This window comes from Eumetopias jubatus, unplaced genomic scaffold, assembly GCF_037043125.1.
Source record: "Eumetopias jubatus isolate StellerSeaLion01/CBP00866 unplaced genomic scaffold, mEumJub1_p1.0 scaffold_15, whole genome shotgun sequence".
In the NCBI taxonomy this organism is placed as follows: domain Eukaryota; kingdom Metazoa; phylum Chordata; class Mammalia; order Carnivora; family Otariidae; genus Eumetopias; species Eumetopias jubatus.
This window is the reverse complement of record NW_028274821.1, coordinates 39,364,448-39,436,536: the sequence shown is the minus strand read 5'-3', so window position 1 is coordinate 39,436,536 and position 72,089 is coordinate 39,364,448. Positions and strand designations below refer to the sequence as shown.

Here is a 72,089-nt window from a genome sequence, read left to right as displayed (position 1 = left end):
TGAATCTATAATCAAGATATCAACAAAGAATCTAAAAGACTTCACACTTAAAATAGCCTTTTAAAATAGAGATTTCAAGTTATTTTTACCATTAATATAGAAAATCATCTACTTAGCTATAAAAAAAAGTCAATAAAAATGAACAAAAAATAAACAGTCTAGTCAGAGAAGAAAAATGAATGGCCAGTTAGGATGAACAGTTGCCCAACCACATTAAATAGTAAAGAAACAGAATAAAAAATAATTGAAAATAATTTTTAAATTAAACCAGTAAAGTTTAAAAAGTAATGTAACATCTAAAGATGGTGAAAGTGCTGAAAAATGGGCTCTTAAATGAATACTAATTAATTGGTACACCTTAGTTTAATGTTGTCTTTAATTAAAAAAAAAGTAAGTGCATAGTACAAATGGAAAAAAAATACCACCATAATGAATATAAATTTCACAAATGCACATATTTTAGAAAGTTGCAGTCATTTTTCATGAAAAGTTTGATTATTTGTTACTTTATATTTCATAAAAATTTTTATTTTACTGTGTAAATGTCATAATTATCATTATAAATACTTGTATTAATGATTGTACCTATGTCAGCTCCAGTGAAGGTAATATTAACATTTTCTCTATTGCTAGATATTTAGGTTATTTCTACCTCACTAGTTTAGCTAATGTAATGATAAATATTTTTGTATATATGGCTTTTTCCTCCTTTGGGATTACTTCTTGTACTTTTTGTTGTCAAAACTTTCAAATTTACATACTTTCAAATTGTAAAGAATAATACAGCCTTACTTGTGTATCAGGAGTTTATGGGTACCAATACATTTTTGAAGATTTTTGGAATTTAATAAGCAAAATAAAACCTTATTTTGGGTCATTAATTAATTACTACTAAGATTACTTTCCTATTTTATTTTATTTTATTTTATTTTATTTTATTTTATTTTATTTTATTACTTTTAAAGATTTATTTATTTCTGTGACAGAGAGACACAGCCAGAGAGGGAACACAAGCAGGGGGAGGGAGAAGCAAGCTTCCCGTGGAGAAGGGAGCCTGATGCGGGTCTTGATCCCAGGACCCTGGGATCATGACCTGAGCCGAAGGCAGACGCTTAACGACTGAGCCACCCAGGAACCCCACTTTCCTATTTTATTAACTGAACTCTTTTTTGAAATTTTTATGTCATTTATTTATTGGAATGTTGATTTTCTTTCTAATTATATTCTTTTTATCATTCCATTCACTGCAATTATTTTTTTCAATCTATTTTTTTTCTGAATTTCAGAGTTTTAACTTTAACATAAAAAAATTTTCATTGTTTCAATATCTGATTTTCATCCCAATATGTTTAATATTTAAAACGTTTTCTTCTCTAGCTCTCAGGGTTATTTCAAAAACCAACACTCTAATACACATGGGATTTATTTTGGTTTATAGTGTGAGTTGTAGGTCTAAAACAGATTTTTGTCTTCAGATTCCTAACATGTTACCTCAGTGTCATTGATTAAATAAATTATTTCCCTATTGTTTTCAGATGCTCCTTTTATAAATATTACATCTTTATGTATAATTTTATCTATTCTATTCCAGGAGTTCTTTTATGTATCAGCAACACATTGTTTTAATTATTATAGCTCTAAAAAGGTTATTATGCGGTACAGATTTTTTTTCCATTTATTCTTCCTTACTGAATATATTCTTCCATATTTGTCCTCAGTCTTTCCCTTAGATGAAGTTTAGATCTAATTCTTTTCTTTTTTTCTATAGTAATCTATATCACCTTCTTATTTAGTTCAATAAACTAAATTAATTGGAAAAATTTACACATTTATAATATCTATTTTCCTAAGTTTTATATCAGATCTTTCCAAAAGGTTCATAGTTTATTTTTTTTTCCACATAGGTCAAATCATTTCTCATTAAGATTATTCTTAAATATTTTATATATTTTTTCTTATTGTGAATGGTATCTCCTGGCACATCTTTCAAATAATTTTGGCATATAACAAAACAATATTATTTGAAAACAATGATCTATTCATTTTACTAACTCTTATTAATTTAAAAAATTTAATTTGACAGTTTTGGTTTTTCTTTTCTTTAAATTTTTAAGGATTTTATTTATTTATTTGAGAGAGCAGGAGAAAGTGAGAGTGAGAGAGAGAACACGAGCGGGGTGAGGGGTGGAGGGAGAAGAGGACTCCCTGTTGAGCAGGGACCCCGATGTGGGGCTCAATCCCAGGACCCTGAGATCATGACCTGAGCTGAAGGCAGACGATTAACTGACTGAGCCACCCAGGTGCCCCAGTTTTGGCTTTTCTAACCTCAATATAACTACTGTAATATGTTGGTGGTATGAATAGTAATGATGATGGTATGTTGACAGTATGAATACTTTTTTTCTATTGATTTTAATGGCTGTGAAATTACTTTTATTTATTTGGCAGGGCTTAAAATGAAATTCAACTAGTTTGCTTCTAGAACTATCTGTTGAAGACTTACTGAGAAAGAATATTATGAAATATATAACATTATAAGCAATGAGGAGCTGAACATTTGTGTTTCCCCCTTTAAATTGCTTATAGATACATATATTCGCATCATATTACAAGAAATTCTTAAGTACCAGAACATGAGGTATGGTCAATGAATGCTACAGGTTTGCAGAAAAGCTGACTACTACCTGGAGAAGATAGATCTTCAAAGATGAACAGATTTGGGGGCACCTTACTGGCTTAGTTGGTAGAGCGTACAACTCTTGATCTTGGGGTTGTGAGTTTGAGCCCCAGGTTGGATGTAGAGATTACCTAAAAAATAAAAATAAATAAACAAATAAGCAAAGATGAATGGATTTGGATGGGTAGAGAACAGAGGGAAAGATATTCTTTTTTAAAAATTTTTTTATTTAAATTCAATTTAGTTAACATATAGTGTATTATTAGTTTTAGGGGTAGAATTTATGATTCATCAGTTGTGTATATCACCCAGTGCTCATTACATCATGTGCCCTCCTTAATGCCTGAAACCCAATTACTCCATCCCCACACGTATCTCCCCTTCAGTAACACTCAGTTTGTTTCTTAAGGTTATGAGTCTCATAATGGTTTGCCTCCCTCTCCGTTTTTATCCTATTTTATTTTTCCTTCCCTTCCCCTATGTTCATCTGTTTCATTTCTTAAATTCCATATATGACCAAAATCATATGGTATTTATCTTTCTCCTACTGACTTATTTCATTTAGCATTATACCCTCTAGTTCCATCCACATCATTGCAAATGGCTAGATTTCATTCTTTTTTGATGGCTGAATAATATTTCACTTCTTCTTTGTCCATTCATCTGTTGATGGACATCTGAGCTCTTTCCATACTTTGGTTACTGTGGAAATTGTTGCTATAAACATTGGGGTGTATGTGCCTCTTTGAATCACTATGTTTCATCTTTTGGATAAATACCTAGTAGTGCAATGCTGAGTCATAGGGTATTCTATTTTTAACTTTTGGAGGAACTTCCATACTTCTTTCAGAGTGACTGCACCAGTTTGCATTCTCACCAACAGTGTAAGAGGGTTCCAATTTCTCTGCATTCTCGCCAACATCTGTTGTTTCCTGAGTTGTTAATATTAGCCATTCTGACTGGTGTGAGGTGGTATCTCATTGCAGTTTTGATGTGGATTTCTTTGATGATGAGTGATGTGGAGCATTTTTTCATGTGTCTGTTAGCCATTTGTATGTCTTCTTTGGAGAAATGTCTGTTCATGTCTTCTGCCCATTTCTTGAACAGATTTTTTGTTTTTTGGGGTGCTGAGTTTGGTAAGTTCTTTATAGATTTTGAATACTAGCCCTTTATCTTGTATGCCATATGCAAATATCTTCTCCCATTCCATAGGTTGCCTTTTAGTTTTGTTGATTGTTTCCTTTGCTGTACAAAAGATTTTATCCTGAAGAAGTCCCAAAAGTTTATTTTTGCTTTTGTTTTCCTTGCCTCCAGAGATGTGTCTAGCAAGAAGTTGCTGTGGCAGAGGTCAAAGAGGTTGCTGCCTGTGTTCTTCCGCAGGATTTTGATAGATTCCTGTCTCACACTTAGGTCTTTCATCCATTCTGATTTTATTTTTGTGTATGATGTAAGAAAGTAGTCCAGTTTAATTCTTCTTCATGTAGCTGTCCAGTTTTCCCAACACCATTTGTTAAAGGGACTGTCTTTTGGGAAAGGCATTCTTGAACATGAAGAAGAAAAAAGAAAGACATGAATATAATATTCTCAAAGCATCTGGAAATAAACGGATTCATGTTCAAGGAGAGAACAGGGGGTTTGTTTGCTTTTCCCTGGCTCATTTATCTAGCTGACTAACCCATGAGCCATACCTTTGCTGGTCTTTAGAACAGCCTAATGTCTTTGATAGTGGATGAGAGTTTACCCATCTGAACCCAAACCTCTCTCACTGATTTCCTTTTGTCAAAAGGTTGCATTGTATCTTGATTAGCTCTCTAGAGCTAATACTGTTAGCTTTGTATCTAGATTAACTCTCTAATGTGTCTCTTTCTATTTATCTCCCTGGCCTCTAGACCTTGCATTGTATCTTGATTAGCTCTCTAGAGCTAATACTGTTAGCTTTGTATCTAGATTAATTCTCTAATATGTCTCTTTCTATTTATCTCCCTGGCCTCTAGACCTTGGCTGTTGAGAATAATTTCTAGCAATTTTTTATCATTGGCTTTATTGTTGAATTTTATTGTTAAGAAGATCTTTAGTGAAGATATTATCATCTTGTTTATCTTTAGATCTTCATGATATTTTTAGTTTTTTTGTTCCTCCCATTGGGAAGAAAGAATGCTCTTATATTGTGAAGCTAATATCAGGCAGATAAAGCTCTAGGTTTGAATGCCAAAATAAGGAAGTAATTCTGCAATAGAAGGCTCTTGAAGGGAGTATATTAGAGTACAGGATTACAGAGTAACAATGATGAAATGAAGTTTTAAATAAAAAATGTTTTATAGTTATTTGTTCAAAATGAAGCTGTGTGAAATATGAAATAGGGTAGACTTTTATAGTTAGGAACACAAGCCTGTGCAAGAATGTGGAAGCATTTGCATCACTAAAAGAAAGAATGGATCACAGTATTTATTTAAAAGTGATTTGTTTAACTTAAAACAAACCCAGTAATTCCCAGTTACCAAATCACAATGACACCAGTAATTAATAATTTGGATTTCACTGTAGCACACTTGAGATATAATCTTGTAGAGAAAAGTACATATTGTTTGTTTTTCATTTCCAAATTCCTGAGCAAAACCTTGAAATTGAATTCTTGAGGCTTTCAAAACCTGTGGAATTCATATATGTTACTCATCAAACGTAGTACCTCAAATAGAAAAAGAAAGACTTTTTTTTTATGGTGATTTTTTCATTTTTCCAAAATAGCATTCAGCAGGCCCAACTTGTCTAACTTTGCAAATTCTTTGAGACTCAGGTTTTATATTTCCTAATTGATCAGCCTTCTTAGAATGCACTACATGAGATTTCAGCCATTTTCATAGACCTGCCAGTTGTTTGGAATTTGCAGGATTTGCATTGTGACTATCATTAACTCAAGAGGAAGCCCTTAGTCATCAATTTGATGAGGTCTTTCACTCTAACTGCTGGCAAATATATTCCTTCAAATAACAATTTGCTCTGCTGGCAAATATTTAAGCCTAGAATCATGCCAGTGAAAATCCACAAGAATTTTAATGTTCCAAAGTTCCATAAGTAGCAAAAATTTGGAAGAAGGTAGAGTCATGATGGATTTTTGATAAATTATTTGGTAAACCTCTGTTGAATTAAAATGATGTCTGTGTTAAATGGTATCTGTCACAATAAATGATATCACCAGCCATCGTTTTGTCACTGATTATGTTCTCACTGATTTCACAAACCCGGTAGGAAAAGTAGGTCAGGTATAGCTACATTTTTAACTCAACTCTTTTTTATATTGGCTTTGTTTTTCAGTCTGTTATAAATCTACCAAAGTAAGTCATTTATCTGGTATTGTATCTGTAAGGGACCTAAAAGAAGAAAGAGCCATATTATATACATATTTTTCCCATTATTTTAAACATAGCTCCAAGTGAAATTTGAGACAGCAAATTAACAATGTTTTAGAAAGTCTTGATGTCTGAAGAATTCTTTATGCACCTACACTGGTTTCCAGACACTAAATTTGAGAAGACAGAATCTGAACTTAGCATCTTCGCATTATTCTAAAGATATGACTATTATTCTAAAGCATGTACTGTAAAGACAAAAACTTGTTTTGCTTTAAAAAAAATCCCCAGATTTATTAGCTATATTATGGTGACCCTGAGGACAGAAGAAAAACAACTGTGTTTAGTTTGTTTAATTCACTTCTGGCAATGTGTCCTAACGGTCCTAAAATGCAAGTTGTACTTTTAATGCCTTTTCTTTCAAGAGTTTTACAACTGCCACAGGAAATAAGGATGTGAGAAGCTCAAAATATTCTGAGTTCAGGAATGGTTTATATAAACAGCTCAGAGTCAGCAAAAGGTTTTCCAGAAACCCTTGTCAGATTTCTACTTACAGTTTATTGGCCCAAATTTTGTTTCCTAACCATGGCTAACTACAAGGGTGGCTGCAAATGTAACTAACTTTTATAGCCTCTTTAGAGGAGATAGACAATAGAGAAGATGGCTAGAAATAACTATTGGATTGGTCATTCAACAGTACATATACCTAAATTATATGCACTATGATGGGCCAGTCTTCATTTCTTCCTTCTTAGATATAAAACAGATTCCCTTACTTAATTATTTATTGTAATGATAGTTACATTATTTATTAAGCATTTCCCCATACTAGGTAGTATTTCAAGCACTTTCCAAATATTCGTTAATTCTTCAACAATTCTACAAGGCAGGTTTCATTACGCTCATTTTACAAATGAGAAAACTAAGACACCAAGAAGTAAAGTTACTGATTTCAAGTTTATGCATCTACTAACAGGCAGAACAGAGACATTCTGAAACAAGTGACATTACACTTTATACACCCCTCAGTTATAGGTTAATGACTGACATTTCACATCTCACTGTCTTTCTTTTTCTTTTTTATATTACATTATTTACATTTTAGATGGAATTCATTATTTTTGTTTGTTTTGCATCAAAAAACGAGCTGTTCACTCAAGATGCAAGTGTGCATCAGATCATTTTCTGAAACATAATTTAGAAAGACAACTTGGCTGCATTGTTTATCATATAGTACAAGTTGCCCAAGAATGTCTCATTTTTCTTATTTGCAGAATGATGGATTATTCTACATGTCCTTTAGCAGATCTTGAAAACCTAATACCATATAATTTCTGAATTTAAGAAATTTCGATCTTTTAGGGTCCAGCACAGCCTATTTTTTATGGTGGACAGAATTTTCTGATTGCTTAAGAGAGTCATTGCTAATGTTTGCAAAGAATCTTCAATAAAAAATGCAAAGACAATGCTTTGAGGGGAAGGCAAAGTGACAAGCTGGAATGCATCAACACTAAAGGAATAAGAGATATTATGACTTTTCACATATATTTCTTTGCATGAAAGGGGAAAAATGCAGAGCTGATAACTAGAACTATATTTGATTTATAGGTGGATTTGGCTGATGTAAAAATGATTGCAGTAAATTATTCTGAGAATAATCTAAAATCATCAAGAATGCAGCATTATCGGTACATGATCCCTCATTAGTAAAGAATGAAATAATGCAGGCTCTGACAATTCTTCCTCCCACATTGGACAAACAGGCCCTGCACATGATGTTAATGTCTTGAAAGAATGCCAACTTTGGGCAATGTTTGGAATTTAACGAGCACTCATAAATACAGGTAGATGTGATCCCAGCACTGGCTTTGGCTTGACTCGACCAGACCTTAGGTTAAGCATGCTATGCAACAATAATCCAGAATGATAGGTGAGAAGATTTGAAAGAGTATTGTTTGTGTTTAAAGGGAATGCTCTCCTAAACATTTACACAATGATAACAGTGATTACATAGAAATAGTGTAAGATTGATGCTCTCGTCAATAACATCCAAATAGAAACTATATCTTGCTGTGCAGGGAGTTCAAACCTTGTGCAAAACCAATTCTGTCTACTTCCTTCTCTCTCCTTCTACCATACCTCTACTGTATCTCCACACTTACCCGGAGAAATCCTTCTTCTGCTTTTCAAAACTGCACTTAGATAGCATGACATTGAACCACTGCAAAAGTATGTTGGTTATAAATATGACTACGTGCTGACAAGTTTTCTCTTGGTTCATCTCAGGCCAAGAAAAGACACTGTGAGTTGAGTATATTTTTGTGTTATAATCTGCATGCTGTGAGAAGTTTTGGAGTCTGCAAAGCTTAAGTTAGAATCTGAAATCTGACCATTACTATTTGAATAAACCTGAGTGATTTACTTTGAAATTTATTAGGATAGAAATAGCACAGATTTGCTACTATCCCTGAGGTCATCAGACTCCTCTAGCAGAATAGTGTTCTCAATTCCATGTAATGCAGTTTTTGGTATTCAGAATCTGATATTAATCAAGGGAATAGCTATTTTTATTCACTTTTGTCCTTATATTGGTTGTAGTCAATAAATGCATCCTTTGGAATAGGTAACAAATAAGTGCTATCTTAGCAAGGAATCTATTAACAAACTCTAAGTCATCAATTTATTAGCATTATCTTAAATAGTTCTCTCAGAAAATTATCCCTGATTAGAACACAAATTAATGATGGTAGGATTTATGCAGAGATAATTTATTAAAGTATATATCTTAATAATTAAATAATTAATAAAATAAACCCCCTTAAGATATGGTTTTAGTATTTCTCAAGGATATAGTTTACTGGTTGTTAGGAGGTGAGTGGGACAATAAAGTATCCCTCAAACTGAGAAGGTAAATTGACACCAGAAAACAAAGCAGAAGACTCCATACAATTTACAGTTTTGTTCAGGATAGCTTGCTGATACCCCTATCAGATGTGGATCAGGTCGAGGATGATCCATGGTCTCTGCATGGTTATTCTCCTCAAAGTCCAGAGTTTAGTCCACAGATTTTATAGAGCAAGGAGACACACAGAAGGGTATTGTAGTGATATCAAAGGGCTTACATGTACCTCAGAGGGTCTGCATGCACCTGACAGCTAACCTTTAATTAGATCTTGTGGCGGGACCACCTCTGGGTCAGGAAAGAGAAAGACTATGTTATCTCTAATAGATCCGTGGGAGGCCAAAACAAGCTTCCCATCATTCTAGCAGGTAGGCATTTCTGAAGTATGAATATTAATCTCCATGCAGCCCAGAAACACGTAACCCTGAGAGAGGTCTTGAAGGAGCACAAACAAGATGGGGGCCCAGAGATGGAGTCAGTATTGTCAGCACTTATGCAGTGATTTTGCCATAATTCAGTAATACCTCTTTCCACATTAGACCATGCTTCTTACTCAGCAACTATCATACTGTATTATAATTATTTTCATTCTTCCTTAGATTATAAGCTCCATATGGACAAGAAATATGTCTCTTTAAAATAAATGACTAAAAGAATTTTAGAAAATTTTTAATATTTTGCCTGTGGTTCAGGTGTTATTAAAACTGAGTCCAAAATCTCATTTAAATCTCACCACCTCCAAGGTCCATCTAAATAATTTAAATCAGGTAAGGGTGAGGCTCTGGGTATAATAAATTCTGAGACACAGTTTCTCTCCATGTTGAAATCTGTGAAATTCAGGAAACAGGTTATCTGCTCCCAAAATACAATGGTGGGACAGGCATAGCAATCAGGACTAGACATCTCAGTTCAAAAAAAGAGAATAGGGAAGGAAAAAGGGTCAGAGTCCCAAGAAATTTCAAAATGCAGTTGAGACACCAACATTAGGTTTCAAGGCCTGGAATAGTCCTCTATAGCTTTCAGCTCTGCCCTCTGGGCTTAGAACTCATTCCTCTGAGGTTGAATCTCCACCTTTGGAGTAATCCTCCCCCCCCCTTCTTTTTTTCTTATCTTGGGTATAACATGTATTTGCAGCTGAATAGTTTTACCAGCCTGTCTTGTCCCTATGGAATTCTGGGGGCCCTACAGCCTTTCTTTCATTTTGACCTCTTTATCCCTTTTAGTCCAAATTGGCAGTGTTTCTGCTGGCATAAAATCACTACAAACTTTATGAGTCTCCTATGTATGTACAAGGATTCACTCCATTAGAAAAGAAGGCTCTTCACAGACCTTTCTTAGATAACCTCATCTCTATTTTTGGCTTCCAATGAAATGGTTGAGGGGTTGCATGAGTCTCAGGCTTAATCTCTTCAAAGAGACCTGTCTTTGTGACTGAATACACTGACCTTTTGTCCCTTCTGAGGCATTAGAAGATGGTTGTCCAGTCACACTCTTGGCTGCCTTTGCAGAACACTCTTGACAGTGAATCCTCTGGTTTTAGAGTCTTCTGCAATCTGGGTAGCTGAGCATTTCCCATTTCATCAAGTCCCAGTTCCGTTTTGATTAAGTTGTTCCCCCTTCTTTATTTCTTTCCCCTTGCATTTTATTTTAAGAAGCAAGAAGAAACCAAGCCACATTTTCCACACTTTGAGAATTTCCTCAGAAAAATCCAAGTTCATCACTTACAAATTCTGTGTTCCATATAACTGTAGGACACAGTTCCACTAAACTTTCTACCACTATATAACAAGAATACACTTTCTTCCAGTTTCCAATAATAGGTTTCTCATTTCCTTTTGAGCCCTTACCAGCAGTGCATTTACTATCCTTTCTACCATTAGTCAGCTTAATGATGATTTAAGTATTCTCTAAAACAATATAGGTTTTCTTTACTGTGTTCCTTCCTTCCGAGTCCTTATGAGCAGAGTCATTAAAATCCATCTTTTTACTCACAGTCTATTCAAAGGAGGCTAGGCTTTTCCTCTTATGCTCCTCAGGATGCTCCAGTATCTACTCTTTATTCAATTCCAAAGCCACCTCCACAGTTTTAGCCATTTGTTATAGAGTCATTCCACTTCCAGGTACCAAGCTTTGTATTAATTTCCTATTGGTACTTTAATAAATGACTGCAAATGTCATGGCTTAAAACACTAATTTATTATCTTACAATTCTGAAGAGCAGACATTCAAAATAAGTCTTACATGGCTACAATGTCAATAGGCCTCTAAGCGATATCTATTCTTTTGCCTTTTTCAGCTTCTAGAAGTGCAAGACTTCTTTTCTAATGGCTCTTCTACTCTCACAGCCAGAATTATGACATACTCATACCTCTCCCTCTGACACTTCTGCCTCACTCTCATAAGGACTCTTATAATGACATTGGGTCCACCCAGATAATCTAGGGTCATCTTTCCATCTCAATATGTTTAACTTAATCACATCTGCAAAGTCCCTTTTACCATGTAAGGCATTCACAGGTTCTAGGGATTAGGACATGGACATCTTTAGGAGGGTGGGGCATTACTTTTCATACCAGAGAAAGATACTATAAAAATGAGTTCCTTGAGATCAGAGTTCATACCCTCCTCCTTTCTGCATCATCAGAACCTAGCACAGTCATTGCCTGGCACCTAGAAAGCACTCAGCAAATGTTTAATAATTGCTTTGATTGGTATGTGCTATGTGACAGACACTCTTCTAGGTGCTGGGAGAAATGGCAGTGAACAAAACACGGTTCTAGTTTTTATAGACCATACATTCTAGTGTGGGGAAGCAGAGAGTAAACACCAAAAACCTGTATTAGGTGATGCTATGAAGAAAAACAAACCAGGATAGAGACAGAATGTGCTAGTTGTGCTATGTAAGAAGTCCTCTTAGACAGGGTGCAATTTGACTAAAGACTAAAAAAAACTGGGGAACCAGGTTTGTGAATATTTGGGATAAGAATATTTTGGAAAGATGAAATGATATGTGCAAAGATTCTGAGTTAGGAACATGCTTGGATTTTGAGATTTTTAAGGAATAGTAAGGATGCAAATGAAGCTTACAATGAAAGAGGGAGAGAATGGTATAAGATGAAGTCAGACAAGTAGACAGATAACAGAATGCATAAGATTTTGTAGTCTGTGGTGAAGATTTGGATTATACTCAGAGAGAGATGGAGGTACATTATGGGTTGGAACAGAAGCTGGCAAATATCTGACTTATATCTTCAAAGACTAGTCTGGCTGCTATGTGGAATACCAGCTGTGGGAAGGCTAATGGAGGAAGCAAGAAAACAAGACAGAGAAGTGATGGTGACCTGGATTAATTTGGTAGCAGTGGTAGGGGTAAGGATTTGTAGCTCATTCTGGACATATTTTTAAGATGGGGTCAAAGATACAGATGTAGTGAAAATAAGGGGCACATGAACCCCAATGTTTATAGCAGCAATGTCTACAACAGCCAAACTATGGAAGGAGCGAAGATGTCCTTCAACAGATGAGTGGATGAAGAAGATATGGTTCATATATACAATGGAATAATACCCACCGTTTGCATTGACGTGGATGGAAATGGAGGGTATTATGCTAACTGAAATAAGTCAAGCAGAGAAAGACAATTATTGTATGGTTTCACTCATATGTAGAACATAAGGAATAGTGTGGAGAACTGAAGGGGAAGGGAGGGAAAACTGAATGGGAAGAAATCAGAGAGGGAGACAAACAATGAGAGCCTCTGGACTCTGGGAAACAAACTGAGGGTTACAGAAGGAATGGAGTGGGGTATGGGGTAACTGGGTGATGAGTATTAAGGAGGGCACGTGTTGTCATGAGCACTGGGTGTTGTAGCCAACTAATGAATTATTGAACACTGCATCAAAAACTAATGAGGTACTATATGTTGGCTAACTGAACATACTTTAAAAAAAAGATGAGGCTTGTATGTATTGCATGATGGATTGGCTGTGGTCTGAGAGAAAGAAAGCAATTATCTTTCTTGGATGAGGCTGAGCATCTGATGAGTGGAGGCACCATTCACTGAACCAGAGAAGATTATAAAACAAGGACAAACTTTCAGTTTTGTCTATGTTTAAATTGATGTGCATCAGACATTAAGTCAAAATGCTGTGGATAGACATGGGGAGACTGGCGTTCAGGAGAGGAATTGGGGCAAAAGGTATGCTTTTGGGAATCAGCATGTGGATGCCATTTAAAGCTGTAGAACTGGATGAAATCCCAGGGGAGACATTTTAGAAAAGAGGTGGCACCAGAATTGAGCAAAGAGGTATTTTTCTGTTTGAAGTTCAGGACTGTGAAGACATATCAGCAACAGAGTGTGCTAACAAGCAGGCAAGTGAAGAATGATAGGATCCAAGACAGAGTGATGTCCTGGAAGCCAAATGAAGACAAATTTTCAAGAAAGGAGTAATCAAATGTGTCAGCTGCTGCTGAGGTGTAAGATGAGGACCTCAAAATAGCCATTTTTAACATGATGGAGGTGATTGTGTTTTGATAGAGTTGGGAATACAAATGCCTGATTGAAGTTATTCATGGAGCTTCAAGTGCCTTTATATTCACGCAACAGAAGAGAATCCTTGTTGTATTTCTAAATGTTGACAAGTACTTAAAACTTAATGTTATGTGATTTGGGGCTGACTGGTAGTACAATTACTGGAGTTTTTTGAAGTTTAATTAAAATTTCTAAGTTGGTCAGGACGCCTGGCTGCCTCAGCCTGTACAGCATGTGACTTTTGATCTTGGGGTCATGAGTTCAAGCCCCATGTTGGGTGTAGAGATAACTTAAAAAAATTTAAAAAAGGTTTCTAAGTTGGTCATCTAGCATATCTTTATTTGCAATACCTTAAAAATGTGTTAGCTTTAAACTTACTAAATTCCTTAACTCCAATTAATCTCCTTTCCATTATAAGACCGATGAGTCCATAAAATGGAGAGATTTATATAACTAGGACAATTTCCATTTTTCTGGGAGAGCAACAACTGAGTGCAGGCAAAATAGTTTGAAAGGCACTTTTGCTTTAACTTTTTACCCCATTTTTTCATGGTGCTGACAGAGATCAAATATCAAATGCTCCAGGTCAGAGATTAGTTATGGGGATTCTTTAGTTGAAAGTGCATTCATTCTTTTGAGACCAATAAATATGTTAGTAATTAGTGTTATTTAACTGCATGTTCCCCTCCTCTTAGTAAAATCAACTATCAAAACATTGTTGGCATATATATGACTCTAATATCTAAATCATAGAGTTTATATTTGGTATATTGTGCAAAAAAAAGAAAATAAATAGGAATAACTGGAAAGCACATAAAATATTGAAACTCATAGAGCCAATAAAATTCTCAAGTATTCTGCCAATGTTCATTAGATTCCTTAAAATACAATGCATAAATGAACACTATTCCACAGGCTTCTCCCATATTATACTCTTTTGCTTTTTTAATTTCCTTTTTACAGGTGGGACAGTTATAGTTGGCAAGCGATTGACAAATAGCAGGGAAGGTTGATTAGGAAAGGGAGAATGTGAAAGAAATTTGCTACATTGAATTTACAGCCTTTAACTGTGATCTGAGGACAGAAATCATCATTCATGTACCTGGCTTGTTCTAGGCAAATGTAGGGTTTTGATGGGATGAGAATCTGCCCTTGATCCCTCTTATACTCTTGCTGTCTGCTGACTTCCCTCTTACTGAGGATGTTCTTTTTGCAGTGCCATTTAAAGCTGCATTAAATTGTAAATTATATGTCTATATACATATAATTTACATATTTCATTATCTTCTGCTTGAAATTCATCCATCTTGGTTCTACAGATGTTTTCTCTTACAGATGTTTTCTCTGCACACTCTTAGATTTTAAGGTGGTAAATGATCTGTGCTAAAAATTGCTTGGCTTAATTCTAGATTAAAACTGACAAAATAGCCAACCAACCAGCCTTTACTAACTTGAAAGTAAAAATAAGCAGAAAGGGAGAAATATATTAATGACAGTTGGCAAGTGGCCAATCCCCCAATTCATCTATAGGCATAAAACTGACTCTGGACATGTGAATTCAGGAAAGGGCTTGGAAAGCTCAATATTGGGAAATGTGGATTCTCACTGATTGGAAGGAAAATATTGGTCACTTTTTCTTTTTTTGGTAATGGGCTTACATTTGCTTTTTTATCTATACTTCATTATTTAATTTCAATATGTGCCAAAGGGGATATTGAGTGTTAATGTTATGGATAAGACAGACCCAAGTTCAAATCCCAGTTTTGACACTTACTGGGAGATTTGATCCAGCTACCTACATTCCATGTGCCTCAGTTTCCTCAAACACAGAAGGGAGACAATCCTCATATCATGAAATTGTTGTGATGAGGATTATAGCAAGCAATTCATGAAAAAAGACTAGTGTAAAATATAGACCCTGTAGATTTTAATTGGAAATTGAATAACATATGTTCTGGAAACAAACAATACATTTGACAAGAGTGTAACAGGTATATATTAACAAAGGAAATATTGGGGAAACCATTTCTTGGGTGTGGAAATTTTTCAGTTATAAATAGGAAGACTTTTTGATTCATATTATAAAGTGTTTAGTGCAGAAACATATATCATTTACAAAGAACAGTTTGAAAGCTCAATAGATTCACTCACTAGGAATCATCAAGGTAAAAGAAATGTGGAGGATTAATAATATCACATCAAAATGAAATGTTTATTTACTATAAGAGTTATATTGTCAGACATCATTTCAAAGAACTAAGAGATTATTTATCTACCCCAGGATGAAAGGATATCATGTTAGACTTCACAAACGAATAGTGATTCTGCTTTCCACTCCATCCATCCATCCATCCATCCAACCATCCAACCATCCATCCACCTGTCCATCTGTATATATGCATTTATGTGTTTATATGTCATATCAGAGTTATAAATATCTACAAATAAATATCAACAAAATCTCAAAATACAATTTAGGAGACCTTAACCTCTAATCACCTATATGTACCTAATCTCAGTTATTCTTTGAAATTTGGGAGAATCATATATATTATCACACAACTAAGCCTATATAATTTGAGTTAGAATCACTAAGGACAAAAGTACAATCTAAAGTATGACCTCAAAGTTGAAGTGAGCAGATTGCATATAGTTGTGGCTTCCAAATAATAGTCATGTAGAAGTGTGTGAATAACAGTATTGTTGACTTCACACCAGGAAGTTTTTGCCTAGAAATAATGCCTAAGTCTGTTGCAACTATTTTGTTCAACCTACTATACAAACCATAATAAACCTCAGTATCTTCTGGAAAGTGAAACTTTGAATCATTTAAGAATACAAACAACAAAATGTACTGTTATCAGACTTTGGTTTATTGTAAAATTTAGCAAAGATTTTTTTTTTTTTTTTTGGTAATCCCTGACCCCTTGCTCTGAAAACAAAAGCAAAAAAGATGATTATTGCTTATTCTTTTTCCCCCTACTTTATTTGTGCCACTGTAAAAGAGGGGAGAAAAATCACGGTAATAAATAAAAATAAAGATGTAAGAGAGACAGATAAATCAGTCCAGATAAGAAAGATTAGGAGCAACAGAATTATCATCAAGCAGTTTCAAAATAAGCTTCTTTTAAAAAGGTTGTCATATAAAAAAAAAATCACACCAAAAATATAGCAGCGGAGAAGGATAAATACAAGTTAATTGCACACCAATCCCATGCAAAAAACTGGGTCATTAGCCAAAGCAGTAGTATTCGGAATCCAGTTTGGGGTGCTTGTGCAGGGCTTGCGAGTCCTCTATTATGGAGCTGTCGCTGAATTGGTCCAAGTCCGATGGGGTCTGATGGCCTGGGACATCATCCGCCAAAGTGTCCAGAAAGCTCCCCACAGAGATGCCATCCAGCCCATCGCTGCCATCATGAAGACTATTGTAGCTGCCACGTAAGGAGGTGCTCTGACTCTCCAATAAACTGCACAGGCTGCCACTGAGACTGCTGCCTCGGCTGGTGATGGTGGCTTTCTCTTCAATCATCCACTTGATGGACTCAATGCTCTCATTGATAACAAGCAATTGGCGCATGAGCCTGACGTCTGTGGCTCGGAGGTTAATCTGTGTGGAGGGCAGAGAGAGCAAAGACATGCTGGTTATTCTACATTTTTGAAAGACTCAAAATTCATTTGGGTTCTGTCTTCTGCAGGCCATAACTTTATGTGCACAGAATAAAATATAAATTCACTTGATCTCATGACCTTTTGAAAACTGCTGGCCAATGGCAAAAGGCAGAGTCAAATAACTCACTTCCTGCCCTCGATGCATCAGGCTCCAAAGGGGACAGTAAAACCGGCACTGCATCCCTGACCCTAACTCAGCTGCCTGGAAATAACATATTGAATGTCAGGTTTTCTGCTAAGAAATACATTCTCTCTCTGGCCAGATTAATAGTTAATCCATGTTGACTTGGGAATATGCATGTAGATGCTATGAGGTGGGGAGAAGAGAAATGTGTGGTAATTAAGCAATTATCAGCATCACCATCATTGTAGCTGCTCCTAGTTTTTGAGTGATGATGTACCAGACATCATTATGCAAATTCCAACCTTCATTATATTGTAGCAACCTTGGACCACAGGTATTACTTTTATCCCCATTATACAGGTGAAGAAACTGAAATCCACAGAAAGGAGTATGGAAGAGGTCTGTACTCTCTATGACTATATGGAAATATACCTAGTTCTAAATAATGCTTTTATTTTTAAGAACCAAATTGATTTAAAATTCCTTGAACCCAAAAGGATGCCATCCATTTTACAAGTTGAAGCATTCAGATGTCTTCTATAGATCTGATTATTTGCCTCAGATAGGTCAGGGGAAGCCTCAATCAAAATTGGTATATAAAACTCTGAGAAAGTTCTAGAACTCCCTCAGATACCTTCTAGGTGTGTAGTCCTTCTGATAGTTCTAAATTACTTCAAAGAAACCTGTCCTCACAGCACAAAGCAGAATTTCTTTGTAGGTCTTATAGTTAAATGGGAACGTTTGCTAACATCAAGAGTGTGGTGTTTCTGTGGAAGGTGGAGAGAGGTAGGCTGCAAGAACTCTCATGACTGCCCATGTTCTTGTTGTAAGTGAAGAGATGTGGCTCCTATAAATTTTAGCTTCTAGCACCTGGACTGGGAGTCAGGGATACATTTGGCCACCAGAGGTCACATTCGTTATGGTTTGAAATAGATTTCCTTTTTTTTTTTTTTTTTCCAGTTGGGGTCTTTAACCCAAGAGGCTGGGCCTTGCTAATTGTTTCTTTAAGATCCAAGGCTAATTCGGATTTGTGGGTTTCTAGAATTATTAAAGGCATTCAGTCATGAATGACTCAAGCCTTTAAGGAGAAAGGAGCTATTGTCTTCAAATGTATGCATTCATATTGTAAAAATATTTCCTGGTTAGGAGTTAATCCATAACCAAAGGTGAACTTTGGGTTGAGTGAATGTGATGAACAAACATTAGGAGAAGATGGAATTTCTACCAATGACTTCAAAGATGTAAGATTACAGGTCATGTATGAATACACATTAAAAAAGCATAAGGTACGATTTTAAAACTCTTAATTTTGCTAGGCTATCACATAAAGTGACATGAGTGACTTCCTTATCTTCTCTGAGGAAAGTACCAAAAACAAACTGTATACAAGGTAACTGTGAAAATCATTTGTCTCTGGGGTGTCCGTGAGCAGAAAAATGTTAACTTATTAAGTTTTGAGATGTTTTTCGGTTACACAGTGTCTCAGTGACATTGTGTATCAGTGACTTTGCAGTGATGTTGCATTGAGAAAAGAGGCTTTCTGGCAGTCTTTATGTTCAAATTCACCCCCACACCCTATGAGCCATCAACATACTGTTCAGGTTACATGTAATACAACAAATATTTATAAATCAACAACTTGTCCTGGTCCACTGAGGAGCCTAGAAAATCAATATGAGCCAAAGTCTTACAAAATTCTTCTGTGAGGCGTCTGTAGCAGATGAGACACGCTGTGCCCATTGTCGGCCTGGTGCCATATAAATGGGACCATTTCCCGTCAGCACCCCAGATGAACCACAGCTGCATTTGTTCACATCCCCTCCCTGTCACATGAAAACATTCTGGTCTGTGCCCAGCTGTGGGTGTGTTCCCTGTTAGTCTCCTCACTTGAAATACTTCCCTCATCCTCTTCAACACTCCCCCCCCCCATTCCTAAAGTCCTCTAAGCACTACTTGCTGATTCCAGCCTCCTCTGCTGGCCCATGTACAAAATGTCTTACAATTTTTCCCTATCTTAAGGCCTGACCTAAGTAAGCATTGATTGATTTTTTTTCTTTAATTGGCATAAATTTAGATCTGTGGACGTTCAGCTCTTAAGGCAGTAATAACGCACATTCCCAACGACTGTGTCACTCTGGGGTTAAAACATACTCAGGACAAATTTTTTCCGGCAATTTTTGTCTGAGTTACACCGTGGCTGCCTCAAACACAAATTGAGCAATGCAAATCAGAGGAATAGACTATGAAGTAACAAAAGCTTCCTTTGACCATGAAATGATTTATTTAGAAAAAATCTTTTTCTTCTGAAGGCAAACATTCACAGGCCATTGAACCACTGCTGGGGGGAAAAATGATGAAAGCGAGTCAGTTAGAACGCGTTGATCTGGCTGCTAATGATGACAGACCTAACTCCTAACTCTGTCCTGCTGAGGAGAGAGTAAACAGCTGCTCTGTGGGAGCGCAGGGCCACCCGTTCTCACGGCAGCCTGTCCAACACCTGGCGCTCCAGGCTGCCCCATACCGCTTGCTCCTGGAACTAAGGTGTGGTTATGCTGTTGCCAATGAACGTTGGAAGTCTGAGCAATCCACCACAGGACAAAATCACAGTGTTGCTTCTGTCTCGGGTTGCGGCCCCGCTTTTCCTCCCTGAGTGGGGCCATCTATTAAGGAGACCGTTGTCTACCCCGTCGGTAGGAAAGTGTCCGGTTCTTCCACCTAAAAGTCTTACAAAGTCTTGTGACTTTAAAGCTATAGAGTTGGGAAACCCTTGTCATGGTCTGACATAGTCTGACATTTAAGTTCCCCTTCTTGGAGAACTCCTTCCTGATCCATCATGGTATCCAGTCTCCATGCCTAGTTGAATACTACATTTCTGGTTTTTTGTTCCCTTCATGGTATTTATGGCTAGTGGAAATCATCCTGCTTATTGTTGGTGTGTGTACTTTTTGTGTTCCTCATAAGCATGTAAGCACCACAGAATGCAGGGGATTTGGTCTATTCTGTTCACCACTCTGTGCCCAAGGCCTGCAAGAGTGCTTGGCACATAGTAGGTGCTCGATTTGTCTTTCTTCAAGGGCTGATTGTTTCAGATTGCACCATCTGTCAAGAACACCTCTCCCTTGGGCTTTGCCGTGGGTCAGCGATATGTGACTTGAGAGAAAGAGAATGGCGGCTCTGGAAAGAGCATTTCAGCGCTAGAGCATTGCCAGCATGCAACCCATTCTGATTCATTCACAGGATTCAAACACGGTATTCCTAGCTTGAATATAGAGATTATCGAGATAGTATCTCTCAAAGGAAATGGACTGCAAGGTGTGAATCATACTCCAAACATTATTCTGTTTGTTCCGAGGTGATAACTGCTTCTGGTCTTAGCACAGGCACAGGGTTCTGTAAACACTTGATGAAATGAGTGAAACAAAGGGAACAAACAAACAGGACATTTACAAAAAAAAAAAAAGAAGAAGAAAAGGAAAAGAAAAAAGAAAGGAAAGGAAAGGAAAGGAAGGAAGGAAGGAAGAAAAAGAAAGAAAAAAAGAAAGAAAGACAAAGAAAGAAAAGTTTTGCACAGATTGATCGAAAGAGACGTGAATGTCCTTCCCTCTTTTCCCCCACCACCCCCTACCTGTCCCACCCCCCACTCTGGTCCTTGCATTTTTGCAATGTGGTTCACCTTCATACTTAACTGAGGTCTCTCATGCTTTAGGATTGTAACATAGGTCTCCAGACTTGGTAAATGCTGAAATTTCCTATCATTTTTGGACAAGTAGTAAACTGGGTCTTTGGCAGAAATTGAAATGAGGGATCCTAAAAGAGCAAATAATCTTAATAATAAACTTTCCCAGATCTGTGTTTTCCTCCTGGCTATCATTTTAATGCTGAAAGAAGACAAACATTATAACTTAGCATAATGGAATCCAAGAAGGAGAGAAGGTGGTCAAATTTTCAATTAATCAGGGAGTTGTTGAACAAGTCAACTTTTTTTGTGGTGCTGTCCGAGGAACATAGTACAGGGTTCTAGCCTGCCACTGTCACTGTCTACCTGTGTGACCTTTGGGCAAAGTGGTTTGGCACACAGGATCTCAGCCTCTGCATTCATGAAGACAAAGGATGAGGTTTTATTCTCAGCTCCAGTGAGCCATAGGCCTCAGTGGAGGTGGTAAAGCAGTCTGTGAACAAAGGCTCATTTCTGCCAGTATTGAAGATTTAATTCGACTGAGGAACCTCCTATCACTTCTGTCTGCTTTTCACACTGAGGATTTATTTAAGATGTTATTTGAGGCAAAGAATTTGCAGATCAGATTGGCTCAGGATTTCCCTCCATTTTGACATAGTCTCTGATTCTTTCGTCATTCCGGTGACCGTTTGATTACTAAATTGTCTCTGCTTTGAGAAAACCATGTGGGCTATATATAGAGGAGACAGAACAATCAATTTTGCTAATCAACAGCTCCAGCAAAAGCTTTAGCTAGTAAAATCTCATGGCCAAAGCCAGCACTTTGAGCTCTTCGTGAATTTTAATCTCCTTATTGGAAATTGCGTGGTAATGGTAATTTTTAATTTTGGCTCTTGCTATTTGGGTTTACATAAAAATCTTATTTGTGTTCTGCTCCAGGATAAACATACTATCATCATTCATATGCCTATTTATTAACTGAAATGTGTACATGAGCTGCGTAATGTATCTTCCAAATAGGGGCAGTGTTCACTCTATCTTGGCATACGGGAAGCTTGGACAGCACCATGTACTCTTGTCTCTCATAAACCTCTCCTTCACTATTTTTATCCTTTTGTTTAAAAGAATCGACTAGTCAGATAAATGCCGGCCATCTCCTAGTTATTATGTACTTCTCATGTAAAATCCACAATATCCATGACCTAAATCCCAAATGTCCAGCAAGCTATAATATGAACTAGAAGGGAGAAAGACTACTTTATAAATCCATAATCATGTACATGAAGAAAGGAAAACAGATTAGATTTGTCTTTTATTTTTTTATTTGTTTTTTTAAAGATTGTATTTATTTATTTGTCAGAGACAGAGAGAGCACAAGCAGGAGGAGTGGCAGGCCGAGGGAGAAGCAGGCTCCCTGCCGAGCAGGGAGCCCGATGCGGGACTCGATCCCAGGACCCTGGAATCATGACCTGAGCCGAAGGCAGACGCTTAATGACTGAGCCACCCAGGCGCCCCTAGATTTACCTTTTAATGTGAGGCTCTAATCCTAGTTCCTAATTCAGAGGGACAAATTTTTCAGATTTGTAAGTGATGGAAAGCCTTTTTTTACCTAGCCATATTTATTTCCAAATTTACAAATAAATTAACATACCTTCCTATACTGTATTAAAAGGCTGCTATAACAACGCTTGGAATATTGTTTTTCTAGCAGTTTATCCCAGTTTATTTGTGTGTTCCCTTTGTATAACCGAATCGAGTCCAAATCTGCTCCCTCTCCAAATTCACCACATCCTCAATCTGATGATCACAGATTTTCTGCCCACCCATCCTTAAAATTTCCAGCAGTTTTATTAATAGCTGTATTTATAAAGTACTTCTCTGACTATATTCTCAGAGGATCCATAAGGATATTATTGTCTCTTTGCAGTCCGAGAAGACATGGTACAACATTTCCGCCCACCGCTCTTGGTTTCAAATGCTTCTGGAGAAAAGCCTGTGGCCTGTTACAAGTGCTGTTCTGTCAGAGCTTGTCTCTGCTTTCTCAGTCAGCTCAAAATTTACAAAATTTCTTTCTAATTGGGCAACAGAGGATTCCATTTTTCTATCAGTCAGCTTTGTCTTCCTCCATTTGTGTTGTTTATATGTGGAACTGAACAATAATGAAGGAAACAGTTCTCTTTTCCCAAAACTTACAGCTAGAAGAGTAATTTTCCCCAATACCGCGCTCCATATATAAAAACCCTGGCATCAGCACAACTAACTGATGTCTTGATAAATTAGAAATCTGCATCTGGTTTATTTGAAAGGGGCACAGGTGACTCCCCTGAATCTTAGACATAAATTCCTGCCACCACGCATGCCCCTGAGTTTGGCACAGTTTCTGCCGATGACTCCTCTGACTGCCAAAGTAAGACCGGGGAGCTTTTCAGTCCCACCCCACAGGTGCTAGTCCAGTCGGTACTCAGAGGCCTGTGATGTCAATTTCTTGTCCACACTCTAATACAGTGAAAATAGTTTCCCTGAGTGCTCTCAGTATGTATATGCCAAGTGTCACTGGCTAACGCAAGAGACTATAAATGACCCGAGTAGAAATGCATTTGGGAAGACTGAACAAAAACACGGACTTCAGACATTTGTAGTAGGGCAGATCACATGAAGAGAACAAAGACCCAACAAGAAGTGTTTCCACTAAGTTATAGTGAATATTTTTTCTGCATGTACATTTTTCCAATTTAGAGCTTAAGGTGGGATTTTTGTATGGAAGGCAAGGATACGATGATGCGCTTCTCTGTGACATGTTTAACAACCGGTGCCCTGGGAAAACTATACACGCACACACACACACATACGTGCAATAGGAATCGTGCTGATAGAACAGATGTGTAGCACATGACTTACAAATCATACTAAAATACATGTTACCTCTTACTATAAATTTTATATAACTCGTTGAGTCTCAGAGAATGCTCTTTGTTCATTTTTGCTGAATTCTTTTTTTTAAAAAAAAGATTTATTTATTTATTTGAGAGAAAGAGAGAGAGCACACAGTGGGGAGAGGCAGAGGGAGAGAGAGGATCTCCCCGAACTCGGGGGCTTGAACCCACCACCCTGAGATCATGACCTGAGCCGAAATTAAGAGTCAGACTCTTAACCGACTGAGTCACCCAGGGGCCCCATGACACACTTTTAAATTTAATCTGCAAAATTAACATTTTCTCCATCACTGTCTTAAGATAGTCAACAAAATAAGAATCAAGCTCTGATTTACAGCGTTTTCTAATTTCTTACCATGACTAATTTCAAGCTACAAATGTGATGCCGCTAAACCCGAGTTTGAGAAGAGATGCTCAGTAGCACAGCATTATGTAATATTGTCACCCTAGGGATACAGTACATATTTTAAATAACCTCAAGAAAATTATTAATAGTAAAATATAGTAAAATAAAAAGTGATAAGTTTTGAGCATTTATAACCTTCGTTTTTTTCATATAACTTCTTAATTTGTAGGTTTTTATGCATAATCTAAGGTTTTTGAGATATGATTGGCATAGAACATTGTGTTAGTTTTAGGTATACAACATGATGATCGATATGTACATATTGTGAAATAACTACCACAGTAAGTTTAGTTACCATTCATCACCTTACATAGTTACAGGGTTTCTCTTTCTTGTGATGAGAACATTTTTTCTTTAAGATTTTGTTGTTAAATAATCTCTACACCCAATGTGGGGTTTGAACTCACTGGGCCAGCCAGGTGCCCTGTGATGACAACTTTTAAGATCGATTCTCCCAGTGGGCACCTGGGTGGCTCAGTTGGTTAAGCGTCTGCCACGGACTCGGGTCATGATCCCGGGGTCTTGGGATCAAGCCCCACGTAGGGCTCCCTGCTCGGTGGGGAGCCTGCTTCTCCCTCTCCTCTCTGCTTGTGCTCTCTCTCGCTTTCTCTCTCTCTCTCAAATAAATAAATAAAATCTTAAGAAAAAAGATCTATTCTCCTAGCACCTTTCAAACATACAATACAGTATTGTTGTTAACTTTAGTCACCAAGCTGCACATGATATCCCCAGAACATATTTATCTTGTAAATGGCAGTTTGTATCTTTTGGCCAGTTTTACCCATTGCACCTATCCCCCACCCTCCACCTCTGACAACCACAAAACTGTTCTCCATATCTGTGATTTCAGGTTTTTTTTAGATTCCACATACCAGTGAGATCATACAGTATTTGTTTTTCTCTGTTTCACTTAGTGTAATGCCCTCAAGCTTCATCTATGTTGTTGCAAATGGCAGAATTTCCTTCTTTTTATGGCTGAATAATATTCCATTGTGTATATATACACCACATCATCTTTATCCATTCATCCAGTGATGGACACTTAGATTGTTTCCATGCCTTGGCTATTGTAAATAATGTTGCAGTGAACATAAGGAGTGCAGATATCTTTTAGAGTTAGTGATTTTGTTGCCTTCAGAAATATACTCAGAAGTGAGATTGCAGGATCGTATGGTAGCTTCATTTTTAATTTTTAAGGAACGTTCATATTGTTTTCCATAGTGGCTGCACCAGTTTGCATTCCCACCAAGAGTGCACAAGGGTTCCCTTCTCTCTACATCCTTGCCAACACTTATCATTTAGTTTCTTTTTGATAATAGCCATCCTACTAAGTGTGAGGTGATATCTCATTATGGTTTTTTCATTTCTCTGATGATTAGTGATATTGAGCATGTCGACATGGTCAACAGGTATATGAAAAGGCTATTCCTCTGCCCATTTTTTTCCTTTAAATCAGATTGTTTTTTTGCTACTGAATTGAAGGTACAGAAAGAGTAAAGGCTTAATCTAACCTACTGCATTTTATGATAAGTAGATTAGAGAGTTTTATTTCTCCCCAAGGGCTTTTATTTTTCTATACAGGATTAAATACTCAATGTAATTTTGTCCTTTCCACTAAATATAATTTGAGGGATATTTAAATATTTATACCAAAGTTATAGAAAAGTATTTTCCATGGAAAGATTTCAAATATTAAATGTAGATTAATATTATTTATTCTCTTAAAAATTATTTATTTATTTGAGAGAGTGAGAGAGAGCATGGCAGGGAGGGGCAGAGGGAGAGGGAGAGAGAAACACAAACAGACTCCATACTGAGTGCGGAGCCTAACATGGGGCTCGATCTCAGGACCCTGAGATCACAATCTGAGCCAAAACCAAGAGTCAGAGGCTCAGATTGTGAGCCTGGCTCAACCAGGCACCCCAAATATAGATTATTATTTAAGTATTATTGGGACATGAAATATACTTGGAAAGGGGATCAAGATATCTAAAACTCACTTAAGCATTTGTATTTTTATATTATAATTTTTAATGGATGTATTTCTAAAATATGCTGCACACTTCTCTATCTTGATAAAGGGAACCATGTAGAACCAAGATGAATCAAGTAGTAAACAGCCACCATTATAAACAGCATTTTTAATGCAAAGTTATTCAGCAATGTGATTACGGGGTTTGGAGAAATAGGGCTGTAGACTTTTTTTTTTTTTTTTTTTTGCTTCGTTTCGGACATCCATTCTCACCCAGATGCTTAATCTTCTCTATCAGGGATTTCTTGATGCTGGTATTCAATCTGTTCCTCACAGTCCTTATGCCCTGTTTCTTCCTCAGGCTCTCCATTCTCTTTCCAGTCTGTCTGCAGCACTGTAGAATTTCAGTAACTTTACTTTTTTCCTCTTCCTGGGGAGGGGAGAACTGAGTTGTGAGGAAAACTGATCTTTGCACTCCTTGGGAAGTCGCAAGAGTGGGTAAGTAACTTTAAGTGAGGAGGCAGCCTCTGTGGCAGATGAAAGAGCACGTGCCTTGCTCCCAAGCACAGTACTTCTCAACCTTCACTTGCATGCAGATCCCCTCAGAGTCTTGTTAAGATTCAGATTCTGTTCACTCATTCCATGACCCTGCATTTTGAACATATCCCCAGCGAATACCAGGGGAACCTGACAGCCTCTCTGATATCTCCCAGGACCCCCCCTCCTGGTGTCTACATCCCTGTGTAGCCCCCTGCCTTTGAGTGTGCACTGGGCCTATTAACTTGTTTCTAAGGAACGGAATAGAGCAAGCCCAATGGGATGCCTCTTCTGAGAAAAGGTTACAAAAAGACTGTGGTTTCTGTCTTGGGTGTACTCTCCCGCTCGCTCTGAGGAGAGCCACCTGCCAGGCTGTGAACTGACCTATTGTGAGATCTAATGATAAGGAACTGATATCACTGGACAAGGCCAAGGCCTGCCAACTGCTACTAGCTATACAAGGCTGGAAGCAGATCTTCCCCGAATTGAGCCCTGAGATGACCACATCCCCAGCCAACATGTTGGTTGCAGACTTGTGAAGGGAGCCTGAGCCACAGACACTCAGTTCACCCATGCTCAGGCTTCTGACTGACAGAAGCTGTGACATAAAACATGTCTGTTGTTCACATTGCTAAGTTTCGGGGTATTTGTTATTCAGCATGAACCAACTAATACACCAGTGCTGTTGGGATTATGGACACTTTGAGTAGCAAGGGCTTACAGATCTTTCTATCTGTGTATGATTTTGGGTGATGGATGCTGGACTACAGTGTCCATGGAATGCTACTCTACTGATTCACTGTTATATAGTTTGAAAAAAAAAGTAAAAAAAAAAAGCAGAGTAGCTAAATATTTATTGATGGAGACAGAAGATGTCCAAGGAAGTTAAGGTCTTCAAGAGAGGGCCATCTGCATCTCCCACAGGATAACCCTTTTTCCCAAAAGAAAAGGTGATTTATTACTTTGAAGGAGAAACAACATTTCATACCTCTGATATCTGACACATGATGCTTTCAATGGAGGTCACTTATAAATATATTTCCTATAACTTGAGGGTCATAAAAAGTAGTGTATACAATGATAAAATAATCCACTAAACTTATATAATAGCATTCAAATATAATTGTAAGAGTTTGTAAGAGATTGTAAGAGATTGTAAGAATACAATCAGAGATTAACGAAGCTGATATCACTGAATTTTCAATACTGAAGTATATACCAAATAGTAATCTTGCTTTTCATAATTCTCCATTTAAATTGAAGAATTCCCTTGGGGCGCCTGGGTGGTTCAGTCATTAAGCGGCTGCCTTCAGCTCAGGTCATGATCCCAGGGTCCTGGGATCGAGCCCCGCATCGGGCTCCCGGCTCCGCGGGGAGCCTGCTTCTCCCTCTGCCTCTCTCCCTGCTCGTGCTCTCTCTCTCTGTCTCCCTCTCTCTGTATCTCTGTGTCTCAAATGAATAAAAAAAAAATCTTTAAAAAAAATAAATTGACAAATTCCCTTTAATTTGGCCTCCCTCGGGAAAGCCAGGAGGAGGAGATTAGAGTAGGGATTAAAGTCGATTTATTCAGTGCCTCCTATGAGCCAGATTTTGTTTTTCACACATTAACCCAATTTTCCTTAGAAAGAGTCTTCTGGGAGCGCCTGCGTGGCTCAGCTGGTTAAGTGTCTGTTTTGGGCTCAGGTCATGATCCTGGGGTCATGTGATTAAGCCCCGTGCTGGGCTCCCTGCTCAGTGGGGAGCCTGCTCCCCCTCTGTCTCTGCCCCTCACCCCACTCATGCTCTCTCTCTCTCTCTCTAATAGATAAATAAAATATTAAAAAAAGGCCTTCTGTAGAAAGGTTCTTTTGTGTAGGAAACATAACTGAGACACCGGCATTTTGTTACATTCATTTTTACCCAATGTTGATAAATTTGGTAATGTTTGAAATGTTTCACTTCATGATGCTGAAGATCATTTCATTTTGTAAATGATGCTTATACACTGACTATTTTCATTTGGGGAACTTTGGGTGGGGTTTTCCAGATGACACTGGTTAGAGCAGTGATCTCACATCCTGAAGAGTGGCCAGTGAGAAACACCTGCCACCATATCAACATTTGCTGATAATACACTTCAGTCAGGGATAGTCTAGGGATTTATTTTGTCTCACTAATTTTGCTTCATTAGTTTTAAGAATTAGACACATCTGCCATTTATTGAATGCTTTCTATGTGCCATGGCCTTACACATTGTGTCTAATAAATTTAATGTCATTGTTAACAAATATGTGATGAGGCTGATTATTATTCTCATTATGGTTCCAGTCTGACATGTTAAGTGCTTGGAAATTATCATCCTATCTTCACAATAAGAAAAAAAGCTGAACAAACCGAAAATCAACAACTCTTCTTAGATTCAGTAAACAATTGAAGTCATGGGGCAAACTGCTGCCCCTGGGAGATAAACAGGTAGATACAGAGACTCATGGCTTACTAAGATCATAAGTCCGGAATCAGAAGGCCCCAGGTGGAACTGATATCAGTAGAAACAGTCTGAACTCTGATGAACTGCTGGAGGTTCAGTGTAGACTGGACTGAGAGTTAAAAACTCCAAGAGACCCAGTTTCAGGGGGGACCCCTACATGTTCATGAGGGTCAACTCCAGGAGCCCCATCAGGTTCTCACTGTCCCCTATGCTTCTGACAGGGGAAGGGGACAAGTTACCATTCTGAAATATGCCCAGAGCTTCCTGTTCCCTTAACAAGGCCTGTCATCAAGGGAAACTATTTTACCAGAGCCTAAAAGCCCAGTGGCTTTTACCGGAGCCTAACCTGTGTGGGGGAAGGGAGACACCCATTAACTGAGACCTAATCATAGACTATAGAAGGCTTCTCCTTACCCACAACTTACCATCATGTCATAGGGCTCCTGGGTACTAACAGGGGATTTCAGCTAAAAGTATCACAGGCTTAACACTCTACTTCAGGAGTCTCTAGGAAAACCCAAAGATAGCAGAATAGACAAAAACAAAGATACTAGAGAAAATTTTAGTCTCTGACACCTACTGCTACAGCAAACAATAAACAGCCTAACTCCTAGTCAGATAAATATAACACCTCACACTAAAAGCCTACCTATTCCAGTTCCTTTATGTCATATTCAACTTTCAACAAAGAATCACAAGGCATGCTAAAAAGCAAAAGCAAAGTCTGAAGAGACAAAAAGAGTATCAGAACCAGACTCAGATATGATACAGGTTTTGGAATTATTAGACTGGGAATTTAAAATAACTATGATTAATATGCGAAGGGGTCTACTGAAAAAAGTGGACATCATGCAAGAACAGGTGGGTAATGTAAGCAGAGAAATGAAAACTTGAAGGAAGAATCAAAGGAAAATGCTGTAAATCAAAAACACTGCAATATAAGTAAAGAAAGCCTTTGATGAATTTATCAGTAGACTGGACATAGCCAAGGAAAGAGTCAGTAAACTTGAAGATATATAAACAGTTTGAATGGCTCTTCAAAGATATGCTGAATCATAGCCAAAGGCTTATTTAATTATCTATGTGGATATACCTTGTGTGACCTGGTATTTACTACTACTTTGGCCCAGACTCATAAAGTTGTTAGCTGACTTGTAGACTTGTGTCTGGAAGACATGAAAATGATTTCCCTCCAGTTGAAAAAAAATTCAAAGGTTATGGTTTTAATATCCTACTGGACATTAAACAATTTGTCTCTAACTTAACAAAATGATTTCATGTCTTTTCTGAGAAAATTGGTGAACCATTCCCATAATTCTTTTGAGCCAGTTGATATCATCTTGCTGGTTCTCTCATTAAATGAGCTAAATAAATCTTCAACATGTGTTCCCTCTATGTTTATATGAGAGCCGTGTTTAAAATTCCTTGAAAATTATACTTTGATAGATTCGGAGGCTGAGGGGCTTACCTGCTAGAACTAGTTAAATGAAGTTGCCCGGCTGACTCCAGGCTTCTGGAGTCAGTCACAAATAGCAATAGAACTTTACCTTTTCTGACTCTGTTTTCTTCTTCTGATTTGGTACTTTCTGTTCCGGTTTGTTTGCTTTGTTGTTGCTGTTGTTTCAGAACCTTAGCCAATAGTTATGAGTTTTGTTTAATGCATTAAGTCATGTCCATTTCCACAACTGGATACTGAATCCTCATGTATAAAATGGGTGCAAACAGCCAGTTCCAGGGACTGGTGGGTACTGAACCACTAGGTCAGTCAAGGTCACATAATCTATAAGTTATTCCCCATTTGGGGTGGCAATAATGGGCAACCTGATTTCATGATGGGATCACTAGGTGATCTCTATTAGGATGATGTGAATCTGTTCTCTGTTGGATGAGAGACAACACGGAATATGGTTAGTTGGTCTATATTGTTAGTCTATTGGTGTGCTCAAATCCATGTAGAAGATATTCCATTTCCACTGAAGAGAAAGATAACCCTTTGAGAATGTGTGCTCTGTGTTTTCTAAAACATGCTCTGTGCCTGAGGTGGTAGAATTGAAGTTTCAAGTCCTGTGGGAGGCTGTGTATCTAATTAAGAAAAAAACATTTTACTGCTCGTTGATAAGAAAATAATGTATTTTCCCATTTCTAGAGTATATTGATAATTTTAAAGTCCCTTAAGAAAAAGGAGACTTTTCTAAATATAGAGGCTAATAAATACTTGCAAAAATTTAACATTCCCAGAAATTTCAGGGAAATAAAGAAACTGAACTCTGATACACTGAATGTACTGACCTTTTTAAGGGAGAAAAACAACCAAACAAAAACATCTCTCATAGATATTGCTAACTCAGGAGCATATTTACAGCAGAATCCAAGTGATTTAGACACTAATTGGTTTGGTAATTTTAGGTCATAAATAGATAAATTTCTTTTCCTTGCTTTTGTCAGTATGGAGAATAAACATATATAGTTGACCCCTGAACAGTGTGGGGGTTTTGGGGTGCTGACTCCTGTGCTGTTGGAAATTCATGTATACATTGACTCCCCAAAAACTTAACTATGCATAGTCTACTATTGAGAAGCCTTGTTGATAATACAATTAACACATATTTTACATATGCATTATATACTGTATTCTTACAATAAAGTCAGCTAGAGAAAAGAAAAGGTTATTAGGAAAATGATAAGGAAGACAAAATATATTTACAGTACTGTCCTGTAAAAACTCTGCATATTAAATGGACTTCTGCAGTTCAAATCTGTGTTGTTCAAGGGTCAACTGTAATTTAATTTTATTGTTTAAGATTTGAATTATTTTCTAGTGAAAGAGACTAGGTTAATATTAGCTTCCTAAATCTGTTGTACTGGTTTACTGATAAGATAGGCTAATGTTTCTTCCATATATTGTTTAAGAAAATATTGTATATTTTCTATATTAAATTAGAATTCTTGATTTTTTTTTTTGAGAAAAAGAAAGAGAGAGAGTGGACACAATGGGGGACACGAAGGGGCAGAGGGAGAGGGAGAATCTTAAGCAGGCTCCATGCCCAGCATGGAGCCTGATGTGCGGCTCAATTTCAGGACCCTGAGATCATGACCTGAGTCGAAGCCAAGGGTCAGACATCTAACCCACTGAGCCACCCAGGCACCCCTAGAATTCTTAATATTTTTAATTCAACTGTAATTATGTTCCTTCTGTGTCATCTTGAACATAATTTGCAAGATATTTACTAATTTTAGAACTTAGACTAATATTAAATCAAATTAATAAAAATTTTAACATCTGTGTAATTTGCAAGGAAGACAGAAAATGAAAGATGGGTCACCAATTGTTATGAATATCTGCTTTTTATTTATTTTTTTAAAGATTTTATTTATTTATTTGACAGAGAGAGACAGGACAAGCAGGGGGAACAATAGAGGCAGAGGGAGAAGCAGGCTTCCCCGTTGAGCAGGGAGCCCCATGCGGGACTCCATCCCAGGCTCCTGGGATCATGACCTGAGCCAAAGGCAAGATGCTTAAACATCTGAGCTACCCAGGCACGCCCCATCTGCTTTTCATTTTAACAGTAATAAAGTGACTATATTTTGGTGTCATTTTAATGAATGTATTAATTTTGTGATCCTACAAAGGTGTGAAAGGTTATGTTTTTGCTGTGGAGATTTGATAATGTAGTTGTGTAAGCTTTGCTCATCTACTAAAATGCTTGTTTATGGCAAGTAATGATCACTCTCTTTCCAGTTTTTCTCTAAAAGATTAGTAAATTTGATTAAAAATTATGGCTTATACGGATGGTTGAGACTACTCTAGAAATAATCATGGCAAAGAACTGTAACTAAAATGTGGTTTTGTTTATTAAAGAGGGGAATATTTTTCTTGTCAAAATTATTTGTTCCAGAATGTGACAGGAGATAGTGAAGGATAGAACTTACCTTGATATAGAAAACTGATGTAAAATACAAAAAAAACCCCAAAACCACCTTTTTATTTGCCCTGAATTATATCATCTACAAAGAATGATTCCGAAAAGCAGTAAAATGTGTAAAAATGTTGGTAAACTTTGCTGAGTTTTGAATGGATTTATTAGAAGATAAATTTTGGAAAAAGCTTGTAAATAAATTACTGCTTAGCATATTAATGCGAAGCTAGAACTAATTTTGTTTTTTTTCCTCTGTTGAAACGAAAAATTAGTATGAAAGAATTTAGTTTGCTTTTACCAAGAAATAGTAAAAGGTTATTCTCCTATGTAATCTGCTCAGATAGTAGAGATTCCTTATCTAACCTGAAAAATTTCTGTACTTTGTGTTGACTTTGGCACGTCCTTGATCCCAAAACAAGGGAGTTACTTAGAATTGTGTTGTATTCTTATTCCAAACTACAACCATTTATTGTTTCTAGGCACATGTGATAGTGTTTTAATCAAATAATCTATTTTAATGAAACTTAAACCCTTATAATTTTGCCTTCCCAAAAGAAGAACCTAAATTCAAAGGGAAAAATTTGAGATGTCTTTTATACCCAAGCTATTCTTGGGGGGGTCTCTGCAGAGGCCCTGGGGCCATTGCCTTAAATAAAGCCTGTTGGACAGTAGCCATAATAAGTAAATGGGCATGCCTGGGTTCCAGTCAGTTTTACAAAAACAGGCAAGCTGAATTTAGGCAGTGCGTGGTCAGGGTCCTAGTATTACAGGTATTAAAAAAAAAAAAAGACAATTCCTGGTGAATTTAACTCAGCATATCTTTCCTAATGGACTATTTGTCTTTTCTGCTCCTCTGTTTATCCACCTTTTCCATCTTGATGGTTCTCCTCATTAAAGAGTTAAATAAATCTTTGCCATATGCTTGTTTTGTATTGGTATGAGTCATTTTTTTTTTTTTTTACTTTTTTTCCTGAAAAATGTACTTGGAAAGAATCAAGTAACAGAACCACAGACAGAAATCTTGTTAGAACTGGCATACAGATGGGCCCCAAACAGTATAGATAATGCAGATAAATGCAAAGGAACTTAAAAATGTGACTCTGTGTGAGAAAGTTTCTGTTAAATAGCCATCCCTAGGTTTTCAACTCCTTTTTACTTTTATTTAATCACTTCTTATCTCCTATTTATTAGGAAAAATGTTGCCCTTATTGCATAAGAGAACACTCATACCCTGAATTTAATACTTCAAATTAGATTAAATAATCTTTTTCTTTTCAGTGTGAACCAAGGTGAATTCCATGAAGAAGGAATGGATTTGCTCTTTATTTCCAATGGAATTATCTCTCTGATTATCTTTGATTCAGCATGCACCAAGTATTGTGATGATTTAGTGCTCAGAATCTTACTGAGCTGTTCACACTTTATTTTCTACAATTAGTTTAATGATATCTCTGGCACAGCAGATTACCAGTAACTAAATTTATGTACTTCTAACTTTAGTCTTTCAGAAATTATAGGATTTAAACTGTCCCTTTGCATGATACCACTCTGAAAAACTGTTTCATTTATTTTAAATGAGATTAGTTACAGTCATTGAAATAATGTTGCCTAAAATGTGCTCATTTTTCCAATGTAGTTTTCTCCTACAATTTTACCCTAATTAATGTGGATGATTTCACCTGGATATTTGAGATTTTGTTTTCCTTTGAATGTGATGTAATTTGTCATGTTTATATTTACACTGATCCATTTCCAGCAAAAATGATATACAAAAAAATTTAAAAGAGAGGTGATGGCTGATTTGTTTTTTATTCACACCTTTGATGCCCTCTGACCCAACTACCCATTGATGGCATGTGTTAGTGACAATGGCAAGATCCCTAAAACTTCTGTTCAAGTCTTGGTTCCCTCAATAACCTGTGATTTGTAACAAGTAACCTAACCTTCCCATGTCTCCATTTTCTTGTCTGTTAGATGAGAATACTGGAGACTATCTTTAAAATTCCTTGCAGCCCTAAAATGTCCTGATTCTCCATACAGTGCTTTTTTTTTTTTTTTTTAAAGTAGCCTTTATGCCCAGCATGGATCCCAACATGGGGCTTGAACTCAGGACCCTGAGATCAACACCTGAGCTGAAATCAAGAGTCAGATACTTAACCGGCTGAGCCATCCAGGCACGCCTCCAAAATAGTGTATGATGAGTGTACAGTTTGCAAGGAAAGGTGAAGCCTCCTACAATACAGTACTGTTGGAATGATCTCAGAGTTTGAGTCTGGGAGATGGCTGCATTGGTAGAAAGAGTTCACACATTAACAAGTGGATTTTTCAAGATAAAGAATTTTTCAAGATATGGGAGAAACAAACACATCTGTGGCAACAGAATAGGAAGATAAATAACAAAGAAGTAGTAAGCATGAACTCCTCCAGTGCAATGGCTCTATCCTGCCCATTAATCCTAATTTCTAACTGCTTATCAGCATGAGGCAAATCAATGAACACGTTGAATGAGAAAATTTATGAAAGGGGAAAAAAAAACCAGGGACATACATATATGATAATGTAGCAGAGAATGAGTATGGATTAATTTGCTTTTGGGAAGACATGCCAGTTAAATAACAAAAAAATAAGATAGTTTGGATATAGAGACATGGGTATAGTTGGGCTATACCAAGAAGGATGTTATAATCTGAGCCTGTGATGGGGAAAAATAAGGAAAGATCTAGAGATGTAAAAGTTCATTTCATGCTCAGGAAATGGCAAACCAATCAGAAGGGCTAAGGGCCTAGAATGTGGTGGGAGGTGAAGGTGGAGAGGTAATTTGGAGGCAAATTCTGGCTAGAATGCTGAGCAAGGACAAGTCTGAGAAATGCTGTGACAGCCCATCCCATAGTCTTTGAACAGATGCTTTGGATGATACTGTTGCCTCATTACTGTGCTGTGGGTACTGACTTTGAGCTGCCCTCCAAAGAGCTTGAAGGGGTTTCATTAGCATCTTGGGCCTGTTCTTTAGTGTGGGCAAAAATTTACTAACTGCGAACAGCAAAGAATATTAAAGAAAACATAACTTGACTGTATAGTGAAGTTAGATAAGGAGTACATGTTCTTGACATCAGGCCAACATTATGTTCAGCTCTTTCTGGAATGGATTAATTTGGCTGAAGTACTATTTCATTCTCCTGAATCCAAAGTGATAGATTTCAGTTTTAGGAGGAATCAGGATGAGAATTCTGAGTTCATCTGTATATGTGAAGCAAGGCTGCTTTGCATTTTTTTCAATCAGAAGCAAAGATGGGATGAAGTGCTCTTCAAGTATATGACACAGAAAGGCCCAGAGGTCTTGACTCCAAATTCTTCTTTTGATCTCTCATTTCCACCCATAAACTCAGTCTTACTGTTTTTAAAATTCTCATGACAAATATGTTTTTCCTCTTGAGTTTTGACTTGTTCTCCCTATCTGGGGACATACTTAAGTTTTTCTAAAGTGTGTGTTTATTCTGTTTTTTTTTTTTTTTTTAATTGGACACAAAGGAAATTTGTTACATGCCTTTCCAGGGCAGTAACATTAAATGTTCCTAACTTAATTACTGAACACACTTTGTTTTGAATGAGTCTATTTAGAAATGTTAAAGCAGGATTTCCTTTTTAAATTATATCCTTATATCAGTTAAATGAAGTTAATGTAGTAAAAATTTCTTAAAATGATAGATGATTTGAGAATCTGTTTCCTTAAAAAAAAAAAAAAAGCCTGCTGCTCCATTCTAAGGAAAAAGAACACAGGTTTCTAAGAAATACTTCCAGTAATTCCTAATTCACTTCACCAGAAGCAGATTTCTTAACAGCTTTAGCCATCAATATACTTAACCACTTTTAAAATAATATCCTGATTCTACTTCAGAGAGATGTAGCTAAACTCAATTAGTTATAGATTGTGGAGTGATTAGATGTTCTTGGATCAAAGATATTCTTGGAAGAAAGGTGCTATGTGGAACTACCGTGTGATTATTATAATTAGGACATCACATCTCAGCTTATGTAACTCCTGGGGAGAATGTTTTCGTACCAAGAATAAGAATGTGATTCTTATTCTGTAAAAGCCCTAAATATTTTCAGTTCCCTTCACCTCTTAAGTTTCCCAATTAATTTTATGCCTAGTCTAAATGAAAATTAGTGGTACCAGTTTCTGTTTTAGCTTGTGAAGAGAGACACTATTTCTTTTCCATTGTAAAAATTACAAAATCAGCCATTCAGATGATTTTAACAGATTGTTACTCACACATGGATTACACCACTTTATAGAAAGATTTTACCTATATGCTTTCTCTAAAATCAACTAAGGAACAATATACTTTGTTTTATTTTGTATACATATTTTTTCCTTTGGGCATGTTTGGGAATTTCTTTGTTATATCCTTACGAAGTTCCAAATGACACACTGTAGGAAAATGGTCTCCCAGACAGATTGGTACCCTAGAGAGAACATGGGTTTGATCTTGAAACACAGGGGATAAAGGGTGCCTGGGTGGCTCAGTCAGTTAAGCGTCTGCCTTTGGCTCAGATCATTGTCCCAGGGTCCTGGGATCAAGCCCCACATCTGCTCCTTGCTCAGCAGGGAGGCTGCTTCTCTCTCTCCCTCTGCCTGGTGCTCTCCCTGCTTGTGCACTCTTCCTCTCTCTCTCTCCCTCTGTCAAATAAATAAATAAAATCTTTAAAAAAAGACAAGGGATAAAATATAATTCTTCCCTTAATTAGCTTCTGTATTTTGATCAGTTGGACATATAACTTAATATTTTCTGTACATCAATTTTCAAATCCATAAAGTAGTGTTTATTATCTGCTCAATTAGTAGGGTAGAATGGTTGGAAGAACTGTATGAGATAAAGTATATACATATAGCATAAAGCCTGGCTCAAAGTTGCTCAATAAAATTCAGTTTACCCCTGAGGTTTATAGCAGTAAAAACACCTACATCAGAGAAGGAAAAAGCATTTCAAATCAAAAACCTAATTGTATAACTCAAGGAACTAGAAAAAGAAAAACAAATCAAAAGTTAGCAGAAAAGAGGGCATTTGAAAAAAGATTAGAACCGAAATATATGAAATAGAGAATAGAAAATAAAATCAATGAAACTAATAGTTGATTTTTTGAAAAGATAAAAAAAAGTAACAAAACGTTGGCTAGGCTAAGAAAAAAAGAAAAAAAAACTTAAATATCAAAAATCAGAAATTAAAGAGGTGACATTACAACTGATACCACAGAAATAAAAAGGATTATAAGAGGCTACTGTGAATAATTAGATACCAACAAATTGGATAATCTGCATGGAATGGGTAAATTTCTAGAAACACAAAACCCACCAAGACTGGATCATAATGAAATAAGGGAAAAATGAAGGTGGGGGGAATAGGAAGGGGAGATGAACCATGAGAGACTATGGACTCTGAGAAATAAACTGAGGGTTCTAGAGGGGAGGAGGTGAGGGGATGGGTTAGCCTGGTGATGGGTATTAAAGAGGGCACGTTCTGCATGGAGCACTGGGTGTTATATGCAAACAATGAATCATGGAACACTACATCAAAAACTAATGATGTAATGTATGGTGATTAACATAACACACATAATACAATAAAATTAAAAAAAAAAAGAAAAAATGTGAACAGAACTATGATGGCATTTAGGACAGGCTGCCCCCTAACACGACATCTTGGTATATCGAATATTTTGAGCCGAAGAAGTGAGTTTGAGAAAACAGCAGAAGCAGGAAGGTCACTCTGTTCACCTTCCTTCATTCTTCTCCTGAAACAGGTCATAAACTTTCATGTGAGAGGTGCCCCCCCCCCATCTCCAGAGGAAAGCATTCTTATCTCCAAAGACAAGGGAACGCTGAGAAGAATCTGAACAAACAGGCCTTGTTAGGTTTCCCCAGTTTATTACACTTAGGTCATACCCTTTGACCTGTCATATTTCTCCATGACTGTCCACTCTTCATCAAACCTAACAATAAAAATACTCAGGTTTAGCCACTTCTTCAGCTCTTCCCATTTCTTTATGTAGGCTCCCATGTCATGCAAAGCTTATGTTAAATAAATTTGTATGCCTTACTCCTGTAAATATATTTTTGTCAATATAATTTTCAGACACAGCTGGGGATGTAAGAGTGTTGAGGAAAACTTTTTCTTCCCCTATACCTAGAACTATTAGAAAATTTCAATCAGCAATCAGAAACCTCCCCAAAACAAGAAAGTCCAGGATTAAATGGCTTCACTGAAGAATTGTCCCAAACATTTAAAAAAGAATTAACGCCAATTCTTTTCAACTCTTCCAAAAAATTGAAGAGGAGGGAACACTTCCAGAGTCATTTTATGAGGCAGCATGACCCTGACACCAAAATCAAAGATACTACAGGAAAATAAAATTATAAACTACTAACTCTGATTACTGATGCAAAAATCCTCAATTAAATACTATCAAACAGATTCAAAAATACATTTAAAAGGACGAAGTAGGAATTACTCCTGGAAGGCAAGGATAGTTTGACAGGAAAACCAATCAAATATACCACATTACAGATTGAAGGTCAAAAACCACTTGATCATCTCAATTGATGCAGAAAAGTCTTTTGACAAAATTTAACACCATTTCATGATAAAAACACTCAACAAACTAGGATGAGGAGAAAATTACCTCAATGTAATAAAGGCTATAAATGAAAAGCCCACCTCATAATACTAAAAAGCTGAAAGCTTTCCCTTTCAGATCAAGAACAAGGGGAGGATGCCTTCTGTATCACCATTTCTATTCAGCACAGTACTGAAGGTTCTAACCAGAGCAATTAAAAGAAATAAAAGATATCTAAATTGGAAAGGAAGAAGTAAAATATCTCCACTCACAGATGATATAATCTTACATGTAGAAAACCTAAAAATTCTACAAAAATAAAATCCTGTTAGAACTAATAAATAAATTCAGCAAAGTCAAAGGATACAAAATGAACATGCAAAAATCAGTTGCATTTTTATACAGTAACAATGAACAATCTGAAATGAAATTAAGAAAACAACTCCATTTATAGTGGCATGAAAAAGAATAAAATACTTAGGAATAAACTTAACCAAAGAGGTAAAAGACTTGTACACTGAAAACCAAAAAAGGTTGGAAGAAATTGAAGAAGAAACAAATAAATGAAAAGACGGGCTGTGTTTATGGATTGCAAGACTTACTAACGTTAAAATATCCATGATTTTATACATATATATCTATATCTATATCATCTACAGTCCTAAGGACTCAACTAAAAGGTTGTTAGATCTAATCAATAAATTCAGAAAGTTGTGGGATACAAAATTAACACAAAAAATCAGTAGCATTTCAATACATTAATGACAAATATTCTGAAAAAGAAATAAAGAAATAGATCCCTCTACAATAGCACTAAAAACAATACTTAGGAATAAACTTAACTAAGGAGGTGAATGATCACTACACTGAAAACTGTAAGACATCGGTGAAAGAAACCAAAGAAAATAACTAAATGGAAAGGCACCCCATGTTTAAGGAACAAAAGAATTAATATTGTTAAAATATCAATATTACCAAAAGCCATCTATAGATTCAATGGAATCCCTATCAAGATTTCGATGGCATTTTTTACAGAAGTAGAAAAAACACTCCTAAAATTTATATGGAACCACAAAGACCCCAAAAAGCTAAAGAAATCCTGAGAAAGAACAAGCAGGAGGTAACACACTTCCTGATTTTAAACTATACAATAAAACTATAGTAATCAAAGAGTATAGTACTGGCCTAAAAACAGAGAAATAGATCAATGGAACAGAATTGAGGGACCAGAAATAAACCCAAGCATATAGAGTCAACTAATATTTGACAAGGGAGCCAAGAATACTCATAGAGAAAAGACAGTTTTTTCAACAAATGGTGTCGGTATATTGGATACTCACATATAAAAGAATGAAACTGGACCCACCCATATCTTATAATGCTCATGGAAATTAACTTGAAATGGATTAAAGTCTTAAACATAAGGCCTGAAAACATGAAACTCCTAGAAGAAAACAAAGGAACAAAGCTCCTTGACATGGGTCCTGGTAATGATTTGTTGGCTATGACACCTCAAGCACAAGCAACAAAATAAAAAACTGAAAGTGAGACTAAATGAAACTAAAAACCTACAGAACAAAGGAAGACATCAACAAAGACAATCTATGGAATGGGAAAAAAATATTTGCAAACCATATATCTGATAAGGGGTTAATATACAAATGTTTTAAAGAACTCATACAACTCACTAGCAAATAAAATAAAATGACCCAATTAAAAAAAAAATGGACAAAGGATCTGAAGAGACATTTCTCCAAAAAAGAAATATGACAGTGCAACAAGCACATGAAAAGATGACAAACATCACTAGTCATTACGGAAAGGCAAATTAAAACTACAATGAGATATCACTTCACATCTGGCCATCTAGAATGGCCATTATCAAAAAAATTAGAAATAACAAATGCTGGTGTGGATGGGGAGAAAAGAGAACCCTTGTTCACTATTGGTGGGAATGCAAATTAGTATAGCCACCTTGGAAAACAGTTTGGAGGATCCTTGAAAAATTAAATATAGAACTACCATATGATCCAGCAATTCCACTTTTGGAAATAAATATATCCAAAAATAATGAATACACCAACTCAAAAGATATTTGACCCCCTTATTCACAGCAGTATAACTTAGCCAAGACTTGGAAACAACCTAAGTGTCCACTGATGGATGAGTGGATAAAAAAGTTGGAATATAGGGCGCCTGGGTGGCTCAGTTGGTTAAGCGACTGCCTTCGGCTCAGGTCATGATCCTGGAGTCCCGGGATCGAGTCCCGCATCGGGCTCCCTGCTCAGCAGGGAGTCTGCTTCTCCCTCTGACCCTCTTCCCTCTCGTGCTCTCTATCTCTCATTCTCTCTCTAATAAATAAATAAAATCTTAAAAAAAAAAGTTGGAATATATATATATATATATAATAGAATATCATAATATGCTGTGAATAAGCCATAAAAATAAACAAGGAAATCCTGCCATTTTGCAACAACATGAATGGAATCTGAAGGCATAATGCTAAGTGAAATAAATCAGAGAGAAAAAGAAAAATACTGTATGATCTTACTTCGTTGTGGAATCTTAAACAAATAACCAAACAAACAAAAATCCCCAAACTCAGAGAAAAAGAGATCAGAGTTATGTTACCAGAGTTGGAGGGTGGTAGGAAGGGGAACTGGAGGAAGGTGGCCCAAAGGTGGTACAAACTTCCAGTTGTAAGATAAATAAATGCTAGGGATATAATGTATAAGCTGATGACTATAGAGTGAACGCTGCTGTATAATATATAGGAAGTTGTTAGAGTAAATCCTAAGAGTTCTTATCACAAGGAGAAAATGATTTTCCTTTTTTCCTTCCTCCTTTCTTTTCTTTTTTTATTGTATCTATACAAGAAGAGGGTTATTAGCTGAACCTATTGTGGTAATCATTTCATAATATATTAGGTGAATCAAACAATCATGCTGTATGCCTTATACAGTGATGTATGTCAATTATTTCTCAACAACAAAAAATACAAAGTAAAAATAAATAACCTAAATTAAAAGAAAAACAACAACAACAAAAAACGCTTGCCACATTCGATGATTCTAAAATTCAATGTAATTAAGCAGGCCAATGAAACTGAATTGGTTTCTAGTAAGTCTGGTTGTTCCCTTGTTCAAAAAGATTATTTATATGTTGGATTCTGCTTAGAAAACCTGCACAATACACATTAGTTAAGTCATTTTTATTTTCATCTTTTTTTTCTTTCTTTTTTTTTTTGAGAGAGAGAGAGCATGCGCATGAGTGGTGGGGCGGGGGAGGGTGGCCGGGGAGCAACAGAGGGAAAGGGAGAGAGAGAGAATCCTAAGCAGGCTCCACGCTGGGCATGACTCAATCTCATGACGCTGAGATTGTGACCTGAGCCAAAATCAAGACTTGGATGCTTAACTGACTGAGCCACCCAGCCAACCTATTTATTTTTATCTTTTAAAGATAATGCTATTTTAATCTAAATATCTAATATCATTGATATCCTATCTATTGCATTTGGAATTACGTGTCTACATGAAAAACTAGATGGATGAATTCATATGTGCTTAATTCCATTCAATAAAGAAATATATGTCCTAAAGACAGGCATAAGAATCTCAGATTGTTAGTGCTAAAAGATAACATAGTTAATAATCAAGTCAGGTGCATTCTATGAGACATGCAGACTCAGGATTGATGACTTGCCCCAATTTTATCACTACTTAGTGGAAGAAAGAGGACTGACACCTTGTCTGATTCCAATTCACTGATATTTCCACAAAACTAAAGAATTGAGAAATATTACATTAAGATCTGATCAGTGTGGTATCAGCCTTTAATATTACATCACCACTTTCTGATAACAGTTTAGGATTGGATAAAAATAAATAATCTTTAAAAAAGAAAAAAAAAAGAAAGAATTCAACAACTTGGATTAAATAGGCACTGACCTGAATAAGCATCCATGAACAATTCTAACCTGTTATATCTGATGTCATATTTTCTTTGATGTAAATGCAATACATATTTTATAATCAAGGATCACTCCTCACATTTTTTATTAAAGAAATGAAGCTCTAGTGGTATTACAATTACCTAAAAGTTATACGCCTATTCAAAAAAGGTAGCTGGGAATAAGTATACATTGCTGATTCCTATTTTTATCTTCTTGTATTCACTTACATCTGAAAATCACTGCTGCCAGATTAAACGGTTTGCAAATAAGCTGTTCTCCTGTAGTAAAAATTAGCATAAATTCAAAGTTAATTCATCACTTCTAGCACCGAAGGACCACAAATGAGAGGGATAAAAGCAGATGCCTGGCATATGGCAACAGATGGGTCACAACATTTAAAAAGAGCTACTGCGAATAGGATGGTTCACTTTTCTCAATTCTTATCACATAAGGCAAAAAGGATGGAGAAGGAAATAATCAAAACAATACAGACTTAATTAGGTCCTAATTTTCCTATGGTTTTTAAGTGTCCTTTATTAAAATACAGGACTTGCAGTTTGCCAGTAAGTTTCATGACATAGTACTGTCTATAATAACCGTAGAAAAAAATCCATAATAGAGAGTCAAGCAAATATAGTAGGGACCTACAATACCCACTGGCAAATATGGCTGCTAGTGGCAAGAATTATTGGAGCAGATGGTACATGATGAATTCATCAGGATATGTCCCAGCACTCAGTTTCATAATCATACCAGGTTTTTTTTTTTTACTATTTTTGCTCGCATGACACTTTACCCTAACATTACACTAAAAATTTCATCTGCGAAGAGTTTATAATTTTATAATTATGCATGCTTTTCATTATAAATTAGAAATAAGAATGATGCTTATGATAAAACTTTGATATTCCTTTATCCTTTTGGAGTTGGTTTCATAAATATAATTCATGAACTCCAATCTTAAAAAAGAAAAAAGTATATTCATGCAGGTTATACCAAAAAATAGATGGATTTTAATAGATATGCTGTTTGCCATATAAGTAGCAAAGATGATGCCAAGTCATATTTTCCTTTGAGTGTGAATTTTCTAAGTAAGGCTATGTTTGGATTGGATTTAAAATATATTAAATAAAATATATAGTTCTCATTCAAATAAAATCCCTAAGGAATTTTCTGAAATTGATATAAAACTTAAAAACTCATCCTAAATTGTTATACAGAAAAAAAGACAGCATTACCACAATAAAAGCTTAAACTTTCACTCAAACTATCACTAGAATTTGAGATTATTTTCTACTAACTAAAATCCTCAAAGATGCAGCTTAAAGATATAATCTATGTTGTACCTAGGCTCCTCTAAAAGTCGTGGAAAAGGGGCTGTTTTCCTTCCCCACTGTCTATTTCCTCATTCAGAAACGTAATTTTTGCAATCAACTGAAACTTGGCATGGGTCCCTCCTAACACTCTGTATGTGCTGCTTTTATGAATTAATCAGAGTTGATTCCCATTGCCACTCTTCAGTAATAGCAATAGCATCTTTTTAGGCTAGTTTTGCAATTATCAGAATTCATTGCTCAGGAAGTAGGATAAAGAGCAGGTGGAGGTAGTATGTTGAATTCTGGGAAACAAGCATGGTACCCTTAAGTACAGCCCTCCGGTTGAAGGCAGAAATAGGAAGAGTCCTGGGAGCAATATAGTTTCAAGGTAGTGTAGGTTTTTGTTGTTGATAATGCATTTGTTATTTTGAATATTTTCTTATTATTTTTGTAATCCCACACAGAAATTTAAACCCATTAACTTGTTAACTTCCAAAGTGACAACAAAGAATACCAACAATAATGATGACAAAAATGATAAGAGCTAGCCTTTAAGAAAGTACTAGTTCCAGATACCATGATAAGTATCCTATATGTATTTTTTCACCTAGTCTTCATAAAAACTCTAAATGGCAAATATTATTATCTTCAAATTGCAACCCAGAGAGGATCTATAACTTCCCAGCATCACACAATTAGAAAGTGATGGAGCTGGGATTCAGACTTAGATCTCTCTGGCTCTGAAGCCATGTGCTTACCTGCCTCCTTTTCCCTATGCAAGAGCTCAAAAACCCAGCATTCATGCAGCTCTTTAAAAAAACCCAAACTACTCAAATATTCAGCGTGACAAAGAAAAAAGAGATCAAGAGTTGGAAAATCATGTTGCAAAAGGAAAGACACTTATCCCCCCAACTTAAGAATTATTAAAGAAATAACCTTAAATACTATAACATCACAACAAAAATATAAGAAACAAGTTACCCAATATTAAGGAAATGCACATAAAAGAGAGTATTTCTCATAAAATGCAAATTAGGTTTAGGAAAATCATAGAGGAAAAGATTTATGATATAGTATCAAGCAAAAAGATACTACAAAAAGATATAAAGAATGTATTATAACTTCAACAATGTAAAGGAAAAACTACAGAAGAAAAATACTTGAATAAAATAAGACAAAAATGTTATAATAATAGCCTCAGAATGATGTAATCATGTTTTTTGTCCCCCTCACCTTCCTTATATTTTATGTACTTTCTAAAATATCATTCAGGAGTGTATATTATATTTTATTCAGAGAACCATTAATTACAAAATAAATCAAAGAGTCATAAACAGAATTATATAAATAGCCAATCATGGATAAATGTCATTTGGATTATTAAAATATTTAAAATTTTTTTATTTAGAAAATGCCACCATATTAACAAAGGCAACTTAAATTTATTGAGGGCATATTTTATAATCAATAATATCTATGTAATTATGGAATTATATCTGATAGGAAGAGAAAAACATTATTGAAATGTTTATATCTTGTACCAGCATAATCTTTCATTCCTTGTTCCAAAAATATTTTTATCATTTTTATTCTGTTGCAAACTTTCACTCCTCAGCAATCAGTGAGCTTTCAGTGAGCTTTCTTGTCTATAAGCATTTCAAAAGTACAACATACTTTAAGGATCCCATAATATAAAACACATGGAAACTGTTTAGTTCTCAAGAAGAGAATTGTAAGAACAAAATACGTTAAGTGTATGAAAATATAACAGCTTTCATTACATAACTTCCCTAAAATAATAACTACAATCGGTCCTTATTGCCTATCAAACCATACTCAAATTTCTCAGCTTAGTATTCTCATTAATTGGGATTATTTTACCTTTTCAATCTTATTTTCATTAACTCCAACATAACCCTCCATCTACTTCAATCATTCTCATTATGGTTTCCTAGGCAGTAAGAGCTTACAGTACCCCCAAATTTGCTCAAGCTATTATATCCACCTACTGTTTCCCCCTCTCTAATCACTTCTTTGAAGGTCACCTCCTAGATAGCTTTATTAACTTATTCCTCCAATATTGAGCTCTTACACTCTGCTAAATTCTAGAAAGGATATATGTTGGACATGATTCTACCCAGGAGAGAACATCTAGTCTAGTGAGGGATATAAAAGAGTAAACAATAAAAAGTGAAAACAAAATACTATGTTATCAATGGATGACTTTTTTTTTTTTAAAGATTTTATTTATTTATTTGACAGAGAGAGAGACACAGTGAGAGAAGGAACACAAGCAGCAGGGGTGGGAGAGGGAGAAGCAGGCTTCCCGCCAACCAGGGAGTCTGATGCGGGGCTCGATCCCAGGACCCCGGGATCATGACCTGAGCCGAAGGCAGACGCTTAACGAATGAGCCACCCAGGTGCCCCTCAATGGATGACTTGAAGGATATCAAGGTAGAGCTAAATGGATGAGATGTGAGGCATAGGGGTGGGAAAGGAAGAAAGACATAGGCAAAAGGAATAGCATGTATAAATGTTGAAAGTCAAAAATACATACAAGACACACCTGAAATGGGGCTGGGTTTGTACATCAAGAGGTAGATGAGCAGTTCCTAGGCACAGTATTAAATGGTTATGATATAATTTGTTTCTTATAAAAATTACATTTTATTAAGGTTATGGAACTTTGGGATTAAACCACAGTTTTCAATACCATGGAGGTTACATTTTACTGTTTTAGTAGTAATCTCATGCCTTACCTGATGTGTTTGTCAATAACCTGAGATCCATGTCTTCAACTTCATTTGTACTTCTTCTGGAGCTTATACAGGAATGGGATATAGATGATTCTTAAAATTATGTGTTGCATTTACTTCATTCCTTTGAATGAAGTATTTCTCTTTCAGAGGAAGAATGAAGGACAGTGCTTCAGGGGAGCACTGTCCAGGGTGGATATTTACATAGTCAAATAGTGTGCAGCTGAGTTTCCATCTGTCTTTAAGGTCCAACAAGGAGTGAAGATTTGGACGCTTATATTTATTCATCATCAGTATTAAATTCAAGCAACCAATTTTGATAAAGCCAATTTAATTTCATGTGTAAGGTCAAGAGATGGCAAATAGATTCTTATTAGACTCATTCCCAAGTGTGTGAATCAATGTGACATTCTTAGTGTATATTTAACTCATTTTATTTGTTCTCAAAAGAGTTAGAACATTTGAGCAGCACCGAATTCTGCTTACAAAAAGGCACTGGGTTATCTCCATGTAGAGGATAAGTTTTTCAAGTTATTTGATCCTATTGCACAAAATCAACTCAATGATGTTAAAAAAAAAAAAGTGTTTTTCTCCTTAAAGAATTTTGTGTGAAAATGAAATTGAATCAATTTGTCTTAAGCCTGAAAGCAAACAAAAATAACCTAACACTTAATGTTATGAAATTGCTGAGCATTCTCAGTAATGATGTCTGGACTTTTAAAGTTTGGAATTAAAGTTGAACTGGAAATGCATTTCCCCTTTTTATAGAGGCTGCTCCATGGTATCCTGAATAACCAGTTTGGAAAGGGGTAAATCTGGCCTTGTCTTGATCTACTGTAAATCACTCAGTCTCTGTATCTCCATTTCCAACTCAGCACTGTGAGCATTTGATAGTGCTCCCAGGAGACCTAATTAATGGTTAGGGTTTTGAATAAAACAGTATACAGACTCCAACAATAATCGTTTCAACCCACTTGCTTACTAATGCCAATAAGGTAAGATGATTAGCTACAATTATTTAAAAGTCTCCAACATAGAAAGTAGTATCCACTTATGAGTTCAGCCTTGTTATTTATTTACTGATGGCTAATAACCATATTCTGAACCCATTTTATTTAGTAATTAAGTCAAAATGTTTGGGCAGCTCCTTGTCCTGGCACTGCCCTTCAAATCATGTTGATTTTCTATGTTTGGTGCCAAGTAAAGATATGGTTCACTAAAGATTGCTTTGTATCATAACTGGAAGGAACACTGCTTGAAGAAGCTTTTTCACTGTGTCTTTTAAACTGTCCTTTAAAGTTATAGTATATATCAATACAATACATGACAACCATTAAGATCGTCTCAAAATTCCTGATCTTATCATATATGAATCCTTTAAGATTTCAATTTCACAGAGTGGAAGTAGTCAATTGCTTCTATAAAATTAATCTCTAAATCCAACTATGTTAATTATAACATGGTTGGAAAAGAAAGGCAATTAAAAAGTACTGTCATTGAGTAACCAAACAAGTTTAAAAACTGTCTAGCAGGACATACAGGATGTTCCTCAGTCTAACTCTCCTCCAAAGTACAGATCAAGGTCATAGACAGCAAATACATATGCTGATAAAAATCAACTTGATTGACAACCCAAAGAAATGATACCAAAATGAACATCTAAGAAAATTGTTTCATTTTGTATTTATAGCATACTGTGTGGAGAATCCAGATTTTATTTCCCCATGGTACTAGACTAACCCTCTAGCAGGATGCATGTTTTATTTAATTTATATAATTTCCAGGCTACTGGTGGATGGTGATAAGAGGAAGGGGAACTAGACAGAGTGGGGGAAATTTCAAGATCCATTTCTAAGTCCTTAACTTTGTTCCTTATTAAAATAACACGTAGGGACGCCTGGGTGGCTCAGCCGGTTAAGTGTCTGCCTTCAGCTCAGGTCATGATTCCAGGGTCCTGGGATTGAGTCCCACATTGGGCTCCTTGCTCGGTGGGAAGCCTGCTTCTCCCTCTGCCTCTGCTCCCCCTGCTTGTGCTCTCTCTCTCTCTGACAAATAAATAAAATCTTAAAAAAAAAATAACATGTAATCTGGATTCATCATCATGAGTCCAATGTATACTAAAATAATCCTTGTCACATACTATTTTCCAAATTTTTGAAACTTCCAAATAAGGAATAACTGAAACAAGTATTACATTACCAAAACACACACACACACACACACACACACACACACACACACACACACACACAATGAATTTTAAAAATGAAGTAAATAAACTCAAAGTTAAAAGGCAGAATAGAAAAGTTAAAATTCTATTTCATTTCATCAGGGTTGTCCAGGTCCTAGTTCCTGGCAAATTCTGAACATAGCCAGACTAAAGGAAAAGAAGTGGATATTTTTCAAGAGTTAATTCAATATATGGATTTTACTATTAAATAGAATCCCCAAAAGGAGTTTGTCTGAGTTTTTTTTTTAAAGATTTTTATATTTTTAAAGATTTTATTTATTTATTTGAGAGAGAGAGAATGAGAGATAGAGAGCACGAGAGGGAAGAGGGTCAGAGGGAGAAGCAGACTCCCTGCTGAGCAGGGAACCCGATGTGGGACTCGATCCCGGGACTCCAGGATCATGACCTGAGCCGAAGGCAGTCGCTTAACCAACTGAGCCACCCAGGCGCCCTGTCTGAGTTTTTTAAACTAAATTTAATACAGCACAAGGTAATAGTATAGCTTGATTCATTACGTCCTTGACCGAGTAACTATAATATCAGGCAGGAGGCTACTATTAATAGTCACATTTACTGGGCAAATATTATATTCTAGCAAATATTACTATAAACACTATATTGAAACATATATAGCAAATGCTATATTTATGCGTTATCACCGTAACCTCATAACCCCAGGACTGAGGACAGCATGTATGCAAATGCTTTGTAAACAATGGTGTACAGCGCAAGATAATCACTCACAGGAGAAATATCTTCTTAGACAAAAACGCCCAAATATTATTTCCTTCTCCTGTGTCCTTCTCTCTCTTTTTCCTTACTTAAAAAAACTGGCTCTCAATTCCTTACTTGCATACAGTTTAAATAGAAGGCAATCATGTTGTAACTATATCCAACATTTAAAATATATTTACTGAATACCACCTCTAGTCCCAAATCTTCCACTTATTATTTCATATTTTCATATGGATCCGGAGATCTGGCTGAAAGACAATTTTGTGAGAACAGATTTCTAGCATTAAGTCAATGGGAAAGTGAGAAATTGAGGGCATGCTCTTCTCATTGTTCCTGCTATGCTTCTGGTAAAGCCACTTCTATTGTCTGAGTGCTAGCCTCTGGCAGGTTTCCGACTGATGCGGAGTGGCCACTTACAGCACTCTGTTGAAAAATATTCTCAGGACATGTCTGAGCTCAGCAGTGATGTCAGTTATTATGACTATACTGTATACAGGAGGGAGGAAGGCTACCATTTAAGCCCCACAACTGTTCCTGATTTTGAGAAATGGTCACTGAAGTATTTAGAAGTAAAGTAATACCATTTCTGCAACTTTTAAATTAAGAATGTTTAAGAATATGTGTGTGGAGAGAAAGCAGGGAGGGGAAGGGAAGAAGAAGGAAAGGGGAGGGGGAGAGTGAATGAAAAGATGTAAGATATTAACATGTGGGAGCATCTGGGTGAGGGGTATTATAGTGATTTTTGTAGTGATCTTTGATGTATGCAAAGTCTCCAATTATTTTATTTTGATTTTTTTAAAGATTTTATTTATTTATTTGACAGAGAGAGACACAGTGAGAGAGGGAACACAAGCGGGGGGAGTGGGAGAGGGAGAAGCAGGCTTCCCGCCGAGCAGGGAGCCCCATGTGGGGCTCGATCCCAGGACCCTGGAGTCATGACCTGAGCCCAAGGCAGACGCTTAAGGACTGAGCCACCCAGATGCCCCTCCAATTATTTTAAAATAAAAAGTTTTTTAAAAATGCTTGCCACATATTTGGAGCTCCTGCTGTGGATGATATAAACAAGCTTAAAAGCAGCAAAAGCTCATGTAGTGTAGCTTCTTGGAAGGTGGTAAAAAGAATACCTTTGGCGAGAGTATTTTATTTTTTCATTTTTTAAAGATTTTATTTATTTGAGAGAGAAAGTGAGTGAGAGAGAGCATAAGCAGGGGCGGCAGGAGGGGGGGAGAGGCAGAGGGCGGAGGAAGAGGGAGCAGACTGTGCCCGCTGTGGCCGCCACCACCACCACCACCACCACCACCACCACCACCAGGCTCCAACCCAGGACCCTGAGATCATGACCTGAGGGGAACGCAGATACTTAACGGACTGAGCCACCCAGTGCCCCAGGAGGAGAATATTTTAAAAGTTCTTGTAAGGACACAACAATCCAAAAGAAAATCCATCCACCTAGTTGCTGAGTTAGTAGCAATGACAGAATATTTGGTGGCCATTTTTTATCTTTTGATTCTAGTTCCAAATTAAAAATAGAAAAATGGGTTGGTTCCTTGAAATTCCTTTCAATTCTAGAATCTTATAAGGATACTCAAGAAACCTAGTCTTCCTCATTCTGTTCATCCAGTTTATCCATCTGGACAGTACCAATCTGGATAACTATCTTAAACACCTCAGATACAAGTCACATTGTACTCACAAGTTTTCGAGTCTATATGAAGGGCTGTGCCAAGGATAGAGAGTTAATGCCCTAGTGATTAATGCTATCCATGTACTAAATTAGGCTGCCAAATTCAAAGATTATTACTTTCAACCAAAACCATATAGGACCATACCATATATCAAGACAGTATTCATACAATACTATACTACAATGTTATGATAATGTCTTTTTTTCTTTTAAGTTCTTTCTTTTCACTCTGAAACTTCAAAATCTCACTCTAGAGCAGGAAAAGAGGATGACAAAACCTAAAATGTGTACATTCTTTGTTAACTTATCAGAGAAGAAAAACAACTCTTTTTATTTTCATGTTCTGCTGGCACTCCTGGGAACAATGTTTCCTGAGACTGACTATATCTAAGATATCTTCCTGCAACCAAGAAGAAAGTTTTCTGTCCCATCTCTAAGCAGGCAGAAAGTTCTTCTTCTTTTTTTTAGTCAAGTGTCACAATAACAGATTGAAGAAAAGTATTTTAATCTTTTTTTTAACCAAGAACCTACATTCCATGTGACTGGGTTTGGCTGTTGGGATGCAGAGGAGGGACTGAGGTTCTTTGTTCAAGTCCAAGAAGGAAATGTTGCTAGTGCATTCCAAACACAAAAATTAGAAGCAGGCCTAAAGTGTACTTTAATTCGTACATTTAACAAATGGGGGGTCCCTAAATAATTGGCTGGACATTAGGGAAATACAAGCATTGATTAGTCAGAGCCTCTGTAATAGTGTTTTCACTACAGAAAGATTTTTGTCAATGCACAATATTTAGTCTATCATTAAATCCTTAAGTTTTATAGTGTGCCTAAAAATCACTGATCTAAGTGATTAAATTAAGTTATACTTGGTGGCTCCTTGTGTATTATTTCCTTACAATTTTATCATCAGATTTTTTTTTAAAGATGTCCCTCATTTATTCATGAGAGACAGAGAGAGAGGCAGGCAGAGGCAGAGGGAGAGGGAGAAGCAGGCTCCCCGCAGAGCAGGGAGCCTGATGCGGGACTAGATCCCAGGACTCCGGGATTATAATCTGAGCCGAAGGCAGACGCTTAATGACTGAGCCACCCAGGTCCCCTCATCAGATTTTTGAATGGTAGAAGATTAAAGTATGGTTTCAGGTTCTTGCCTGTGGTTCCTGTGAAATCCTAAAAAGGTCTTTGTCTATAATCAATTATTTCTCATCCTTTTCTGCATTCTGGGCAAATGCTCTCTGAAAACCTATGTGAACATCTGAGTGCTACCCACCTATTTCTGGCAAGAAGCATAAAATTCCTGTAAGCTCATATGAAGAGACTGTGGAATGCTTTGCGAATATTTCTGAAAGGAGCTGTCAATTCCACCACCTTCTTAATGTGGACTTGTCCATGATTAGCCATCAGTTGGTTAGTAATTCACCTTACTCTGCAGAGAGGATGTTCCAGAGTTTGAAGTGGCCGGTTCTTACATGGGCACTAATCATTCTGGGTATTATTTCTGTGCAGGGATGACTAATGCCAAATTTAGCAACTCGGATGTATTATATGCAAGATAAGAAGATATTTTACATATTGCCATGTTCCTTCTTCTATGAAATATTATAAAAGGAAGAAAAAGAATGATGAATAGCAGAAAAAATTCTAGTCTCATCTTTTCCTAAAAGAATCAAAGAGTTAAGTCATTAATCAAATGGAAGGATAAAAAAAAATCAATGTTTAACAAGTGCCTACTATTTAGCAGGCAGAATCCCAGCTAGTTTACATATATTAAACTTATTATGTGCTTAAAGACACATAGCTGGTTAAAGGAAGATCTGTGATTCCTTGAATTCAGCTCTACCTTATTCTAAAGCCCATACTCTTTGACTTTTAGTTTTTAAAAAGTTCTATCTACCTATAATTTTTTTCTTATCAAAACACAATATATACTTCGTGCAGAGAAAACTGGATAAAACAAAAGATCTCAACAGAGAAATAGAAAAAGCCACCTATAACCCTACTATTGTATGATACCACTGTTAACATTGTAGGGTCTTTTATTTCAGCCTTTTGTTCTATACGTGAATATATCCATAACCGTTTTCTCTCTTCCATAAATATTTTTGCAACATAATCTTAAAGCTACAAAAAGTTCTATCATTCACGCATAAATAACCTGTCATTATTTGTCATTCAGATTATTCAAGTTTTTTCAGTCATACATAATACCAAATATATAAACTTAAATTTTATTTTTGTATAAATTCATTGTTTCCTTGCAGTGGGTTTCTATGTCTATCCTAAGTATTACCGGCATCAGAACTGCCATGTCAAGAAGAATCTGTTTTCTTCTTCTTCTTTTAATATGGCAACAAGTTTACCTCTAAAGGTTCCTTCAGCATCCACTCCCACCTGCTATGCAGGAGAGTCCCGTTTCTCTCCTGCCTCACCAATGCTCTGCATTGCTGTTTTTTCATTTTGCAAGAAAGGCAAGACGGTCTTTTATTTTAGCCACATGCATACAAACCTATGAGAAATCCACTGACCTTTGTTGTACTTCATACCTGATAGAACTTTCATCTTAAATTATAAATCCATGGCTTGTAGGCACACATGCTGAAGCATTTCTCCCCATGGTGAATGATTATAGAGTGTGTCTTTTGATGAACAACTGGAATTGTCAATTCCAACAAATATAAATGAATAGACATGTTTGAAAATGGAATGTTCTGCCTTGGGATCCACTGAGGAAATTTAAGCAAAGGAGGCATGATCAGCTAGTTAGGAGGACATTTGGAATTGGTCCAGATGACCTCTGAGGTTTCTTCCCACCCTAGGATGCTATGATGCTCTTTTCTATTTCTAGAGATTATTGACTTTGCCTCTACCTCATCAACAGCCATCTTTTTATACAAATAGAGTAACTCTAACTTCTGTCTTTGCCAGTAATCTGTCCAAAGTGGTAGCACAGTAAATTGTGCTTTCAAGCAGTGTGTGTGTGTATACATACATATTATATATACACATCATATATAGTACCGAGATATATCAATGTATCATATATAGTACATATATATATATCTGCAACATGAGCTCCTAAGAGTCTCAATTTTAAAATTATACACACATTTTCCAAATATATGTCTATAGTTATAGCTAAAGGTATTAAAGAAACTCTAGGTATGCTCGCATATGTTGAGAAAATTTCTAGGATACATAAGATATTCATAGTAGTCATCTTTAGGGAGTGAAAATTGGCAAAGGGGAGGTAGCTCTCTGAATGAAGTAGCCTTGAAAGCTGAACTTCATCACCATGAGGAGAGAAATTTCCTGCTCAACTTTGATCTCAAGCTTTGTTTAGTTGACACTAAAACAACAATGATGTAGACAAGTTTTGCAACAGAAAAAGATCAGGGAACCTGTTTGAATGATAGCCTGTGCCAGAAATCAGAGTTGTAACAGACATAGCTCACTGTTTGGGATGCTGGCATTACAATATTTTTATGAGTTTACTGATGATTGGGTATTAATACAGCAATAATTTTATTCTGCTCACCAAATCTATGGAAAGTCAAAGACTTAATTCTGGCTCACTTCAGGTGGCCTAATTTCAAATACAAAGGAAAAAAAGAACATTCCATAATTTTAATTACAAGTAGTAATTCTGGGGCGCCTGGGTGGCTCAGTCGCTTAAGTGTCTGCCTTCGGCTCAGGTCGTGATCACAGGGTCCTGGGATCGGGTCCCTCATCGGGCTCCCTGCTCCGTGGGGAGCGTGCTTCTCCCTCTGCCTGCCGCTCCCCCTGCCTGTGCTAGCTCTCTCTCTCTCTCTGTTAAATCAATCAATCAATCTTAAAAAAAAAAGTAGTAATGCTAATAATTGCTCACACATGGAGCAAGCCATATTATCTAGCAAAAATGTTTTAATTAAAAATAATTCTACAGGGCACCTGGGTGGCTCAGTGGGTTAAGTGTCTGCCTTTGGCTCGGATCATGATCCCGGAGTCCTGGGTTTGAGTCCCATGTCAGGCTCCCAGATTCTTCCTCTGCCCACCCTGCCTCCCACACCCACTCATGCTCCCTCTCTCTCTCACTCTCAAATAAATACAATCTTTAAAAAGAAACAAAAATTATTCTACAAAAGCAATGCTATGCTGATGGTAGAGGGGTGGGGACATGACTGTGAATGTGACATGCCACCTAGAACTTAGAAATGAGGGAAATGATTATCCTCTGAAAATCTGAAGTCAATTATGAGACATCAGAGGTCAGGTTGAGAACTCACCCCTAAAATCAGTGCAATATGACTACGTCCTGATTGAAAGGAATTAGCATTTTGAATAATAAAATGTATCAGAACATAGGCTGAACTTCAATGGCCATGCTGGTGGACGCAACCAAGGCAGTTAAAGGAGGGTGCTGTCCGGAAGCTGCCAAATGAAGTGCTGACTCCGGCAGAACCAGGACACAATCAAATTCTCATCTCACCCCTGTCCTGAATCCGTGCTTCTCCAAGCTCCTAGTCTTCTAGCTTGCCACTGCATAGGCCCACAGAGAGAGGGCTTGTTTGTCAGTGATATATTATAGTGCTACTTTTATACATCACTTTCTTGTGAGAGTCGAGTTGAAAGTTATTATTTCTTCAACTGAAAGGTCAAACGTTCTGATTACGTCTAATTTCTAGGAACAGAAGCTGTTTTGTTTTCGTGAGCATTCCAAAATCTAGGATGCTTTTGAGCCATGAAGACTGAAGGCACACTAAATCCGTGGGGTGCCATTCTGCCTTCTCTGCGTGGCATGGATCACCTTGTGCCATGTTAGCCTTTTGGTCCAACTTTCAGTTTTTATTTATATTGTTATTACCAGAAAAAAAAAAACTCAATAAGATTATGTTGAAGTGGTATGTGATTGAGGAAGAGCATATTCCAATTTGAAGACTCAGTTATTTCTTGAATTGAAGAATGGTCTGATTAAGTCCAATATTTATGAACAGAATTTACTTTCTAAAAGAACTGTTAGAAGTTGGACAATCTCTTACTATGAAAAGTGAAGTAATCACCTTTTTAATTGGTAACTAATTAGGCTGCACATAGGAAAAGTGACAGAATAAGATAAAAATGGACTAGGTAAACATTTCTCAAGATATATCAGGAATCTGTTTATATAACCCAACATCCCATAGTGCCTACGTCATAAGTGGGTGAGGAGGGAGAAAGAAGTAATACATGAAAACTGTTTAGGATACTAACTGGCATGACAATCTAATAATCGTCAGGTAACAAATAAAACGTTATTGTGTAAAATAAGGAAAATGAAATCCAAACATGCCAAATTTACGTAAATGTGTATGTGCCATATATAGGCCAGCAAAATGCATCAAAAGGCCTAACTCGATTCACACCAAATTGTCAGCAAATGATTCCTTTGGGGTATGGAGTAATATGGAGCAGGTGTGGTGTCAGGGGTAGGTGAAGGGGGACTTTTGTTTTTCTTTTTATAATAGGTCTATGTTTCTGGAAGTTTTATAATGAGAAAGCATATGTTTAACATCTAAAAAGAAAACAATAACGTTTTTAAAGGAATACCAGAAGATCCATTGGTAAGTGTGATGAAATTACTGTAAAAATGTTCATTCATAACTGGCTATGCTCCATGGTATGTCCATGTAGTACGGTTTGGGAGTGAGTTGGATCCAGAATATAGCCAGGCTCACAGAAGTTGTTGTTTGAATGAATGGTTGGGAAACCACTTACAGAGACTTAGTCAAATTATCTAACCCCTATAAGCCATAGTTTTCTGATCTGTAAGAGGAACATAATAATAGCTATGTATAAAAATCTAGCTCAGTGTTTAATCCCTTTATTTTTTTTAAAGATTTTATTTCTTTATTTGACAGAGAGAGACAGCGAGAGAGGGAACACAAGTAGGGGGAGTGGGAGAGGGAGAAGCAGGCTTCCTGCCAAGCATGGAGCCCGAGGCAGGGCTCGATCCCAGGACCCTGGGATCATGACCTGAGCCGAGGGCAGATGCTTAATGACTGAGCCACCCAGGCACCCTTGTTTAATCCCTTTAAAAAATGAATTATTCAGATTTTATTTTTAATGCTTAGACTGAGATGTTTGAAATGTATGTTGGAAAATTTAACCTTTTTTTGTGTGTATTCAAGAAATACAATTTACATTGGGCTCCATTTGAATCAATGTGTTTCAACCACACAATCTGGGAAGATCCAGCACAGTACTATGCAACTGGTATCAGTACTGAAAAATAGGACAATAGAGCTCTCGTTAGAAGAACAGCAACTTAAAGGTGCTGTTAAAATGGATACAAGATGGTGTCAGATTCCCAGTTTTCTAGTTCTATGAGTTATCTAAGATCCAAGCTTATCCGGAACAGAATTTCTCAGGGAACAAAATGCTACCAGTTGCAAGCTTGTAAAACTCTGGGTCATGAGCACTACTGAGCTCCAGCACGGATTTCTGAGCCTTGAGCTGGTCTGGGCAGAGAATCCTTCACCAGGAGCTTTTGTGGAGTGGGAAAAAGTATTTATGAAGATCTTTTTTTATTATTATTATTTCTTATTTGACAGAGAGAGACAAAGCGAGAGAAGGAACACAAGCAGGGGGAGTGGGAGAGGGGGAAGCAGGCTTCCCGCCGAGCGGGGAGCAGGGCATGATCCCAGGTCCAGGATCATGACCTGAGCTGAAGGCAGACACTTAATGACTGAGTTACCTAGGCGCCCCCTATTTATGAAGATCTTGATGACACTGGTAAAAAAGAAAGGGTACAGTTGCTGGGGACCAGGTGACTTTTGGATACGTTCATTCACATCTTGAGTGTTCCTAAGACAGAGATTGTCTTTAGATCCTTTTCCTCCTGGAGGATTTATAGTAAATAAACATACAGTTTAACATGTTTAATACTTTGAAAATCTGGAAGAGCAGATATATACATTTAATCTTGGGTGTCAACATGTGCATCAAGATATTCTAAAGCATGAGAAGTAATTGTACAGTCATGGCTGAAAGCTCAGATTCTGACTTCAACCTCGCTCATCCCCTTACTGTGTAGGTAGTCTTGAGCATTAACAATAACCTGCAATGTTTTATCTGTAAAGGAGATATTAAAATTATATTTAGTTAAGATTTTAAGGTTTCAGTGGGATAATGCATATGAAATGTTTAACTAACATAGTGCTTTTCCCATAGAAAGCTTTCATTGTAAAAAGAAACAACAACTAAATACTAGTCTCATTTGGCAGACTTCCTAGGCTAAACCAAAAATTTGGTTCCACAGCTCTTTAATCTAGGCTACTATACTCTGCAGAATGCTTAACTCATAGTATCTGCTTCATTAATGTGAAGCCTGAAATCAAAATCAAGACTTCCAGTTGCACTGAAGCTAGGCAAAACCCATGAATATTTCTTTTTTACTTTTGTATAGAAACATAGTCTCTGTAGAACATGTGATGACACGGGAGGTGCTGTGATAGTCAAGTAGAGGAAATGCTTAAATTTGAATCAGTCCCCAAACCACATTGCCCATTGCATCTGTGGCTACTTGTGTAAGATCAAAGAACAGCCATGTCATTGACATAATACCTCTTACTGCCATTGTCCTTACTATTTCTGAATGCCCATGTAATAGTCAATTTTCTTATATAATTTCACTGAATTCTTACAATGCCTTAATAGAGATGCTTGTATCCCTATGTTAACAAGGAAGCTGAGTCCTAGAGTGGTTATATAACTTGCTCAATGCCAGACAGTGGGGAGTGAAGGAGCCAAGGTTAGAAAGAGGGCCATTGAGAGCCAGGTAGGCCTCCTGTCAGGAAGGTGGGCTAAGAGTCTCCATAGGGAGGGGGCACCGGGCCCTGCTGGTTTGTATCTTGACTTGCTCTAGACTTGACTGGAATCTCAGCTTGTCTAGCTCCAAACCCATGAAGGTTCCACCAAACCAGAAGCCTGCCCCTCGAGTAGTGAAGAATAACCTTTAAAGAAGAACAAAAGGACCATCCTTCAAAGAAAAACAACAAAAATAACAAGTTCTCAGGGACTCCAGAGACTCTAGCCATAAATCCCAGTTTCAGAAGTAGTATTAAAAACAAACAAACAAACAAAACCTAAAGTCTTAACATGTGACAAATTCGTTTAATTGTGATGTATTAACTACAAAATGGAAGGTGAAAGATATGTTTTTTTTGTGCTGTCATGGGAATGAACATAATCAGTCTAAAAAAATCTCACAATATTTGTGGTCTCTCAAGATCAGGCCAGCATGGTTGTGCAACCTGACTGGAATGGAAGGGAATTCTTTTTGGTCAAGAAGTGTTCTTCAAGTATGTACCGATAGTTCAACGTGCATTCCTAGGTACAGGGCAGGGCTCCATAAGGTTTTGGAAATGTCACTGTTTTCAAGTTAGGTATAAATTCTTAAATTGTGTCTCTGTGCTTCCAGCAAAATGACATTGCTACCTTTGTGTGCACTATTGCCAATTCTTGAGCCACTGTGCAAGGAGACCTGTTTCAACAAGATTTTTGTCAGATTTAAGTTAAGCATAATAATGCTCCATGTGTGTAATAACAAAAGAAACCATTATTAGGAATCCATTTCCTCATCTCCTTGATGTCTTTATCCCTAATATTAAGTCCTTACTTTGCATCATTATCAGCACTTTTAAGTCCTTGTCCAGGGCGCTGTCAAAAATTTCCTCAGCTTTACCTGTTCGTCTCAACACTGATGTCTGATCTCTGCTATAGCATTGTGCACCTGCTGACGTGTTAGTTTGTAATCTTTCTCTGGCCAAATTATATTCCTATGTTATCTTTTTCACTGTCTTGTGAACTCATCAAGGAAGGTACTTTCTGCTTTATAGCTTCTCAATTATCTGCCTAAGGGTTTTTCTTAGATTTTTGTCCAACTTAAAAAGAAATCGCTAAATGATAAAATAGTAAAAATATTATTGAAACTACCTAGTTATGAAAAACGAATGAATGATAGAACAAGTGATAGAAATCTCCTAGCCTATTCTGAAGCATATCCAAAGCAGCTGTGAAGTTAATTTAATGAAATTATTTTTTGAGGGAATTTTAAAATAACTTTTATTTTTATTACAAAGTCAGCAAGCCATTTAACATGGGGCAAAATATAGAAAAGATCAATGAGAGAAAGTACCAAAAACCAAGTATAAATCTACCACTCATAAAAACCGTGACATTTTGATTTATGTTGTTAGGATCATACACGTACTTGTCTGAGGGTCTGTGTGTTTGTGTCTCATCTTGGGAATTGCCTAGAAAACTTTTTTAAAGCAAGAGTTGAGGAACTGGGTGGGGTATTTGAAGGCATTAATGGTAAGAAAGGATGAGTAACTAGCTTGAGACTGTTTATTCTTTTAGATATATTACACAGCTTCTGTGCAAACAATTGCCAAAAATATGGAAATCAGAACATAGTATTTCCATGGTAGTTTTCATAATGGCATTGTATTACCTAAAGATGAGTAATCATCCCGACATAATACAGAACTGATTGGAACCACAATGTGGCATCAACAGGTGGTATACACTTCATTCCAAACTACTCTTTGATTTTTTTGAACAGTAATTATCTGGGAAGGCAAACTAGAGAGGGTGCATTAGACCCCTTCCAATTCCAGATTTTGATTCTTTAGTGATTGTCTCTGTCTTAGGCAAATTTGAAATTTCTTTCAGAGAAAAACTGATGAAAATAATTTTCACAGATATACTGATATAACAGTAAAACTCTTTGAACATCTTGTAAAACTGCAGTGTAAAATTATTACTAAATGGTTTTGACAGAAATTATTTACATTTATTGGAAAATATTTTGGATCTAATGAGATATTAGAAAACTTAAGAGTAATTTTTCATAAGCAATGCTGAAAGTCCCATTCTTAAGAACATTTGTAAAAGGAGTCTGCATGGATGAAAACTATTAGGAACATGGGATAAAAAAATTGACTTTTAAAGTAGCCATTTTGTTGTATATTACCAAGGTCTGGAGATAGATCTGGCACATAGTAGGCACTCGATAAATCATTGATTATTGAATGAACCTATATCTGAAACAACCCCTCACATGCATCCTGAGGACTTTTCTTCATCCCTTAGTACTCTAGGGGGTGCTGAGCTATCACAGATCTATATGCAGACTGGAATGAGGGGGAAAGTACAGTACAGGGAGTCAGATAAGAGTTCAAGTTGTGATTCTATTCACTAATTAGCTGTGTGACCTTGGCTGGCTAAGCCACAATGATCTCATTTGCAAAACGTAGATGAAAATATTTCCTCTTTCCCAGTATGACTTTAGACTCAAATGATGACAATTATTAAAACACTCTGAACAGAAAAGTAGTGAACACGTACTGGGCAGACTGTGCACAAGAGCCCTGACATCTCTTTCCAATTTCATTATAAATTTCATATGTGCATCTCTGCATCTGTTTATTGTATTATCAAATTTCCTTATCTCTAAATTCAAAATAAAAATGCTTACATACTGGGAAAATCTGCGTCCTCCCCCAAACATCCTCATCATTACCTTAAATTGGCCTCCTGTACCAAATGCATGCCTGCAAATTTTCTTTTCTAATATTTTCCCTCCCACAAGCTTTATTATGTGTGGTGTTATTTATGTTGTTAATAAGGGTTTTACCATTAAGAAGTCTGGCAACAGAAACAGTTTCATCCCCCTCTTCAATCTCTTTCAAGTTGCCTTTTTTACAACTGCATCTCTCAGACCTCTAAGAGCACTGATTGTAACATCACAAATAAGAGTGAAGGGGGTGGGAGGGTTGGGGTGGCAGGGTGACAGACATGGGGGAGGGTATGTGCTACGGTGAGCGCTGTGAATTGTGCAAGACTGATGAATCACAGACCTGTACCTCTGAAACAAATAATACATTATATGTTAAAAAAAAAAAAAAAAGAAGAAGATAGTAGGGAGGGGAAAAAAAAAGTGAAGGGAATTCTCCATGAAGGCACAAAAGGAGATGAGAGACAATGATGAAATCGTGTGTATGTAAAGAAGTTTGTGTTAAGACTGCCTCCCTGCAAGTCTATGCAATACTGTGTCAATGGTATACACATCCATCTCAGAGGAAAAGAAGGGAGGCTTAATTCCTGGAAGTCTCTAGAAAGGTTTGTGCCTGGCTCAGGTGTTTCTTAGGAAGGAGTTCCGAGGGCAGGCCCAAAGCCTGGTAATTCCAGACAATCCAGAAAAACAATCTGTGGACAACTAAAAGTAATAAACATGAAATGTGGGGTCATGCATAATACAGAGGAGGTTAACTCCATAGTATAGGGCAGAGAAGAACAGGAAAATCACAATGAAGAAGTCCTATTCCACTCTGGTTCTCTTACTTCTCCACATGGGGAGCCGAGGAGGGGACAGGAAGTACTGCATCTGTTCAGTGTTTATAACAGAACTGCCAAGTCTACATAAAAACAAATCTGTTGCTTCCCAGTCATGCCGAAGTTGGGGGTTTTAGCACCCAAAAGAGTTGTGTAAAATGGGGTAAACGGGTCTCACTGGCAGGGAAATATACCTGTCTTCATCTCTTCTCTAATGTCTCATGGCTAATGTTCTTATTTTCTTCCTGGAGACCTTCAGTGGAGCACAAAGTTGTAATACAAAACATCTGTTCTAGCATAAATTCTCCTGGAGCTACTGATGCTTCACATAGAAGATATAACAAACAGTCAATTTAGCAATTTACGGCTGCTATTTTTGGGGTTTCTGTTTAAAAATGTATTTATTAATATACCCTAATCACACACAGCAAGATCTGGCTAGGAGAGACAGAGTTTTAACATCTATGATGTTTTCATTAAGAAAAACAGGTAAGTCTAGAAAGTGTCCTTAGTTGAAAAGAACCAGTTTCCACCCCCCTCCCCAATGGAGTTCTTCAACACACTTGGTTTGATTTACTACAAACAATAAATGGCAAATGAGTGCAAGGGACTTGAGAGCCCTAAACAAACTTCTTGCCTTTTTCATTTTGTATTTTCACCATAGTAAATGCTTAATAAGTACTTTTTGAATAACTAAGATATATAACCTGTGTGTATTTAGACAGTGAAACATGAATAAAATAATTTGCATTATACATGGTGCATGAATATATACACACAAATGCACATGTGCACACACATATATATAGACCTATACATGTAGAGGTACTATTCGTGTGTAATTTGCTTTCAACATCTGAACATTCCAAGTAGGAAGAATATAGATCCTTGAGATATAAAACTAAAGTCCTTAGGTAGACCAACTTTAAAGGTCTTGAGATAGGTTCTTTAGGGTGATATCCTGGGACCTTTATGTAGATAACACAGTGAAAATTCTGAACACAGGGCACGATCTCTGAAGACTGGTTTTTTACACTTACATATTTGCCAAGATTATGCTGTGGAATTTATTACCTCCTGAGTGTTCCAAATGCAGAAAGAGGGAAACTAGGGAAACACCTCTGGTTACTTCTTTTTAATGCAAAGCCCTAGTAGACAGGATCCCTTTTGTAGAAAATCCTCAGCATCCTCTGGGTTGACTGCGACCACCGTTGCAACTTTCCTCCGCTCCAGGCCGGTTGAAAATGCTGGTGCTTTGAGGTTAGTTTCTTCAAAGGATTTAGGAAGGAATATTTCCTCCCTCTAGTTCACTATACAAATAAACTGAAGTTCACAGAGGCCAAGTGACTTGCCCCAGAACTCATGGCCAGTAAATAAGTTTTCCCGTTTAAGTACATCCGCAATAACAAGGATTCTCAGACCCTGTACTAGTCTCATTATCCTACCCTTATGGTAATGTTTACCAGCCACTCGGAAAACAACTGCAGATTGAGGACTGAGGGGGGAAGGGTAGGAAGTGGTAATTAGCAAATCCCTGGGCCTGGGGGTCACCTGCTCGCTAGGATCAAAACAGTGAAACCAGCTTTCCTAAGGACCTCAAGGACGAGTGGGCCATTGTTTTCAGAACCAGCTGTGGAGAATCAGCCTAAGTGTGGCCTTGGAACAGCTGAGGCTGCTTGCACCAAGAGGCGGGGGCGGTAGTGGTGGAAGAGTGAGCTAGGAAGGATCGCTGGCAGGGACCCTGCCTCGCCACCTCTCGGCAAACCAGGAAGTAGTTCTGCTTAAGTGCAAAGGACTGAGCCGCCTTTTGAACCGAAAGTGTGAACGGCACACAGCAGGCCCCAGATGGGCTTAGTGACTGCAGACCCTCGGCGGGCAGGGTGCCCAGGCGGGGGGGGGGGGGGGGGGGGCGGCTGCGGCCTGGCAGCTAAATGGTCAGAGTCGGAAGCACCGAGTCGGCGCTATCAGAAAGTACACGGAGCAAAAGAGGCTCTGCTATCCTGGCAAACCCTGACCGAGCTAATCTGGGGTAAACCAGCCTCCAGACGCGCGCCCCCCTGCGCGCATTTCCCTACCCCGCATTTCCCACGAGCCCCGCACTCAGCTCTGCAGCCTCAGACGCCCTGTCTCTGCGGGCCCATCTTCCGATCGCCCCACCTTTCGGCAGGGCCCTTATTCCCACAGCGGGCGCACAGCACTCACCATCTCTTGCCTGAGGAAGTGCAGCTTGGTTTCCAGCCTCTCCAGGGCGCTGCAGTGGCTACGACGTGGGGAGACAGAGGTTGGAGAGGACGAAGAGGAGGACGACACGGAGGGAGGGAAGCTGCAGCTGCTGCTGCTACCACTGCAGCCGCCGCCACCGCCGCCGCTCCCCCCGCAGGGGTCTCTGTCCCTTTCTAGGGGAACCGGCTCCTCCCCACGGAGCGAGCGCACTAGGCTCTCGGGTACTTTGCGCCCCAGCTTCAGCTCGATGTCTCTGAGGTCTGGCAGCGGGCCGTCTTCCATGACTTTTCAAGAACGAGGATAATGGTAATGAGACCAAGCGGATGAGAGGCAGCCGCGGCCTCCAAGGCTGCGGCGAAACGAGCGGACCCCTCCCGGCGCCGGGGTCTCTATCCTCGGCGGATGGAGTGCACCGTCCGCTCCATAACCGCTTGCGCTGTTCTCAACCCTGAAATCCGCGCAGGACGAGGCAGCTCGCAGCCTGGGTGCTGTGGCTCCTTCGACACTTACTGAGATTTTAGAGATCGCTTCATCCTCTTCCTTTTGGCTACCCCAGTGCCAAACGGAGTTAACTGATACTGCAGAGAGGACAAAATCCAAATATTACAAACCCAAAGAAAAGGGAAATGAAGTCTGCTTTGGCTTTATGGGGGGGAAATTCACACTATAAAACTGTCCGTTCACATCTCTGCATCATTCACTGGTTGCCCATCTGGTACCACGCGACACAAAGTAATGATGTGGCCACACTCCAGGGTCGTTTCATTTTCCAGCCATATGTCTCCAAGCTTTCGGAATATTCTGGATTGTCAGAAATAATCCCTGGTCAGTGATAGAGGAGGTCGGTCGTGAGATGGTTAGCTTAGCAGGAGTTTAACGGCTTCCTTGTTGTAGCAGAAATGCCCTTCTTCTCATTTAGGCAGTTTGATCCAAGTCATTGTGTTCCTCCGAGCCTTGGAAACTTTAAACTCGGCTGGCAGGTGGACCAAACCAGGGCCAACCCTTCTACCGTATGTCACAGGAAAGAAGAGCAACGGAAATTTCCCCACCCTGTTGCTAGCAGCAGTTTCGGCGAACTGCTTTAGTTGGAAGTACCCTAATATGGGTGTTAGAGTTTCAGTTTTCCCAGCGAAATTGCCCGATGATAGCCACAACCTTTAAAACAGTTAACAAAAGTTGGAGGAAGAAGATTGACTTTAAATGTAGTGTCATTCCCCACCCCCATCTTCCTATACAGCAAAAGTCTAGCTTTAGAAGGCTTTCCTACTTTTACACTAGTAAAAAATGAAATTATTTCACCAAAAGTTCAGTAGGAATGTATAGCCAGAATGAATTATCTTACCAAATGTTACAGTACTTCCCTGCAAGAAGTGAAGAATTATATAGTCAGAATAATTTATATGACTACTGCGGTAGGAGTGGATTTTTAAAGGAGGGAAGTTGCTGAGCTACTTTTCATTATGGAGAAAAAATATTGAACGGAGCTAGTGAAAAAGTTGTCTTTGATAAGTTAGCTATATATTTTTTAACTATTTGGAAGAGACTTAAAGCATACAATTTATGAGATACTTTTACCAAGTAAGTTACTATGAGCTACACAGATTATAGGTTTGACTCAACATTGAATTTGTGTTAATGATCTTCAAGTAGAGGATACTGTTGTCTATTCAGTAAACTCTCATTTTGGGGTTCCACTGGAATGTTTGAAAATACGGGCTCCTCTATTTTTGGGACCAATAAATATTTGTGTTCTTGTTCCTTCGTGGGCTCCATTCCCAAACATCACTCAGGTTTTATACTGAGCACATGGGCAAATACATTTCAGAGTCTGTTCTCAGTATAGCCTCATCTAAGAATTATAAGGATAGAGAACATAGGCCTTCAGAATGAAATGTTCCATGTCAGGGAGAAAATTGCTAAAGTTCTCTTATCAACATGCCAGAAATTTGTGTGTTATTTCTCACTCTTAGAAATTAATGAAGAAAATATTTGTAAATTAAGTGGCCCATTTTAAAGCTGGAAGAACCACTTATAGACTCGAAGGAGAACAATGCTAAATCTCAATTCACTGATAAAACATGCTTTGTCCTAAATTTGGAAAAACCACAAACTCATTGGATAAGAATCGCTCTGTGACATATAATCATGGAAGGCTTGCATTTCAGTCAAGAGCAGGTTGTGTTTGTGTGTGTTTAAGATTTTATTTATTTATTTGACAGAGAGAGAGAATAGGCAGAGAGGCAGGCAGAAGGAGAGGGAGAAGCAGACTCCCCACTGAGCAGGGAGCCCGATGTGGGACTCTATCCCAGGACCCTGGGATCATGACCGGAGTGAAGGCAGACGCTTAACCTACTGAGCCACCCAGGCGCCCCATGTTCGTGTGTTTTAAACCCTTACGAAGTTCAGCATAGGGCTGGCTGAGAAGAGCCGCTCACAAACACAATAGCTAGCTTGCACTTGGTCAATAAAAAAAAAACAAGAGTATTGTCAAATTATCACTGTAAATGTCTAACAAGGGAAGGGAATACCTCCTTTGCTGTGAGTCACAGACAGTAAAGTTAGTACTTGATACTGAAGTTGAGAATTCAAAAATATAAAAGTTTATTTTTTTTTTCATTTTGAATGTCTGCTGAGAAAACTCCTCAGAAAATAAAAATAAAGCCCCAATGTATCCAGCGTCAGCTTACAGGGCTTTGTTAGATTCAAGATAACCTAGAATGCCCTTAAAGATCTGGGTGGTCAGCTTTTTGTTCTCAGTACCTTGAAGGCAGGAGGGTGGGAGAAAAACTGAAAACATTAATGTGGAGAGTTAGAGCCAGATACTGGAGGAACTGGAAGAATTGAAACTTTGGTAAGGACCGACAAAATATGAAAGGCAGCGGGATCCAGTTTACAGATAGATAAAAACCCTCAAAGACGAAGAACAGGACCAGAATCTGATAACTCACAAAGGTATGCTGGAGTTTTCTTGTAATTTATGAAACATAAATATTTCCTATAGTTTATGAAACATGAAATTTCTTTCCTTAGTCACCCTCTTTTTTGATTCTTGTTTACAAAATAAATCTGGTCTCATTAAGAAAAAGGCCTGTATGTAAAGTAACACTTTGTGCCAGTGCAATATAAAACAAATGCAAAAATTTTAAGAAAAGCTGTTATGTTGAGCCTTTCAAAATTTCTCAGTTTAATGGTTTATGTCATTTAAAAGTAGAGACATTTGGGGGCACCTGGGTGGCTCATTTGGTTAGGCTTCTGCCTTCGGCTCAGGTCATGATCTCAGGGTCCTGGGATTGAGCCCTGCATGGCTTCTCCCTCTACCTCTGCCCATCTCCCCCCCCACCTGCTCATGCTATTTCTCTCTCTCTCTCTCAAATCGATCAAGCAATCAATCAATAAAGTCTTTAAAAAATAAAGTAGAGACATTTTGAATGCCAAAATGTTAATTTTCAAAACATATTAGAATCACAGAACTGTTATTAGGCTTCTTATAGATTGTGTTAACTCTGTCATTAATGCTTTATATGGTCTGGTCTAGGACATTCCTTACCCAAAATGTTAAAAAATAAGGGTCTATTGTTTTTTACCTTTGAGTCTTGAGAATACTTCTCCTATCATTAAAAAAAAAAAGCGTGAGAGATTTAACCACTTGCTAACCTTGTATGTTAGCCTTGTATGTTAATTACACATCTTGATTTGGGAAATTAGCTGTCGAGAACTTGTAGTAGTGGGTTTAAGATGGGGGTCTGGGGTGAGAGTGAGGTCATCACAAATAAGAAAGAGGAAGAACAGAGAGAAATAGGGAAAAACTCTTCTCAATAATCTTTTCCTATTTCCCCAGCTCTCACTCTTAACAGCATTCCCTCCCTGCTCCTACCCTTCTTGTCCATCTCCAAACACCTCCTGTTTTCCCAAGACTAACCTACTGAAAAGTAAAATTATAAAAAATAGTTCTTATATTATTTGTTTGTGTTATAACTTTTTAGATCCAGACTACTTTATTATCTGCTTCCTTTTCTGATTGCCTCAACTGTGAACTGGATTTGCCCTTTATTTTTCTATTTAGAATGCCTAAGAAATCTAAGCATGAGTGTTCAACTATGGAGAATAAGAGACATTTTCCTTCCCAGTTGGATTGTGTTCACAGAAAAGGCAAGAGAGCCTCTTACTTATCATTACAAAAAACAAAACAAAACTAAAAAGAAGCATAGTGGCTAATTAAACAGGAACATTGTTGGACTCAGATGACAGGTTTGAAAAGAATGCCTCAGTCACAGAAACAGATGATGTGATGCACACTTCACACATTCCACCCTTAGAACGCTTCCTGGTATGAGATACAGTACTTTCAGCAAAAGTAGACTCAGCAAGACTCTGTATTGCGTGAGTCATGCCACTGCTATATCTGCTGCTGGCATTGTGGTTAAAAGAAGAAAGGCCTTCCACCTTCTCTCTGGCCCTGGTTGAAAGTTTGTGGCATTCCCAACACTGGCGGGCAGAGAGTTCAAGCATGAGGGCAGAGTCTCTAACCTGAGACTGCACTTCCCACAGTGCAGAATAATAGCAAGCAGCTCACAGCCTCAAATTACGCCTAAGAATTTTAGGAAGTAACTATTTCATGGGCATCAGATTCTTTGAATTTGTGTTTTAAATGTGTAGAGCTGCTGTTCCTATAAATGTTTTTGTTCATCTGATGAACTGCTTGACAAGGACGATGTCATCGCAAAACTAAAGAATGTTGATCCTATCCATACAGAGTAGAATTATAGATGTGCTAAAGCTATGAAGACTTTACCCTGCCTCTTTATAGTCATTTAATTCACCTATAATTTTGTAGGTGAGTTAGATCTGTTTTACTAATTAAAATCATCTAGTTTGTTACCAGCTAGAGCAACTTTTACATGTGTATGTCATGTATATTGCCCTGCCTATCTATCTATCTATCTATCTATCTATCTATCTATCTATCTATCTATCATCTATCTATTCATCTATCATCTATCTATCTATCTGAAATGCCTCTCCCTAAGGAGCGCAGATCCTTTAAATAGTACTGATTGGAATCTAATTAATATTTATAATCACAGCTAAACACTTCCCTGGGAGATTTAGTAGACAATACTAAAAGTAGGTCACCAGCATCTAAGTCTGCCTTATCCCCTCTTCACAATCCCTGTCAAATCTCTCCGTCTTCATTATTTGTAATAGAGTCCTTTATTTGCTTTTACTTGCTTTTCTGAATTCCTACTAAAAGGTGCAGAGCAAGGGCTCAGAAAAGTGATCTCTTAGGTGAAGTTAACCTTGGTCAGTTCCTCTGTAGCCATTCCATTTTGCCTCATAGAATGGACCTAGAGGTTATTTCAATGGTGTACTGGTAAATGTTTGCAACTGCCTCTCTGAAAACATAAAAATAACTGATTTGTAGCTTTTGACAGTTTTCATGGTGTAAATATTCCCACTATGGCTGATTTCAAATTTCCAGTGTGAGTTGAGAAGGGATGAGCACTAGCACAGCTTTATAATAGTATTTCCCCCATATAGATACATTAGACATAAGTAGCTTCAAGAGCATAGATCGTAGTAAAATGTAGTCAAATAATTAGGAAGTGATGCATTTTGATTATTTATTGCCTTTCTTTTAGAGTAATTTGCCTAATTTAAAGCTTATACAGTGTAATTTTTGAAATAATGGCTGTGTCTAGGAATCAAGTTGCAAAATTTCTAAAAATTTAATAATCTGCTCCTGCAAACTGGTATGGGATGCTTCCAGTGCATGTCTGGTTCATAAAATATTGGAGGATGATCATTAATTGTAGTTAAGAAAGGAAACAAAATTCAAAGTCAGAAAAAGCGTGCAGGTTAAGGTCTAAAGGTTGGGCAAAGTGATGCTTGGGGAAATGAGTTCCAAAGTCAGAAGCAGGAAGATTAGGGAACTCATGAAAGTGTGTGTGGTCATTTCCTGGGGGCCGTCATAACAAAATACCACAAACTGAGTGACTTAAAACAACAGAAATACAATTCTGGGGATGAGAAGTCCAAAATCAAGATGTTGACAGGGCCAAGCTCTCTCGAAA

The 72,089-nt window shown here is 37.3% G+C and overlaps 1 protein-coding gene across 1 annotated transcript; it reads right to left on the bottom strand.

The window, feature by feature from the left end:
- Positions 1–16,678: 16,678 nt before the first annotated feature.
- Positions 16,679–66,350, bottom strand: LURAP1L (leucine rich adaptor protein 1 like). Its single transcript, XM_028107322.2, has 2 exons — positions 65,998–66,350; positions 16,679–17,064 (listed from the first exon to the last, which is right to left on the bottom strand). Exons 1-2 carry the CDS (start codon positions 66,298–66,300, stop codon positions 16,690–16,692), a joined length of 678 nt encoding a protein of 225 aa, XP_027963123.1. The 5' UTR covers positions 66,301–66,350; the 3' UTR covers positions 16,679–16,689.
- Between the last annotated feature and the right edge of the window lie 5,739 nt (positions 66,351–72,089).

Coding starts and splice junctions, on each gene's coding strand:
- LURAP1L (XM_028107322.2), bottom strand. CDS start 66,300: ATGGAAGACGGCCCGCTGCCAGACCTCAGAGACATCGAGCTGAAGCTG. Junction 17,065..65,997: donor ACTTCCTCAGGCAAGAGATG/GTGAGTGCTGTG, acceptor CCCTCCACACAG/ATTAACCTCCGAGCCACAGA.